Genomic DNA, 72089 nt, shown 5'->3' with positions numbered 1-72089 from the left:
AACATGCCCTGTATGTGACAGCAAAGAGGTAAATGGTCTCTTCCCTGTGTATTTTTCTTTGCATCTATTTCCAAGAAATAAAATATTTCATTTCCAAGAAAACTCTTCAAATTTTTGAACATTGCAGGTGATCTTGCATATCACCTCTGTTAATTCTGCTTGTCTATTTCTTCTTAGGCGAGTGTGTGACTTACTGAAAGATTTATTTGCTTCTTTTTTTGAATGGAATTGATCTTCTATCTGAAGGATTTAGTCAGTCTCTGTTCCTTGTTGATTAGTTCTAATTTCTTCTTGTTTGCTATAGTGTTGTCAAATTCATGATATATATATTTTTCAATGTCTCAAAAATGTCTCCTGGTATATTTTTCCTTCCTTTCTCCCTCCCTCTTCTTCTCCTCCCAACAGAAGCAAGAATACCCTTCTTTATGCAAATCCATCCATCCTGGTTCTCTGGAAAGCTTTGACTAAGGGCTTGGGCAAGTATGTTCCTTCATTGATTCCTCATTTGTAGTTTTGGTATTCAAAGACTTGGGCATTCTATGCATTGTGGGAATGGAGAATAGTAGACATTCCTCAGGGCAGAGGCTAGAGGGGACCTTCAGAGTCACAGTCCAGGGAAGGCGAGAGGGGATGCAGCTTGATGAGGCTCCTACTGACTGGTCACTGCACTTGCAGGTGGGCCCAGCACACCCGTCAGAGAGCAGTGATGGCAAGCTCTCACTTTTTGCCGCTCCATAAAACCGTTTGCTGAGCACTTACCATGTACCAAACCATATTTCTTGAAGTAGGTGTTAGCATTTCCTGTAATGGAGGTTGGTGTCCTACCCAGGTCCCCTTTGGTGCTGCTCACCCATTCCCTAGCTGCTGTGAGAAATGGCTGATAACAATTTATAGCCACATCCTTGGGGATGGGGGGAAGGGAAGCTTCCCTTGGCCAATGGGAAGGATTTATAGAACCAGACTCCAGCCAATTGCTTGACCTGCAGATACCAAAGGCCAGTTCCCTTATCTCAAGCCTGGACTAACTCGAATGCAATTCATGCTTCTGAGTTTCCTTGTTTGGCTTTTTCCCCTGCCCTGCCTGCTTCCCCCATAGCCCTTGTCTGGAGAGTACTGCTTGCCCAAGAAATCTATTAATCTAAAATCTCCAACCCAAGCTCTGCTTCTAGGCAGCCTGACCTAGAACACCTCCCACTTTACCAGTGAAGAAATTTGAGCTCAGGGTGATTAAGTTGTTTCCCAAGCCACACAGAAGGATTGAAATACGAAGTCCAGATGTATCCGACTCTGTTCAGTTACCGTATTCTAACTCCTCCCAGTGCTAATTTTGATTAACAAGCTTCCCCCACTCCAAGGGGCCATGGAATCCTCATGTCCAGGAAGGCAGCTGGCTGGGTTCAAATCCTAGGGTACAGGGCTGGGAGGTTGTAATCCAACACGGGAGGAGAATATGAGCAGAGTCTTTACAGGGCAGTGATGGGACTGGGGACTGGCTTATTTTCCACACCCCACCACAAACTATGGACAGTTTGGAAAGGTGTATTCATTGTGTGGTTGTCACCAAGACTTTAGAATGGTCTTAGCATTAATGAGCATGGCCAGGAATATTAAAACGACCTGCAGACAAGGGGTAGATGCGCCCGACAAAGGGCTGCTCTGCACTGGATGCCAACAGTGCTCCTGTTGAGAGCACTGCACAGTGTCCAGGGTCAAAAAGTAAGTGAGCCACATGCAGCCAGCAAGTCCAAAGGGTGAAGGAATGATGCAAAAGAGAAACCAGAGCCAAATAGGGGACAGCTAGGCAGCCCTGGGGCTGGTGCCAGCCTGGAAGAATGGGCAAGAGTGAGCATGGCTGCTGTGCCCACAGCTGGCTGTTCTTAGTGTCCATTCTGTAGGGCATTGTGCATCTGGGCCACCTTTAAAGTTCAGGACAAAAGGAGGAACTGAGATGCATGACCTGGGGACCGGGAAGAAAGTCTGGACCATGTAGCATTCGATTCATTGCTCACATATTTATTCCAACAAACAGGAAGTACGCACTGTACTGAGGTGCTAAGAAAACCAAACCCATCAGGCTGTTTGGACCCCAGCCAATACTCAGAAATAGGTGTAGTAATGATTTGCTGTCTTTTAATTTTGGCTGCCCAGCCATTGAACCTTATCCTATGTAGGAGGTTTTTGCTTTTTAAGTCTTGCTGGGCAGGAGGCCATCTCTGAAAATGCTGGATATTCACTCTCCCAGCTTCCTTGCAGGCAGGCCTGGATAGCCATCCCAGATTTTAATTGGGGTGTAGTTGCCAAAGAATGGAGGGAGAGGGAAGATATGTCCCTTGCCGGGTGAATGTTGGTGCTATTAGGGACCTCGATTCCAGCCACACTGACCTAGAGTCCATATCCTCAGGCTTCCTGGCAGTTCTGGCCACTTCCCAATATCCTTGGAATAAATTCCTTTCGTGCTTAAATCAGCCACAGTCAGTCTCTTTTGTGGGTGGATATGAACACCTACGATGTTCCAGTTTCTGGGAAAACAAAACAAAGATAAATTAGACAAACGCCCTGTGTTGTCAGTCAGGATGACAGACAGGTACCCCGGGCAGACTGAGGGAGGGCTGCTGCGCAGGGAGAACCAGGAACCCTGGATGCTCCGAACAGGAAGCAATGAATGATGACCTTTATTGGGCCGAGTTTGTGGGGCAGGCAAAGAGCCACGGAGGCTAGAGTGAGACATAAAAAAAAATGATGAAGAGTGAAACTCGTGGACATACTGTTACAAAGCGGTCCGGAAATGAGTCACAGGATGCACGGGGACCAGCCTGACTTTAGGAGGTAATGGCTGGGAACGGGGATTACGGCGGGCAGAGACCTGGGAGGGCTGGTTTCCCTGCCAGCCTGCCAGGGAAGTGCTGCCCAGGGGCTCAGATTGCTCCCTGCTCTTCTGTGCAAACAGAGGATGAAGAGCTGTACGTAACTTCTGGCCCTCTTTATCCTTGATCTTAAACTTCCCAAAGATTGCCTTATTTCTTCCATCGTAAATTTGAAATCCTCTGACTTACTGTGTGCAAGGCAGCCTGCTGTGGTTTATGTTGTCCTGTATAAATTAAAAAGGATTTTATTTTAGGGACATGGGGATGGGGAATGAGTTCGATGCTCTAATTCCCTTTTATTATGTAACTGTCATTCCTTGAGCATCTCTTTCATGCCAGGCTCTTTCCTAAGATTATTACCCTTGATCTTCAAAACAACCCACCAAGCAGGTGTTTTGAGGCCAGTGTTATAAGGGAGGCCTAATGACTCGGCTGTGATCACAGGGCTGGTTGGTGACAAAAAATTTGACCCCAGGGAAGTCTGGATCCCATCTTACCTGATTTCCTTGGTATACACTGTAGTGCCTTCTTCTCAGATATCATAAATCAAGGAATCAAGGGCCCAGAGGGGATGTGGACAAGCTAGTGTGCGTAGACCATTAGTATTAGTGGTAACGATAATAATTAATATTTTTGAGCACCTGATATGTGTTAGTACTGCATAATCATCTTTTGTCCTCTTTACAAACCTATGAAGTTCCACTTTTTCAATGAGGAAACAAACTCTGGGAGGTTCAGCACCTCTCATAGCACAGGCAGCAGGTGGGCTCCATGGCGTTCAAACACCGACCTTCCTGCCTTCAAAACCCAAATTTAATATTTCATGTGATATTAGCCACAGAGTAGCAGTTTCAGCCTCACCTATGAAGAGTTAAAGTTGTTACACATTTATTCAACATTGAGTTACCAATGCCTTCAACAATATGCTCCTGAACAAAGAGGCATGGCCTCTGCCTTCCTGGTGGAGGAGAAAAAATATTGAATAAGTACACAAATAAACAGGTACACAAATAAAATGGTTAGATAATCACTAACCATGCTTGTACTATGCTGACAAGGAACAAAAGGTGGCAAAGTATATCACAAGGGCACCTAAACTAACCTAGGTGATCAGGGAAGACTTTCTAGAAGCAATGGCAACTGAGTAAATACAAGAGGGGTGAGTGTAGTTAACTCGGAGGAAGGGAGGGAAAATGGGAGAAGAAAATTACTGGCAGAGGAAGGGCACATGCAAAGGCCCTGAGGCAGAAGGAAAGGACTTTTAGTCTTTGGTCATTAGACAAGACTGGCTGGTAGATAAATTTAGTTTGTAGACATTTGTTTTGGTTCATAGACTCTTCTGGACAAAATTTGAGCCTCAAAGAGGAAATGCTGCAGAAATATTTTGACTCAAGCTCCTCTCAAAAAAGCATGAGGTCTGGCACCCTTGGTCCTCAGGGCTTCAAGGCAACACAACAAGGGCTGCAGATCTGACCAGTTTAAGAGGGACATCCATTCCCCACTTCGCCTGCTCCTACTTATTGTCTTCCCAGCATTGAAGCAAGGCTTCATTACCCCTTATCATCACAGTGCTTTTCTTAGGGTGGAAAATCATTTCTCTGTATCCCTGTCTTGATCATAAAGGAAAGATAGACCAAGAGAACCATGTGCTTTCCCTCAGGCTCAGTGTGTACCACTCAAGTTCCGCAATTTTTGCTGCCTGTGGGCATTTGAACTCCCCTCACTCCTACTTTGGAGGAGATAGAATGAAGGCCAGTAGTGTGTACCACTACTTAACAGCCTAAAATATGTTGACCTTTTTTTCTGAATTGCAAATGCTTAATGAGAATGGGACATGCCTTATTCACTTTGTGAACCCCACCACCATACTAGGCATGGAAAGCTCAAGAGAAAATTGATTTTTAGTCACAAGTATAAAAAAATGCTGATTCTATGCTTCCAAATGTAGGACTGCATCTGTTTTTAATTGCCACTCAATTTATTAAACATTTCTACTATATTAAGCAAATTAGATCATAAGATAGCACCTGCCCCTGAGAATATCTGTTAATAATCTTGCCGTCTCCAGACCACTGCTTCTTATGAACAAGACAGCAAAAATTAACTTTGAACTTTTCCTAAATATTTATAACCATGTCAAGTAATACAGGCATTTCTGGTATGGTGTGAGAGCCCTGGGCTCTAATGCAAGAAGCCACTTTGTTTTGCACAGTTAATATGTTCCCAAAAGCCAGAGTGTAAATCATGTCACATGTTCAAAGCACTAAAGAAACTCACAAGGGGAACTTGAGATGAATCATTTCGTAAAGCAGAGAATTTGAATGCAATTTGCAAAATCCCTTATTACTATGCAACTTTTGCAAGAACGAAGTATTCTATTAGGATTTAATAAAGTACATGTGCATCATATATGTGATATGATGCCTAAAACGTCAGTTTCCTTAAGTGTAAACTGAAATTAGCTGGCTTTTTATTTGTGTTTGCCGTTTGCTTCCAGGTCTATACTTTTCACCTTGCTTTCTTTTCTTCTCTCAAACTGTGTTGTCAGTATGGCCAAGCCCTGCTACAAATCAAGTCTTCAGCTCAGACTCAACCAGCAGAGGGTACTGTTTGAGCACTTAAGTTGACTTCCCATCTTTGTCTTACCCATCCGAAGAGAACAATATGTGAGTAACAGCCAGGGAGAATTTTCAGTAGGAAACGTTCTGGCAAGATAATATACATCAATGATCATGTTTCAGCATAGTCTTGCAGGAAATTCCCTTTCTTCTCTGCTGCTTATAAGGGACATTCCATGCACAATGCACCTATGATTCCTGGTGATAAGTATGTATGAAAGTAGATGAAGAGGGGTGGTGGTAGGGGAGTGGAATCTGCTTCTAAATTTACCAAGTACTTCTATCCATTTTAGGTTTAGGGTTCTGAATCAAGATATCAGCCCCACGTGTGTTTTCAGTTGGCTTGTGAATGATCATAAATAATTTCTGCAGTAGCAAGTGACATAATAAAATAATAAGGTAGTCCATGCACATTGTAAATCGATAAGCACAGATGTTTCCAAATGGAGGGGATATTTGAAGATATTTTACATCTTGTTGGGTTTGGAACGCTTGAGAGTTAGTGGCTGTTTATCAAAATAAAGTGAGCATTTCCACAGTCTGAAATCATGTTCAACATTAAATATAATTAAATATATCACAGAAGAATACTTTGTTACTTAACTTTTACATAAATGTGTTTAATTCATGTGTAACAGTGGATTACATAGTTCTTAGAAAATACATACACTTGGATTTTTATATTAATTTTTAAATTTTTATATAAAATTTAAATTTATAAAAAAAGGGAAACACTGAAATGCAACAGTTTCCTGCTGTACTTCTTAAGTCTCAAGTGTAACTTTTAACTTTCTTGGGTTATTAGGGTTTTTTTAAAAATTAGTTTTAGATACTATTATTGTCTTTATCTGCTGAGAGATGAGGCTGTGACTCCATTAGTCACTCAGTACCTCCCGTTAGTCATACCTCCACCTTAGATCTTTATTAGTTACCTATGCAACTTTAGACAAAATGCTTATTTCTTTGGTAACTTAGGCAAAACACTTATTCCTTTAAAAACAGACAATTTATTGAGACCCCCATCTTCTCTATTCTTCTTTCCTACTTTTCCTTCCCAATTTTTGTAAACTGTACCTCCACAATGCTGAGTATTAACATTTGCCTTCTGCTGTCTAATCGTAATTCTACCACCTTTGTCTTAGGTTGATTCTAAAGTTGTAAACCAATACATGATGTACACATTGGGGTTCAGTATTGTGTATTGAATTGTCATGTAGTATATTGTTACTATATTTTCTGTATAGCTTTTAATATTCCTGGAGTTTCAAATTGCCCTTTTTTCCTTACGCTATGTGCTTTTCTCGCGTTCTCAAATTTTTTTTTTGTTCATTGAGAAATTGTGTTAAAATTTTCCCAAAAACGACTTTCTTTGGAAGCTCTCCCCCTTGCTATCCTTGTTTGGACTTGCTGTGCAGGCCCACCACAGTGTGAGCAACTTGGGGTCGCCTTTTTTTGCTTTGTTTCCTCATTTCTGGAACTCAAGTATTTTACTTTCTTTATCTCTTTTTGCTGCAAGTACGTATTCAACCAAATTCCTAAAAAAGTCCATGTGGAGACCCAACTTTTCTGATTCTTTGAACGTGTGAAAATCAGCACATTCGAGTGTGATCTATGTTCACATTAAATAATAATTGAATTAGGTATAGAAAATACAGTTCAAAAATAACTTTTCTTCAGAATTTTGAAGGCGTTGTTCTTTTTTCTTGAGGATCCAGTATTGCTGATGGTAAGTTTAATGCCAGCTTGATGCTCATTCTTTAAGGATCTGCCTTTTTCTTTCAGCAACGCTCCTCAGCGAAGGTCTTTTTCCAGCTATTGGTGAGCTAGTCGAATCTGAAGTCTTAAGTCTCTCAGCTATCCCAGATTCTCTTGTATCATTCAAATGAACAATTTCCTTGCCTTTTTATTTTTTGCTACTCATTTTCCATAATTCCTATTAACTATTGATTCTCTTGATTTGCTCATTTTGTCTATTTTTATTTTATTTTCTGGGAGATTTTTTTTCAATTTTATATTCTAAAACTTTTTTCTTTTGCCAGTCAAGGTTCCTTCTTAATCTGTTTCTTCTTCATAATATCCTATTCTTGTCCAATGTGTTCTTGAATCTTTCCGAGGATATTAGAATTTCTGAAAAACTTCTGTTCTTCATATTATCTCTTTTTATCTTGGAAACAGTATTTCCTATTTATTTTGGTCAGTCTCCCACATTAGCGACGTTTTCAAACGTATGGGAGTATTTGCTTTCTGTTCACATTTGAAATTGAGGCAAATGCCATGACTGGAGTTCTGACTGAGTGGTGAAATCAGCTGTTCCATAAACAGAATTTTGATTAATTTCCCCTATTTTTACTGTTATGTGTCTCTGCCACCTCTATTGTAACTGAAATTTTAGAATTCTGTGTATCTTAGTGCTTCTTCTAGGTGGTTTATCTCCATCTCTATCACTCTACCACCCACCTCCCATTGGTTTTACTCTGACATAACCTCTCTGATGTCTTTCATCTGCTAGTATGTCTCCATTCACTTGTTATCTTTCAAAAGTTTGTTGAAATCTTTTATCAGCTAAGGACTCCTTCTTATTCTTATTTTATCTTATGAGTTTATACCTCATTTGCAGTCCTTTATTGACATTTTAATGGGCTTTTGGATGGAAAAGAATATAAATACATATGCACAATCTGTCATCTTTGTCTGAAAGTCCATGTTAATTTTTGAATGCATATTGTATGACTTGAAATTTCTAGATGCATATTCAGTATTTATAGCCCACATCATTTGTAAAAATATATTTTCAGTGGACATGTTTAAGATACCTTGTAGCATATGTTATTTCTCTGGCTCTTATCTTAAGAGTTGAAGGTATAATAACAAGTCAAGTATTTCTTCAATCTTTTAAATCCTTTAATGTTTGTTCTTTAAAACAACACTGTGAAATAGGTATTGCTCCTATCCCACTTTATAGATGAGAAATGGCATTTCTGAGAGAGTTGAGAGATAAGCTCAAGATCACAGAGCTGCCAGGTTCTGGCTTGGTGCATAGATACAAACCTTTTGATGCTTTTTCTCCAAAGCCACACCATGTCTCTTACATACTACTTGATAAAACCTAATAAATACAACAGCATAAATAAATAACCTAATCTGTCTACAGAATAAATTCCTACTTCCACAAAGCTTCATTGTGCAATGCTTTAGTTTTAGTCTTACTTGTACTTTTAAAATAATATTTAAAACAATTCCTGAATATTTGATAAGGATATATAACATTCTTAACTTCTCCTCTCAGTGAACTTACGGATGGCTTCCACCAGTAAAGTATGTCATGTTGCACAAAGAAAAGGCTGTTGCTTCAAAACACTGGGGGCAGGGCTAAGATAGAGTCAGACTATTCTAATTGTCCTCAGCTATTGTATGTCTTACTACATTTTAGGTCAGATAATTTGGCTCATAACATTCAAAACTGTATTAATTATGGGATTTTTTTAAACGAGGTTATGTAGTATATGTTTGCCAACTGGGAAAGAAAGATAATTATGCTGGAATATAGGTCACATTTAAGAAACTCTCTTAGGCCTAATGGGAACCATGTTTCCTTAAAAATTAAGAATTAAGGATATTCAAGAGAATGGTATCTCTCATCCTATGACCCAGTTCTTGCGGTCAGAGTTGTTTTTTTTTTTAAATCTTTTTTGGTGGCTGTTTTTAGGAAGAGAAACTTGCATAATTTCCCGTAGGACAGTTTGGACCATTTGTGGTAGCGGCTGAATTGGATCCTGTTTGTTGTAAAAAAAAAAAAAAACAGTGGATAAAGTATCACCAAGGAGGACGTTTACAGGCACATTTCTAGGGTTGATATCATAGACAGATAATTCTCCTAACTCCTCCGAAAGAGTTTTATGCTGACTTTAATACAAAAAGGAGATTGTTGTCTTCCATGTGGTGGTCTTAGTCTTTGCCCTTAAAAAATGACTGGTTATGTTTAAGCTGTCAGGGTTTTATGTTTTTTTACTTTCGTTTTTCCTGAGTTTTTTTTTTTTGGTGTCAGCATTACCAAATGGCAAATCTAAAGAACCCCATTTAAAATGGGAGTGAAGTTCCCTCAGAATTATGGAGCTTGATATAAGGATTTGACATAATTTTGTAGCACCCAAGGAATCTCTGTTGTACCTAATTAATTATTTTAATTGAGGCATGAAAAAATATTCCCCTCACAGATTTCCCAGCCTCTGCCCCACCCCTCTCAAACCCACTCCTCACTACCAGGAGGAAGGCTGCCACAAAATAACAGATGGTTTAAAGTTCCTGGCTTGGTTAAAGAAGAAACAAAGTTTTCTGATGGTGTAGCTGGATTTCCTTGGAATGGTGGATGATTTTATAAGATTTGTAGCAAAGTAGATGTCAGATCCCAATATCTTGAGCAAAGCTTGTATTTCACCATTGTAATTTAAGTGCTTTAGTGGTTTAACTTGGATTGGGCTTGGGGCAAAATTGCTTTTTAAAAGAAAGAGAGAGAGAAAGAGAGGGGATCTAAATTTTGATTTACAATTTGAACTGGCCTGGCATTTTTGTCAGTTTGAAATGTATCTGTTATCAGTTATTGTTTTCATCTTTGCCTTATTGTACTATTAATGGAGTATTATTAGCCAGTCAGCTGATGAAATATTCTGAGGATGAATTTTACAGCCTGCATTTCTTTTTGTCTCTTCTCCATCTTTAAGGAATTAAGGTACTTGAACAAGCTGCTTTAAGGAACTAACATCATAAAATATACTGTACTTCATGATTATTGGGCATTTTTCAGGGTGGGCCTTGGAAAGACATATGACATATGGTGGATGTTTGCGGCAATGGAATGATCTAGATCCTGAAATAGCTCTCCTGCTTGGGTCCCCTAAACCTTCCTCTCAGCAAAATACTTGGCCTGCTGGACTGATGTTTAGCTAGCCATACGGTTTATATTTGCGGCACATAATGGCTCTGGCCATTAAAAAGAAATCCAAATTGTAGCTATTTCATGAAGTGAAGCATATATCTAAGTGTAAAATATCTCCCTGTAATACTTGTGTGAGACTTGCTTCATCAGACTAGTTTAAATCTCTTAGAGGGAGGCCTCAAATCTATTAGTGCACGTCCATGAGATTTGCACGCTGGCTACTGAACACCACGAAAGCTCACAGCAAGCTGTAGATGACCTGGGTGCATCTCTTGGCTGCATCTTACATATTTAGACCAAAAGAAGAATCCTAGAATTCAGAATTGGGAAAACATAGGCCTGTTCAGGTCCATCTAGCTGTTAAATTTCCACTTCGGTGATATTTTGTGATGATCCATGAGTCGTGTGTGCACTCCTTAGGGTTTTGTGAATAAGGAACTCTGAGATTAGCTCTTACAAACCAGGTGAGCTGTGGTTCAGTAATCCAGCTGGTGCTTGTCTTTGGGATGTAGTTCTACTGACAATAATTCTAACTGGGTGGCTATGGTTAAATCTTTGAGGAAAAGATGTAACAATCTTTAGACCAATGGCACATGAAGAAAACACCCCAACTACTCTTGACACTACCCATTCAAAGCAAGAACTTAATTTAAAAAAAACAAAACAAATCAAGATTTATAAGCTGTCCAGGCTGATTTCCACTCAAAGCTTGTGGTTGGAACCTAACCAGGATAGTAGAAATACAGCTTTCATCAAACCCGCCTTTGTTCAAAGTTGTAATGCAGGATGGAGAAGTAATGGATATCATGCTTTAAAGACATGCCTGATTGCTAGGAGATCATTCAGGTAGCAATCCAATGGATCAGCCCCAGTGATTTGTGGGAAGACATTCTTCAATGCTAAAGAAGAGCAAGACTTATAATAGGGGAAGGATTGTATTTAGCTGAGTCTCTTTAAATTCTTTTTAAAGTCCTACGATGACTTGTTAGGGTGTGTACATGATAGAATAAATGCAAGTGTTTCTGAGACTCTAAGACTTTGTAAATAAGGGCTTTTAGGTAGATCTAAAAATAATTTGAGGTAGCAGAAATGGTGGAGGTTGGATAAAGAGTATCACAGGGTAAAAGACAAAATCTGGTAAAAGTAAGTTAAAGATTCTGCCTTCCCCTGTTTGAATAGCATTCCCTGTTTTGAAATTACAATTGTGGGACCCTTGGGGAAATCTTTAGACTCAAGAGCAAGGTGTCTGTTTTAATGCCCGACATAGCAATTTATTTCTATGAGGGGATGAGTAATTCTTGGATGACTTTTGATTTTTAGAACATTGCATTTGGTAACCCTATTATAAACTTTTAGATATATATTTCACTCCATAAAACAGCTACAACAGTTTGCATTTTTTTTTTAATGGCCAGAGCCATTATTGCTGCAGCACTTGGATTTGATCCATAATGCTTCGCAGTCCAACAGCAATCTCTAGAGCCCAGAGCCCTGGGACTGACTCCAACAAAATGGTAGGTCAGCCCTGAGAGGGAAAGTAGTTGTTGCCCAGATTGCCACAAATGGAAATGAGAGAAGAGAGATGCTTATCAGGGTAAATAAATTCAAGGTCTTATTATTAGAAAAGGGGTAGTGAGTGGGTGGAAGGAGAAATAGGCACAGGGACGACATTTACTAAGCACCTGCTCAATGTCTCACATGTTATTAGATGCTTTAACACATTTTTCTTTCATCTAGTCCTGGCTCAATCCTAAAGGTTTTGTTATCTTCATTGTTACTGTAAGGAAACTGAAGAGAGAGGCTAGGAAAATTGCCCAAAGTCACACAGCAAGCATATGGTAGAGATGTTTGTTAATTCAGGTGAGTGACTCTAAAGTTTATGTTCTTTCTACTCTGCCACAGGTAACTATTATGTAGATTAGTTGTTATCAGGGGCTGCTGTAGATCTGAAACAGTTGAAATCAGTGTACAATGGCCATGGGTGATCAAATCATCCTGTTTTCTAGGGCTTCAAAAAGTCAAGGTACAGAATTCATGGAACCTTGATAATCACAATTAGTCATATGTTTTAGGCTTTATTCGCTCAATTAACAATACATATTGGGCACCAACTGTGTGTCAGGCACTGAGTAATGGTACTACAGCAGCAGGAAATAATACAGATGCCATTCCTGTCTTCATGAAGTTACTCTCTGAAAATAGTAACAAGAATAGGGGTAAACATATTCAAGTCTATGAAGGGATTAGTTCAGAGAGTGGAACCACGATATCCCAATATACCAAGTTGCTAGGGGAATGCGATACATGGGTAAACTGAATGTTTTGGTTATCTATGTACACTTTTATCGAGAAGCAGCTCTGGCCTTGCTGCATAGCAAATCCCCAGATGAGGGTGCCCTCGTCAATGGTTTGTTTTACCTATGGATTAGTTGCTCTAAAATGGTTCTCCTCATACTTCTGTAAATATGCCACTCAACCTGTTGTTCCTCTAATATTTTTTTTCTGGGCTCTTCTTTTGGGGGACTTTGCTTGATTCCACTGACACTAAAAGAGGAGTAACAGAGTATTTCAATACAGTTGTGGCATCTCTATTGGGGATGGTAGTTGTTTTTCAAGAAAGGAAAAGGGGTTTTCTTTAAAAGTTATACTTTGAATTTAGAAGGCTCTTGAAGACATGTAGAGGTATAAAAAATTAAATTTGCAAGTGATCAATATAACATTTGTTTTAAAATATCATCAAACAATACGACATATTTTAAAAAAAAAAGACCTAGGAAGAGACACACCAGATCCTGGGGATAAACCTGGGGTTGAAGCTGGTGGCCAAATGGGATTCTATCTAATTCATGCTGCTATCCTTATTATACTTTACCTAAAGATGTATTTCTATATTATTTTATAATAAAAAATAATGTGAAAAAAGGTAGGTTTAATGCAGACCAGGTAGGAAGCTGTTGCAATATTTCAGAAAAGAGATGTTTCTGATTTGAAATACAAATGGAGACAGTATAGCCTAGTGGTTGAAAATGTTTCCAGATGTTTGGGCTTGAATTTCTGTCCTTACACTCACCAGTTTGGTGCCACATTGGTAAATTACCTAACCTATTTGTGTCACGGCCATTTCATCTGTAAATGAATATGCAAAAAATAATACCTATTCTTAGAGTTGTAGTGATAGTGCTCGAAACAATGGTAGTACCTTGTTCTTTATTGTACATTGGTCTCTATATATACTAGCTACTATTTTAAAAGGGATAACCAGGATTGGGTTAGGGGAAATGGGAAGAGTGATGAATAACTGAAGATCTAGGACACTGGCTACAGAATTGATGCTGAGTGTCTTGTCAGGCCCTGTGAACCATCATGCTTCACGGCCATCACTTCCCACTGAATGCCTTGGGGTCACAGGGCTATAGGGCATCATAATGACTCTCTACTCATTCTATGGCAGGTACTGGAAGTTGCTTTTCTAATCACAAATTGCAATCTGGAATGAGATGGTCACATATTATTTAGCCTCCTGTCTAGTTCCCTAATTAGTAAGTTGATAACCATGTCACTTATCTTTAGTGCTTAGATATTTTTTGTAATTAATAACTACCCACACTTCAACAGATATAAAATGCCTCTTCTTGCATTTCCCTGCTTACTCTATTGCATTTTCAGTCACTGATACATCTGCTTCTCTGGATAATATCATGGAAAGCAAGACAGGTCAAAGGAAAAACATTACCTCTCAGGTTCTGTTTGTGTGAAAACAGAAAGACAAATCTCACTCAGGGGTATGTGTATGTTAGGGGAGACTGACATACTGGCCACCTGTCTGAATAGTTTAAAGGATCCAGTGAGGAAAAACATGCCTTTAGAAAACGTAAGGCCCTGTACACATTAGACCTAGTCTACCGGCTTTCTATGTGTCATTTTTTTTTTCTATTCCATGTGCAAACACAGTAAAGAAAATTTCTTGATGGCTACATTCTGAATAAACAGCATTCACCGAGTTAATATTTCTCCTTAGTCTACCTGTCTCATCTTTGAGTTTACTGACTCTTGTGTAATTATTTAAATCTTGGCATTTATTCCCTTCGATGTTTAGGACACTGGTAGCACAACTGATGGACCTTTGGAAAAGGCCAAATATTTGACTTTGATGTTACTCTCTTCTCTGCCGGATATATCTTTATACATGTTTTTCCTCATGATGACCCTAAATGAAATTTTGGTGGCATGAAGGCCTGTTCATCTGTGCTCAGGGAAACTCTTTGCCTTTCCTGGAGGTCTTAATTTGGCTTTTATTTGCCTGAATTTGGATCATAATCTAGCCCAGTGTCTAGCCTCTTAGATAAGGCTGTAATAATTTACAAACTATAACCATAAGCCCTTTCTCTATGCTGGCCCATATTTCAGGTCATAATGCCTTCCTGTGAGAATTTTTTATTAAAAATTTATTAAAAAGTGCTTCTCTTACTAGTGATATTTTTATTTATAAACCAGCAGTATTAGTTACATATTTCTGGGTTTTTCTTTCTGTTGGATTTTTCTCATTCCTATATCAGGAAATAACTTAATATGTTAGGATGAATTTGAAATCTGATTCTCAACTGAGAAGATACTGATATCTATGACATTCTAAAGCAAGCTTTTTAATAATATCACTTCATTGAAGCACAATTGGCATGTAAAAAGCTGTACACATTTCACAATTTACAACCTACTTTTGAATAATAAACCTCCATTCATTTCCGCAGAAGCTCTGACTTAGGCACCAGCCTATCTTCCTCCTTGTCTTCAAAGCTGAGCTTGTCAAGGGTGTGGCCTGGGCTCACTTTTCCTTAATTTCTCATCTCCTGCTAAAGTCCATTCTCAGTCCTTCTCGACTAGGCCTCTGTTCTCATTTCTCAGGTGATGTTGTTGGCAGAGCTCAACTGCCTCAGCCAGCAGATGTTTTCTAGTCTTAGTTGGCTTCTTCGTGCCATTTACCACCATTAACCATTCACTATCATTTTGAAAATGTCAACTTTCTCAGCTCCCACGAGCACATGCTCTTCTGGTCCCCCTCCTCCCACTGACAGGGTCCTTCTCTGTCTCCTTGTGCTGCTTGCCCTCACGGCATCCAGAAAATTCCATGGCTCTACCCTTCATTGCCCATCTTCTCAATATCTACACGTACCCCAAGTGAGCTTGTGTGCTCAACTTGGTTGTACTGAACATAGGTTGACAAGTCACAAATAAATGATTTTTGGCTTAGACTTCTTTTCTGACATCAGATCCTTGTACATGAACGGCCTATTGGATATTTCTACCTGCATATACCACAGGCATATAAAACTCACTTCACTATCATCACCTCAAAAACCTCTTCCTTTTCATTCCTTGGTCTAAAGCATAGGCCTTCCCCGAGGGAAGCTTGTCATGTTGGCCGGGGAAATAAAATGTGAGTGCATGGGAGAATCACAAACAAGCTTGTGTTGTTTTTTTTGTCAGTTGGCATAATGAAGCAGCACAGGACTCAATGGGACCACACAGCCATCAGGGAAGAGAACCTTAGGGAATAAAGTTTGGTGATGGGGAAGATCTGATGGGTGCCAGGAGGATTCAGAGAGGCGGGAATGTCCAAGCTGGGCAGGAGCTGTCCAGAGAGCATCCCTGGAGCTGGTGCAGCTGCATTCCCTCAGTTATCCCAGCAGGTACTTGTAGAGGGTTTTCCTCATGTCAGAAACTCTTCGGTTCTGGAGGACCATCAGTAGACAAGAGACAAGGCTCTTGGTCAGGGAACTTTCCACGAAGAATCAAGACAGTGAATATGCAACACATTAATTAAAATATAATTTTAGAGAGAGAGAAATATGACCAAGAAAATCAGAGTATGATGAGCTACAAAATGAGAGGATGGGAGGATAGACATGATGAGGGTGCCCCCTGAGAGGTGTGACATTTGAGCTGTTTGATGAATGAATAAATGAATCTCCCCCACATTCCTCAGCTCTGAAGAGAAAAAGGTCTAAAAAAATGAAAAGGAACTCACAGGATGGGTGTGAGGCACTGAGTTTATTAGAATCTCTCCAACAAATCTGAAACAAATGTTTCTCTGGTTCACTGTCTATCTTCGACATTTAAGATAAGATGCAGACGTGTGGGAATTATCCCTCACACCGAGATCTCAGCTTTGTGCTCACAGTGCAGGGACAAGAGAAAAATTCTGAGTGAGGAGATGCCTCTCTGGAGTGTCTGAAATGAAAGATCCTCATCAGTGAGCAAACTTGGTCTCTTATTTATCTTTAATGGTATCCTCAAATCCTGCAGTTTCTCATATAACAGAACAGTTTTATAAATAGTGTCTTGACTGTTTATTCAGAGAATTGAATTCAGGATGCTGATTTCTGGGAAAAACAGCAATAACTAAGACAAATTCACAGACAGATTTTATTTCTAGTAAGAGGAAACAGACAGTAAATAAGTAAACAGATAAAAATAAAATGCCAGATGGTGATAAATACTATTAATAAAATAAAAGGGAGGAGGGCAAGGGGATAGAAAGTAATGCAGGAGAAGCAATTTTAGAAGGTGTTTCCCTGGAGGTGACATTTGTGGGGAGACCTGAAAGGCGAGAAAGCACCAGCCCTAGGAGGGGAAGCGAATCAGGAAGGGCAGTGAAACAGGCGGCTAGGAGTCTGGTTTGCTCAGCAGAGGGATACTTTCTTATTTCGATACTTTGCTATTTACACCATACCTTTTCAGAAATATGACATTTATTCCAGAAAGGGAATTCCATTCGACCTATAGACCTCTTCTATGAAGTGAAAGATGTTTTCTAAAGTCTTCTTATCATCTTGAATGAACAGATGTCCTCAAAAAATGCAAACTCAGTTCTCCTGCCAACATGAGATTCATAAAGAGTGATGCACAAAAATACTTAGTTTTGCTCTTGCAGCAGCAGGGGGATAAAAAGAAGTAAATACAAAACTGGCCCTTTATGGGCTCCCTGACTTGAAATTCAGTGAAATGAGATGTAAGACCATGAATGTGGGCTAAGCGTCGTTACAGAGGAGGAAGGAGAATGTCATTCCTGAGTCTCAGTTCCCAAGCTCATGTCTCCACTCCACCTTTGGAAAGCCCACAGCCCTCCCAGGGGGTGTATAATTTGTCACATGGAATAAGAAGAAAGAACTAAGCCTCGCTTGCCATGGAGGAGGGGCCAGAGCCACTGGTACTCGGTTTCCATTGCTCTTTGGTTTCTGTTTGGAGATGCTGCTCTCAGGGAACACGCAGTGCTGACCTGGGGAATTTCTGCCTGGGGTTTTCAAATGACCTGGATGAGCTGGATGACAAGACAAATCTTTTCTTCAAAGAGTGTGTTAAGAAAAGGATGGATTTGTAGTTTGAGCCTGGGAACTGAGTCCTATCCCCATTATACTTACTGTGTGGCTCTCAGCCAGTCCCAGAACTCGTCTCCTGGGACAGCGAGGACCCCGTGAGTCTGGTTTTTGGTCACTGCAAAGCACTTTGACAATATTGGCTATTGTCCATTATTGTTCCAATTAGCATTGTTTGTATTCTTTCAGATTTAAAACAAGGCTAACTGTAGATTGTTCCTTCTAGGGATTTATTTTCCCTAACAAACTCACCAATTTGAATGTTTTTTGTGCCATCCTTGTTTTGAAACTGTGTGTTCTGATTATTCAATTCAATACCAGTATTTAAATCTGGAAAAGAAAACAATGGAAATTGCACAGAAGGGATTAACAAGATAGGTGAGGCATGGATTTAATCGAACATAGATTGAAGAAAGAGACAGAGAGAGGGTAAACCAAGAGTTAAAGAATGCAACAGATGGTGTAAAGGGTAAATTAAAAGAGAACTGCAGAAAAGACTCCGTGAAGGGGTGGCATGGGGGAAAACTCAGTTACTTGCACAGAGGTAAGGCAGGCCGAGCTGACCCAGAAGTGACTGACGCCCTGCGTAGGGCAGGCATGGGGCAGGCATGGGGCAGAGCGGGCCGCAAGTCTACAGAAGTATACGCAGTCTGTGGCTGGTAAGCATGGCAGCAGCCAGCATGTGATTTTCCAGTACAGCTGTCAACATCAGAAGGCCAAGAGCCGGAGGAAGGACAAGTCCCCACAGGCCCAGCGATAGGGCACATGAGTGAGTGATAATAACACCTCCTGGAAGCCAGAGAGCAGCTGATCAGGAATAGAAAATCTGGCATGAGTAGCAGGGTCTCAGAAAGCTTTCTTCCTTATACACTACACATACACACACACACACACACGCATGTCACCCTCTCTCTCTTATACTAAAAATTTATAACTATCGAGCATCACCTATAGAGTCAGAAGGCGTGATTTGACTCCTGCTTCCACCATCGACTGGCTGTGTGACCTTGGGCAAATTTCTCCAACTCTCTGTAGGATGGATGTACTGACTGGGTAGCACTCCCTCGCATAGGGCTGCAGTGAGGAGCAAATGAGATCGGGTGTAGGAGGTGCAGGCCACAGGGCCCAGCACGTAACTAATGCTCAGTGAAAAGGATGAATGAAAATGAAACCAGTGCTGGAGCCCAGACTGGGCTTGCATATGAGATTCAAGACAGTTTGCACAACAGAGACGTCCTTGAACCTGGAGCAACCAAGCCGTGGCTAATGCTGCATCTCAGAGGTGGGTGAATAACCCCTCTGTCTCTTCTGCCTGACTCAGGGTGGTTCCACAGACTGACACAGGGCTGCACTCCAGGTGCAGATTGGGGGTGGGGGGCAGGGTCAAGAAACCTGTCAGATGCGCAGTGCAGTGCCAGGCAGAGGCGCGAGTGTTCTAGACAGAGGGAGAGTTCAGCAGGGGCAGAAGCCTATAGGCAGTCCGGGAAGCTGTATAAGAGGGGCTGAAGGTGGGTTGTTCACTGGGAGGTGAAATAGGTGATCCGACCAAGAGGTCCTGACATAAAATTCCTGAGAGTTGGAGGTTGGCTGAAAAGATAAGAAAGATTGAGTGAGAACCCTTCAGGGTAGGGGAGATGTGAGTAAATTATTGGCTTAGAAATAGATGGCAGAAGTAAGGGAGACAGACATTCAATAAACGAGGGAGAGCATGATTGGTGGAACACTTAGGGAGCGAGGGGAAAAGGGATGACGTGGTTTGGCAGACTTATTTTTGGAATAAAGGAGCCATTTCTCTCCAAAAAGAGAAGTGTGGAGATGTAGAGAAATAGCAAGATCGAGAAAGAGGGTGAGGGGGCCTTTGTCTTGTGGCCTCCATGTCAGAGGAGAAGGAGACACCAGCCTCTGGTGGCTTGGAGTGGGGGACACGAGACAGCAGGCTTCAGGGGAAGGTGCCAAACAGTGGCTGTGGGGAATCTGAGAGCCAGCCGAAGGGGGATGAGTCACTTCACTGTTGTCATTTCTGCATATTATCTGGAATGTACCTACCCAGGCTGGCTCAAATGGAAACTGAAAGTCACCCATACCGATGGCCTGAAATAGCTAAACCAAGCTTACCCTCCCCTGCTCCAGCTAACACAAATTGTCTGTGCCTACTGCCCCCACTTCCTGCCACAAACTCTCGCCTGTACACACACACCGCTCTGCAGACTCCCCCCCAAGGTCACCCCTGCAACCTGGAGGGGCTTCTGCCTTTCCTCACTTCTTATTGGTGCTGAAAAAGAATAAATATCCTCTTTCCTTTTAAAACATTCTCCAGTTACCCTCTCTGCCTACCTTTTACACAACAGATTCCTTCACATATTGCAGGTTTCATTTTAAAAGTCACCAACTCAGAATAGGCTTTCCTGAAACCCTAACAGAAGGTCCTTTCTTATCCTATGTTCTTAGAACATTTTCCCCTTCCACCCCTGTAACATATAAAAAAAGTAGACCTGTTGTTTGGTGCATTTTCTGGGTCCCCCACTAGTCCATAAGTTCCCCGAGGACAGAGATCCAGCATTTAGCACAGAAGGAACACATAGTAGGCATAAATGTGTGTAGGATGAATGAATAATTCAATGAATGATTTAACTTTGCATGACCCTACCTCTTGCCACTGTGTGTTCCTCCCGCATCTGAGAGTGCAAAGCAATGCAGCTTTACATCAATGTCAAGTGTCATCTTCACTGGTTGGTTCCATTTGCTTCAGGGCCCCTTCCTCCTACCAGTCCAACTTGTCCCCTAGGTTGTCCTATGCAATCATACCATCTCATTACATTCTTCCCTGTCCAGGTTTACTCACCTTGAGAGCCTTCCTTCACTGACATATCCATTGTCTTCTCTTGAAAGGTTACTCAAGATGCAGAAAAAATTCTTAAAATTTCAAATGTTTCCTAGAATACTTTCCAGTTTCCTGACAAACACAACTATGAAACATGTAAGGGCTGTGAAAATGACCTGGTCTAGAGGCAGCCCTGAAAATTGTAGTTATGATCCCCAAGGTAGGAAACAAATTTAGTTCTAGTTGCCACAATGGTTAGTTCTAGGTACCAATATAAGGAGGCAGGTCATGTAGCAGAGAATCGTCACTACTCATGAGTCAGGTTGTGGTTTTCTGAAACTAGTTCTCCTGGCCTTGGCACAAGCGGATTAGTTAGCATCCTGGAGAAACATCTGCTTATGACTGTGGGCTCCAGAGTCAACTACATAGGTTCAAAGGCCAGCATCACCTCTTACTAGTAGAGTGGCCTTGGCTAAGTCATTTGATCTCTGTGCAGTTTCCATTTTCTTAACTGTGAACTGGTGGCAATAGTCATGGTTAAATCATAGGGTGGTTGTGGATAATAACAAATTGTGCATGAAGCACTTAGATGTGTGCCTGGCACATCGTGAATGCTGTCATTATTCGGTGATGAGTTATGGAAGAGAATCCATCCTAAAGCAGAGAACTGGCCAGAGAGACATGGGGATTGAAGTCTGCAGCCTGCAGGTGGTGGTGTGTGGGGGGCAGGTGACTAGGTTCCCTCTGCAGAGGAGGTGTGTCTGAAATGGACCCACACCCTGAGCCACTTGCCTGGAATGTGGGCGTAAGGTACCCAGAACACAGGCATGTCCTCTGAGTTGAGGTTCTCACTGATCCCCACCTGAGCCCCCTGTGCACACTGAAGAGTCTTCCTGGTTTGAGATGCGAACCTCATTCCTCACCAGGGTTGGGCTCTTCTTCACACCTGGTCCCACTGACTGCCTAGATCTCCTCCTTGATCAAGACCATACACATAAAGACAACACATGAGCCTCCCAAGGACCCTGACAGGAAGAACGGTCATGGGATGGGCCTGAAGTTCCAGCAATTCTACAAAGGGGAAGTTAAAGATTATCTTCATTGCCATCTGAATATATCCCATACCCCTTTGGCTGTCCCCATTTGTGTAATTATGAAATCAGAAATTGTGTTTATTTTGGAACACTGCAGTCCCCCCACACCTACATTTCCAGAATATTTCCTATGACCATCATACCAGTATCTTACATGATTTCAAACCTATGTGCCACCCCCAGGCAGATGGTGGAGTCTTTCTAATTGGCTCATGTTGTTCCTTTTCCTCTACTCTCACAAATCCTATGGTGGAAGCTCAACTATGTTTCCTTGCAATATACCAGGAGGTCTCCTCGAATGTATCATCGATTTCCAAAACTAGTGATACCCTTTTCTGTAAAGTCCTAGATGCTTATGTTTCTCAAATGCTCATACAAACCATTGGGAATTTTGGTAACATGCATGTTATGATTCTGGAAGTACTGTGTGGGGCCTGAGAACCTACATTGTAACCAGCTCCCAGGGGATGCCAGTGCTGTGGGTCTTATCTAATTTTGTCCTGTATCACAGTTATGTTTATGCCATTCCTGCCACTGTATTTGAGCCAGTAGAGGGTGGCACTGGTACCCTTATTTATCTTTATATCTTTGTAAGTGCCTGTGTATTGTCCAGGCTCTGGTGCCCAGTAAATATCTGTTGGATTCATGACAAATGCTTACAACTTCTACTTCATATCAGACTGGACTTGTATGCAGAGCTCCCCATCTCCCTTACTCTGGACTCACATACAGAGTCGCCCGTCTCTCTGACCCTGGGCTTACACGCAGAGCTCCTGGGCTCCCTTACCTTTTCTTAGTAAAAGGTATCTCATCTCACTTGCACTAAAACATGGAACGTCAACCCTGGGCCTAATCTGTCACTAGAAAGAATCTCCTCCATACTAAAACATTAAGGATTTGATGTATTACCTGTCTCAAGAATATTTGAAAGTAAAAGATCACCTGGGTGATAAGTATTTGACATATACAATACACTATAGGCCAAGTAATGTTTCTTGTGTTCCTCTTGGTAACTAATTTCATATCTTATGGAATAACATACCTCTTCTGGGTACATCTGAACCAGAGGAGAAGTGTTCCCACCACAGAGCTTATTTAGAATTTTCTTTTTGAAAATCCTTTATTATATAGACATCAGAATTGTATAGACAAATCTTCTTCTGCCTCTGTGTGTGGATAAATACCCGCCTTCCTATAACCTGGGGCTGGTATTTGTGATTCAGCTGCACCATTTCCCGCTGCCCTGGAACTTCAATGAGCATGCTGATTCTAGTTCTTTGCATGGTCCCATATGGCATCAAGTGATATGCCTCAGTCTTAGAAAATGCCCCCCTGCCAAAAAACATCTTCTTGTTCTTCTCAGAGGAATTGCCATCCCTATTCCATCCTTGCTTCTACTGGGGCTTGTGCTGCCTTCTGCAGCCACTGCTGCTTTGAGAATCAATGGACCTTGTCATCAATGCATAGCCAGCTCTCCACCCATGGTTCCATGTCACTAAATTCTGATGCTGCTAGGAAGAGAGGGAGAAATTGGCTCATTTTATGTGGGAGGTCATGTATTTTAATTTTCTTTATCATCTGACCTATGGTTTGCTGGAGAGAACTTTCTAGCCCCCTCTGGGGCCTCCTTCCCCTGTGTCTCCACCCACACAGTCCTCCAGCCTGGGTTCCTCTCAGTGTCCATGCCTCTGTAGCAGTAAGAGCACAAAGGAGCTGGGTTCTTGTGATGGGATTACAGAGCCCTTAACACTTCAGCACTAAGGGTCTTCCCAGGCCCCTGACTCCATTCCACGTAGCCAGCCATTCCTTTACACCCATGCCAACATTACAGCCCAGGTGTATTCATCGACTGAACCATAACTTTGGGACCTCCTGTGTCACAGCAGCCTCCCACACGCATAAAAGGTTTCTGAGTGTGGCTCTTTCTCAGGCTACGTACAGCCTCCCACCTCGAACCGCTGATGTTTAGAGCTGCACTTGATGTAGTGTGTTGGGCAATTTGCCGATAGAATATCATGGGTGGAGGCAGAGAGGCCTCAGAGTTCTCATCAGAGATTCCCTGCCCATCATCTCAGTGCTCCTGTTTCAACATTAGTTTTTATTCTGGCTACTTTAGTACCTATTTGCCCTCAGACAAAACACATGCTCCTTGGTACCTCAACATCATACCTGAAGTCTCTTTTGTGGGGGAGGCGGAGGCTGTCACTCAGTCATTTAAAATGACGTGTCTTTAAAAAGGACATGCTCAAGGCATGGCTAAAGGCCCAGCTGAAATCCCAGGAGCTGCAGGTGGGGAGTATTTCACGGCCATCTGGGAGAAGGATTAAGGGTCTAGAGCAATAACTACCAAGCACGCTGTTCCAGAAATCAACATACTATAAAAGTAGAGGTCATCTGACTTGCTTGCTGTAAGGACAGGATGCATATGAGCCCAAATTTGCCTCCAATTTCCCTTTGAAGTTAATGGGTGTGGCAGTTGCTTATCTAATTAAGGCATTTGGATGAGTATGTTTTGTGCATTCAGGACTTTGTAATGAGATGCAATGTTTATGTTCCCTACTCTTCCCCACAGACTGCAAAAATACCTTTTGCTCAACCCTGTCTAATCATCGCAAGTATCAACAGTCAAAGCTAATGACAGAAGGTAGGTTTATGGGGCAGTAACCCAGCCCAGTTGGCTGAAAATATCTATTCCCAGTAAAAGTTTAAGCAATCATGTGAACTTCAGTCTGACTGACAGAGCCTCAGTGGCTTGGTGATTCCAAAACAGTGACCTTTTTGATTGGCTGGTAGTCAATGTAGGAGAGTCAGGTAGATGGGGAAGGCTGCAGCTGGTGTTTGTTTAACACATAGAATATGAGTCTCAGTCTTATCTCTTTCAGGGTCAAGCTAAATCCCTAAGTCTGTTGTTCCTGTTCACCAAAACACCCACCAGCCATTCTTTATTATTAAACATTAGCCAAATACCTACAAAATTCCAGGTGCTGGGTTAGGCCTTGGAAGGTCAAAGATGAAAAGAGATGGGACCTAGCTTTGGAATTCTCTAATTCTGAATCCCTACCTCACAGTTTGTCTAGAGCGTGATTCCTAAAACCTCTCTACTCAGGTGGGAATCACCACTGTAGCTTTTACAGTACTGATGCCTGGATCTGTCCCCAGATATATACTATAAGAATCTCTAAGTGTAGGGCCTCTAAACCACACTGTTATGTAAACAAAGCTTATTAGAACAGACCCACACCCATTCATTTACTTACTGTCTATGTGTATACATTTAACAAGTTCTTAAGACAATGCTTATGCAGCCAGCTCTGCAAAGGTCTGCAGATCTGAGTTCGGGAATCATTTACCTGTGCTGCTTATTTGATACATTACAATGTTATTATATATATTTAATTGTTTTTATATGTCAAACTCATACAGCCTGACTTAAAATTACTTGAAGAAGTATGACTTTTTAGTCTCAAATTCAATCATAGTATCATGTGCAGGGCTTTGAGAATTTTGTGTTTTTAACCCTGAGTGTGTGTTAAAAATTTTTGGAGAGCTTTTAAAAATTCTGATACCAGTTCCTCATTCCATACCAACTAGATATTGAGTCCTGGGCATTGATATTAAGAAAAGAAATTCTCCAGTTGATTATAATGAGTCCAGTGTTGAGACCCTTTGGAACAAGTGTTTGCTGTTGGTGAGAATAAACATGCATTCAGAATTGCTATCTTCCTAGAGCCATTAAGCACCTTTTGATAATTCCTTCCACTTAACTTTTTCTGAGAATAGATCTTTTCTGCCAACTGGGCTGGGTTACTGCCCCATAAACCCACTTTCTGTCATTAGCTTTGACTGTTGATACTTGCAATGATTAGTACGATATTTTCAGTTTTCAAAGTGCTTTCATTGTGTCCACATACAGTCTTGTAAACCCATGGAAGTGACCACTTCCATGGTCTAACTTAAAAGATGGTCTATGCCATCATAGTGATGCCGGGGTTCTTTTTCATGGAGTCAAAGAATGAACTTCACAAACACTCAAGGTAAAAGAGCAAGGGAGAGGCTTTTATTTAGAGATAAAGTAAGAGGACAGAGGTCCTGGCTCACACCAGGAGGGGACACGAGAGCCCGTGGTTGTGTTTTCTAGGGGAGTTATACGTGGTTGAGGACTTTTAGGAATGTGATAAAGGGCTAGGGATGTGGATGTAAGTGGCCTTCGAATGTTCATCCTTGATGAGACATTAAGTCTCTTTTCTCATCAGTTCTCCAGGTAATTCTGCAAAATTAACAGAAGAAATTTGCTGCAGATTCTTTCCCAGAATAGCAGCTTCTTGGTCTGGGAGCATATCAATCAAGACTGCGTGCCCTGCTCTCAAGGTGGACTGAATTATTGTCCATTTGCTAAAGAGTTTGTTAAGGACCCTACTTCTTCTTGGGTTTTAAAAGGCAATCTTATCTTTAAGATGGAATCTTTCTTGCTTTTACCATGTTGTTTATGGCTGGGCCTGCTTGCTAAATTAATTGCCCAGGTTGCAAATTACTTGATTAGGTCTGAAGGAGGAAAAACAGCATATAGGTCTGGGCCTTTTAGCATGCTAAAGTGAATCTTACAATGGAATGATTCTGAGATACTTTCCTTTATCTGGGTAATATTCAAACATTCCAAGCCAAGTTACTCCTGGCTCTTTGAGCTTTAACTGATCTCACTGAACAATGACTCTAGAGAATTAATGTGACTCTGACTTTTCTTAATGTTTAACATGGAGTTTTGGTAGAGGGTTTCTTTGCATATTGTTACATTGCTCTGACTGTCTTGCTTTTTCTGGAGGCCCTCACTCTACTCTGACTACATTCATGGTTCCTGTCTTAATATCTTTTAAAATAGTGATACATGAATCTCTCCTCAGATATATCAAATCAGAGTCTCTGGAACTTGGATCTCCAAAGTTGCCAGGGGTCAGCAAATATTTTCTGTAAAGGGCTAGATGGTAAATATTTTAGGTTTTGTGAACCATATGTCACAACTGCTCTGCCCTGTACAATGAAGGCAGCCATAGACAGTAAGTAAATGAATGGGTGTGGGTCTATTCTAATAAGCTTTGTTTACAAAACAGGTTGGAGCTGGATTTGGCCCTCTGGCTGTTATTTGCTAACTCCTGGTCTCCACCAACACTCTAATTTTGCAGATGAGAAAACCAACGTCCAATTGGCCATGTGATTGGACTTAGGTCTTATAGCTAGGAAAAGGCAAAAATGGACCTGGGATTTAGACTTAAAAAAACCAAAACAAACCAAAGACCCACAATAAGAGAAGAGTGTTTTTAAATATTAAGACGTTGAAAAGACCTGGACTTATTGTGTTTGCCTGGTCTTATTGTGTTACAGTGGATGCACATGCACTCCATCCAGATGGTAAGCTCCTAGAGACTAGAATCTGAATTTGTTCAGTGTGGTGTCCCCACAGGTTGGGGCAAAGTGGTTCCCAGTACATGTAAGCGAATTGAATACATCAGAGCTCTGCGTTTGGAGCTTAGTCTCAGGTATTTATATGAAGACATTTATCCTAACCATGGTTGGCTCCTTAACTATTGACTTCCTTAACTATTGCTAATATGTAGCTTACTAGGCTGTGCTTATGCTCTTTGTAACTTCAAATGATGTTTATATAATGACAGAGAAAGTTTTGGAGTTGTGGCAGTGGATAAAGCAAAGGTCAGAAGTCTTATTATTTTTAAAAAGTCAACCTTCATGTTTTGCCAAAAAACTGTAAGAAATCAGTTTGAGCGCTGTTCTTCCCAATACTGTTTTCTCTTCACTTTTTCCTCTGTCCAGGGACGCAGGACAGTATATATGCAATATGTTTCTCTCATGTTACAAAACCCTCCTCCATCTGCCCTCTACTACTGCAGACTCTCCAGTTTGACCTTGGGAGGTACTGTGTACAGTTGGATGAACCTGGGACTCTCCCTTTTTGATTTAAGCTCAGCAAATGGACAAGAAAAACCTGCAAAACCTGTTTAGCAATTTCAGACCATAAACAAGCAATCTAAAGGGAACAGGGAGTAGATATTATTTTATGACTGCAGTTAAAGTCTTCTCTCCCAAGGTTGTCAACATACCAGATTGAGCAGCAGCCTGAGAAAGCTGCTCACTTCCCAGGCAGATTTGTGGGTTAGCATGCAAGCAATGCCATCCTGGGCACTTGCTTAATGCAGGGAGCAATGGGCTATTATCCTATGTCCCTTGCTTTATCAAACATGTTTTTCACATATATACATGTACCCACACACATATGCACACACTTGCTAATGTCTCAGTATGGAAAAAGTACAAGAGGGAATATTACCATCTTATGAGGGAAAAGTACTTCTCAAAGATAATTCCTTCTGGGAAGAATGGGTTGAATGCTTGGGAAATAAATGAGGGGGGCATTTTAACCAACAAATACATGGTGTGGCTCTATTCTCATATAATTTTCATATCCACTGTATAGAGCCACATTATTTGACTTAAACATTTTGTATTATAATAAATAATTTGGGAGATACCAAAAAGAATATAACAGACAATATGATTCCTGTTTATTTGACAATTATTTTAAGAAAAAGGTCAATGAATGTATATGCCATTGAATGAATGAATGACATATATATTTTGGGATATGATGATCATTTCAGGCTAATGGAACAGATAACACCTTTCACATGTATTCAGAGGAGAGCGTTTTCTGTGTGGAAGGCATGGCTGGGAGAAGGTGGTATTAGAGTAGGTCTTGAAGGATGGGTTTGGATAGCAGAGTGGAAGATGAAGACCATCCACAGAGGCGTAAGTGAAGTGTGCCATCTGCTTGGGGTAGTTCATATTCCTGGGGCATCATGATACCTTGTTTGCAGAGTAAGGTGGGAAGCTTTAGCTTGTGTAACACTAAAGAATGTCATGGTAAAGTCTGTGGGCTTGGGTTCAAATCCCAACTCTGCTACTCACCATCTATGTCTTGGGAAAAGTAGCTTAGTCTCCTTGAACTTCAGGTTCCTCTTCTGTAGAGTTAGGTAATCAAAACGTCCATCTCATTGGTTATTTTGAAGATTAAGTGAGATAATCCATGTTACATTTTCCATACAATGCTTAGCACACAGTAAGCACCTGTTAATAATAGCTATTAAATTAGGGCAGATTCTGAAGGTCAGAGGGAATCATTATTTTCCAGACATGTCCATATACTCATCTTTTTTAGGCAATTGCTTACAACCTAAAAGTCTCTTCCAGACTACCACTTCTTTCCGCTGCTGTCCCCGATTAAGCAAGGCTGTTCCCATCATGGAGAGCCATGGTAGGATGCTCTGAGACTAAACATTAGACTAGACATCACGAGTCAGGACTTTGGAGTTTTAATCTGAGTGATAGGACTGACACATGCCTTTGATTATCTAGCTTTTTCATTGACGAAATGCCTTTTGGTGCTGACGCAAGGAAAGAATCAACATCTTCCACCACCATCGTCCACTCCCTGAAAGAAGTGGAAAATATATCTCTGTGTACTTTATTGTATGTATGCTAAGTTTCAACTAAATGTGTAAAAGAAAAAAACCTAATCAATTAGGGTGGGAGTAATTCACAAGAACCCACAAGAGTTCCCCTTAAAAAAAAAAAAGTTTAAAGATGAGGAAATGGAAGCCCAGCTGGTCAGCATAACATGAGGACACAGGACAGGAGAACTCCTGATGCAAATTGGAGTGCTTCTAGTCCCTACTAACCACTTAGTATGGTTTATAGAAGTATTTGCTAACCACTTGCTGGTTTATAGAAGTACTTGCTACTATAATTTCCCCAATAATTAGGAACTTCAGTTAGGACAGAGAATAACTCTCATTATTGGGTTCAGAAAGAACTATGTCAAGCAAAGATTATGCATGGGACGTTTGTTATGCAAAGCACTGCTCTTCATAAATAGAAAGACCCCAAGACCTGTGTTCCCCTCCCCAGGACAGCCAATGTGTCTAAATTGCCAGGAGCATCTCCCACCAGCCTACATAGATGGGCTGTCTCTTTGATGGGCCTGTCATGGCCATTTGATGGCCATGAAATATCATTTAGGAGAGGGGTTAATGTCTTTTTGTTGTTGATCCTTAACCTTCCTGGAGTCCGAGCCTGCATTCATGCCATGTGCTCACAAAGGTTGCACCAGCCTGAGGCAGCCTGCTGCTGGGTGCCAGGGCCAGAGTGCACTGCCTGATGCTGTGTTTCCCAGCAGCACCAGCAGGGTCTTTCTCTTCATATCTGTGCCCCCAAGCCATTTTTCCGGGGCTTTGTGTGCGCTCCTCCGAGGGGCTGAACCGTTGGTGGCTTGGGAATGGATGTATCCCGCTTACTTCCTTGCCTCCCCTGAGCCTTTGGAGTCCAATTTCCTGGGCAATTGCAGTTTGGCTGCACTCCAGGGCATCCTCTGGAGAGTTGCTACTCTGTCCTCTGTTGTTTGGAGAGCCTGGAAAAGTCCCCTGGGAAACTTATCATATGGTCTGTTGAGAATAGTGGGAGCCTTTTTCCCATAGTCAACTTCCGTTTTCACCATCATCCTTGCTTGGTGGGTTTTCTAAGAAAAACTGTAAGACAAACACATTCTTTCCAAAGAAGTGTAGACTTTTAAGATGGTTTGGAGGAGCCTCCCTGTGTAAAGCCCTCTCCTCCTGCTCTGATGTGGGAGCTGGTTTGCTCTGAACCTGGGTGAGACCAGGTGGTTTGATAAACTCCCTCCGGGAGCTCATAAGCTCCCTGCATCCCTCCCTTCTCACCCGTGCTTTCCCTGGACGTTTCTGATTCCCAGAGGGTGGCCAGGCAGTGCTCCCCAGAATGGGTTGGGCCAGGGAAGCTGCTAAGGTATCTAACAACTAAAGATGTTGATCAGTCACAGTGACTCCATAGTGGTAAACAGTGTCCAGGAGAAACAAAGCAGGCTGAGGTCTTAGAAAACTTGACCCAGTAATAGCCATTAGCAAGGATTGAGCATTTGCTGTTGGCCAGGCCAGAGTCAGCAGTTTTACAGGGGTTGCATTATTTGATGTTCACAGTGGTCCAAGAAATTGTTTCTTCTGGTATTTCCATTTTACAGATGAGCATATTGAGGCTCCAAAAGGCTAAATGAGTTGTTTAAAACCATATAATTAGTGGCAGAGTCAAAATTTGGTCTCTGGGGCTGTTGGACCCTGGAGACCATTCTCTTAGCCATGATGTTAATTTAGATTTAGTGCTGGTATGTGGAGACTATGTTTTAGGAATAAACTGGGTCTACATATAAATAAAGCACAAATACGGGTGTATCAAGTTCATGGACACATTCCTTTCAAGCTCCAAAGGACAGGAGGTTATTCTTGTGATTTTGATAGGAAACAGAAGACAGGTTGTGAAGTTTCTCAGTAAATTCTAGGTATTTGGACACCTGCTCAGCTATTCTGGGATTCTGTGGTGGGGGTAAGAGGAACAAGGGGACGGTGAGGCCATCACTGCAAAAAACATTTCCTGAGAGCCCACCCTCAGGAAATGCTGGAGCATTAAAAATACCAGTTGTGTGGGAGCCATGGTAGAAGCATGACTCATGTTCAGCATTGTGTCCACAGGTCACAAAGGATTCGGGGAACACAGAGGGTATTCATACAAGATTGTGTTTGTGGGTGTTCGATTCTGAAATTTTCAATAGGTTAAGCAGCTTGGTCAAATTTCGAAAAGAGTGACATTTAAAATTCTCCATGGCTTGACTCATCCATTTATACACTGATTCACAAACATCAATTGTCCACCTACTAGGCGTGAGGCCGTGCCCTGGATGCTGCTGGGTAATGCAAGGAATAAAGTGTGGTTCTTGCCCTTCGGTGCCGTGGTTATGAATTGGTAGCTTTCTTTAATTGTTTCTTCCTTTGCCCCTTGATGTTTTGGTGAAAGGGGGACAAGTCTTTAAATAAGGATATTTTGTATTATTTTCCAGCACAAATGATTTCCAAACACCCGGTCTGGTAGCTCCCGGGCCTTCTGGATTAGAAGACTGTGTTTATCAGGAGGAAAGAATCTGGGTCTTAGCCTGACTTGGCTCTATGCTGGGTCACTACAGAATGAAGCACAGTAGAGAGACTAGGAATTGTGAATTGATTGCTCATGTCCTGTACCTTTGAAGTGTGCCCAGAGGATATTTTTTTTTGCTTTGCTTAATAGTTTCAAATTACATTTTATATAAAATCTATATATTCTAGAGTATAATGATATGACAAAGAGCCATGACACCACCACCCAAACTAAGGACCAGAATAGAATCAATACCCTGCATCTCCTTGTGCTCCTCCCCCAGTCTCACCACCCCCTCTTGGTGCCTCCCCCAGAGGTGGACGCTGCCTTGACCTTTGTATTTACTGGATAGAGTGTGGCTGTTTCAAATCTGTCAATCTGTAAGTGATGCCACACGTGAGGGAAAGCTGGTGTATTCACAGAGAAATAGCTCAGTGTCCAGGGCTTATTTTGCAAGTGCTGGTAAATCTGTGTCTGTGTTTGTTTCCAGACAGGGGTATAGCCTATACACAAATGCAGTTCCTCCTAAGGCGGCTGCAGAGCCCAGGATTGAGTACGGACCTGAAGTCTGATAGATCTGGCTTCAACTCTCACCTCGGTTGGCATGAAGCAGCCATGTAAGCTCAGGCTAGTATCTTAATGACTTTGAACCTCAGTCTCTCCATCTTTAAAATGGAAATGAAGCAAGTAGTACTTACATCTCATAGCGGTGATAACAGCTAAAAGAATAAAGCCTGGAAACTACTTGGCATGTGGTTATTATTCCATTAAAGGTAGTCAGAGTTGCAATTCAGCTTAAAGGAAAAGACTGAGTAACTTTGATATATTGTAGTGTCCTACAGACCATGCTTAACTAAGAATATTAACTAGTATTTTGCAAAATGGAACATCAAAGCAGAGATAAGTCTTCTTCAAAAAACATATAGATAGATGGAATAGCATAGTGCAGAAATGAGCTACTGTATATAATTATATAATAGACAAGAGATTTCTCAAAAGAACAGTGAAGGAAAGAATTATTTAACACAAATTGTTTAGGATACCTAGGTAGCATTTAAAAAAATATAAATGTAGTACCCATTTTCATACCTCATGATCAAAATACATTTTGGATGGCTAACATGATAGCAGAAAACACAGCAGAAAATAAAAGTTATTGTCTGTCAGATATCTGGAGAAATTGGAGAACCCATTAGTTATTTTTTTTTACTTTGAAGTAACAGAAGAAATAACAAAGGAAAAGATTGACAGATTTGACTACATAAAGAATTGTAAACGAATATACAGCAAGAGAAAAACAACTTAGGTCAGCAGATGGGGAAAGATCACATCACACATGACAAGCAGGCTCTTGTCTGTGGTGAAAAGCCCTCAAAGGAGAAGCAGAAGCAGCCGCCTGGCTCCCCTAAAGTGCAGGGCTGCGGGAGCCTCAGTTTCCAGGCAGGAGCAGGGCTGGCGTTCTGGGGACCCGCCTGAGGTCGCTCCATTGCATGTGGCCTGCCCACAGGGAGATGATGACTGACTGGATGCTCGCCTAGTAGTTCTGGCGAGGCTCTGGGGACTGCGAATCCGAGTGGCCCTAGGGTGGGGTTGTATGTGTCACCCAAGAATTTTGTCCTTCAAGGAAGGTTCTTAGCTCCAGAAGAAAGAAGCAAGGGAAAAACAGCCTACAGCTGAGGATGTAGAAAGACTTGGGAGAGTTGTCCTAGAAAATCGACCTCAGTAACAAGGACAGGAATGGCTTCCTCAGGCAAAGAAGATGGAGACAGTGGGTCTCAAAGACCCATTGGAAAATGAAAGGTCTATAAGCTGGAGGAACAGGATCTCTGGCAGGTGAATTTTCTTAGCAGTGAGTAAATTCTTTGTGTGGTGGTGACAGGGCAATATTTTCTAAGACAGTCATTTCAGGACTCAGCAGACCACTAGAAATTTGGAGGGAAACAGAAGATGCCAGGCATCTCCTGAGCCTTCACATGAAGAATTCATTTAAATAAAAGACTCATGGAAAAAAGACGTGAATAAGCAGTTCACACAGCTGCAAAAAACAGAGTGGTGATCGCCTTCAAGTAACCAAGAACATCAAGCCAAAGCAACACTGAAAATGGCTTTATGTCTAGCAAACCAGCCTCCTACCAGTGAATCTAAGCTCCATTTAAAGAATTTTGGGTTTTGTCCACTAGTCTCCTGAACCTAGAGGAATAGCTGACCATACTAGGTAAGTATTTATTAATTATAAAACAACATCTACCTGCCCCATTTGAGACAAAAGCTTGATAACTCAAGCATTGCTGATTCAACATTTTGGGAAAACAAGAAGGTGGCATGTCACTTTATACATACAAATGTTCAAATCTTTTGAACCCATCAGTGTGCCCTTGGGAATTTAGTTTAAGAAAATAATTAAACACCAAATCAAAGTTGTATGTGTGAACTTCCAAAATACTAGAAACAAGTAAAATAACAGAGATTAATAAACTACATATATCATATGAATAAAATATTATTCATTTAAATGGTATTTAAGAAGACAGTAGCAATGTGGAGAAAGATTCCATACTGTTGATGCCAGTGTTCTTGTTCGGGGAGTTGAAGGATGAACATGAACACTTAAGGTAGGAGAGCGAGTCAGAGGCTTTTATTTAGAGATAAAGTGAGTGACACAGCTCCTGACTCACGCCAGGAGGGGACAAGAGAGCCCCTGGGTGGTGCACTGTCTATGGGTTTTACAGGCAGTTGAGAGACAAAGGGCTAGGGATGTATACCTCCTAAGTGGCCCCAAAATGTTTATCTTTGAAGAGACATTAAGTTTCTTATTAGCCTTCCTGGTCATATACAAGAAATTTACTGCTCTCATTTCCTCCTAGGAAAGCAGCTTCCTGATCTGGGAGCATATCACTCAAGAGGACCTGCTTTGGTCCCAAGATGGGTTGAGTTATTGTCTGTTTGTTAAAGAGTATGTTAAGAAACTTACTTTTTAACTAATTGGGTTTCAAAATGCAATCTTATTTTCAAGATAGAATCCTTCCTGTTTTTACTATGTTGTTTTGGGCTTGCTTGCTACATTGCCCAGGTTGCAAATCATTTATTTAAGGCTGGAAGAAGAAAAGCAACACCTGGGTAAAGTCAGAAAAATAAGCTGGATCCCCCAGCAGGCCAAAGCAAATCTCTCAATGGATTATCTTGCATTGTTTTTTCTGGAGGCCCTCACCCTACTCTGTCTAAACCCATGGTCCCTGTCTCACTGTTAGGTGAATAAAACAGAAAATAGGGGACCTCCTTGCTGCCTCCGATGCATTTCATTGAAGAACATCTTCCCGCTGCTCTGAATCTTGGGGCAGTAGGTGCAGACCCTGTGAATAGAGCATCCAGTGTCACCAGATACCGCCATGCCCACTAAGTGTGATTGCCACTGTTGCTGACATGAGTGAGGCCTGCTTCCTGCTAATGCCCCTAAAACCCCACCATGTCATCATCCACCTTAGTGCCACATAAACACTGGTGCTCAGACTGTACAGCTTGGTCTTCTCAGCTGGGTCACAAAACATTAAATAGAGAGGATGTTAGGTTAACTATCTGTCCTCATGCCGCACTCCAAATCATCACACCTCTCCCAGGACTGTTTAACCAAGAGCGTGTGTCCAACTCTAACCTGGTCAAGTTAGACTTTCTAAAGCCTCGGGGCTCCTCATGCAAAATCGACCCCCGTGGGTTTGACACCACGCATGCCGAGGCAGGTCTGAATCCCAGGGTGACAAGAACTACGGAGGTGCAAATTAGGACCACAGATATGAAAGCAATTTTTTTGTTAAGTAGGGAGATGTGATAAGTGCTTTTATTTGAACATTTTAATATTTTATACTTATGTTTTAATGTAAAATACAGAAAAATGGAAAATCAGTCACTGATACCTGTTACCTTCTTAACTGTTCTTGAGTTACTGCTTTGTACTTTATTCTGGAATTTTTAAATTTTAATTAAAAATTGCTAATATAAGGCATGTTTGAAACCATACAAAGATATATAAAGAAAAAATTGATAATCTTCCCTCATTCTGTCCAATCCACTTTCACTCCTCTGAAAAATGAATGTTAATAAGTTTGAAGTGTAGTCCTCTTTACATATCATATTTGAGAGAAATTATGAGAGCATATCAAGATTTTATGTGTATGTGTATATATATGTGTATGTGTGTACATGTATTTATATATATATGAAATATATATATATTTTTCTTTTTCTTCATGCTTATACAAATGAACCTAAATGCATCCTCATATACAGTAGGCTATGTGTGTGTTGATGGAGTCACTCTATAACATAAATTTGAAACTTGCTTTTTTTCACTTATTAATTCATCTGGACATCTCTTCTGTTCAACTAAAATAGTTCAATTAATATAGATACCAATTATATTTATAGTGGCATAACATTCTTTAGCATTAATGATTCATAGTTTATTCAATGATTTCCCTATTTTTGGAAAATCAATCTTTTGCAATTATTTAAAAATGCTACAATAAATATGCTTAATATACATATTATAAACAAATATGCAATTATGCACACACACACATATATATACATAAATTCTGATACTCATAATTTCTCTCAAAAATGATATTGACATTGCTTCATCATGTGTTTTACGTTTCAATATATGTAGCTATGTTTCCCAAAATGGAATGGCAATTTACAACCCCACCAGCCACATACTGAGTGAGCGCATTCATTTCCTTATTCTTCACTGAAATTCAACAAATGTTCGTTTTTGCCAATTTGATGGATAAAAACTGGAACCTCATCATTATTTTAATTGTTGTTTCCCCAACTGTATGTTAAGTTGTGTATATTTTCATAACTTTATTGTCCTTTGGATTTCCACTTACGTTAACATTGTTAATATATTTGCCCATTTTATGACTAGGGTGTTAGCCCTTTGCTTATCAATTTGTAGGGTTTTTTTACCATATGTATTGCAGTCTGTGGGATAGGGGAAGAAAACAGTTTTCCCTCTACGTGTCTTAGGTTCATTGGCCGCGGTCTTGTAAATTAAACTGATAAAAGACAGGTTAATAAGAGAAAAACCAACAGATACTTATTCGCATGTATGTTGCACATACACATGGGAGTTCTCAGTGGTTAGTAATTCAAAGGGTTGGTAAGAACCTGGCCTTCTATCTTAACAGAAGAAAAATAAATTTTTATAGAAGTCACAAGACAAAGGGAAAGGACTTTGAGGTTCCAGGCTGGCAAATTGTGGGAAGGTAAATATATGGAGAAACTGATGGAAGATAAGGACTAAAATAAACTTAATAACGTTTGTTATATAGATTTCTCCAGTTCCCACTATGGGATGATTAGGGTCTGAAGTAATTTCCAGTGATTAACTTCCTGGTAGGGTTGGGGGGTGCACCTTTACAAATTCATGTCCTGCTTTTGTGCAAATAGGGGAAAGGTAGAGAGCTTTTCCTGAATGTGCTTCTTCTCAATTACCTTTAGCTCCAAATAATCCTTATGCCAAAGTGGCAGATTTTGCTACGCATCAGTTGTTTACCTTTATTTGGGTTTAAGGAATCACTAATCCTGAAAAATTTTAAATAGATGCAGTTTAGTACATCTTTCTTTTCTTTTATGATTTCCTGATGTCCTATTTGCTTTTAAAGACCTTCCTACTCCAGATTAAACAAATTGTTTGCCAACTTTAAAACAGAGAATATAGGGCATTGGTTCCATTGATTTATGGCAGTTTGTATGAGTGCGATTCAACCTGGGCTGATGATAATCCAGAAAACTGGCAAAAATGCTTTTGCAAATGTTAACTTATTGCTCAGCTCTCTGTTAGCAAGAGCATGGCAGGCAAGAGGGGTGGATCAGTGAGCTATACTTGGCCTTGGTCAGGCACTGTTAGAGCAATACAGTCAGTGTGGCTTTCCACCCTTTTAATGCATGTGGAAAAACTAGAGAGGGTCTCCTAAAAGGTGCTACCAACTCTACAGAGAAAAACAACCAGGGAAGATTAAGGGAGTGCATTTATTTAGTCTAGATAGGAAAAAGCTAAATAGTGAATAATTATTTCCAATTACATATGTATACAAAAAAAATGATTATCCTGAGGAAAGCCTGATTATTCTATCTGTATGACAGACAATAAACTAAGTTAAATTGTACCAAGAGACTAATGAACAAGGCCTTGCAAAACTTCAGGGCAGACTAACAAAAAAACAGAGGAACACTGGCCTTTGAAAATCTTTCTGAGAAATTCAAACAAATGCCTGTCTTGTGGCTTAGTTACAGAGTAGCAAGTGGCTGGGTCCTTGATTAGAATTATAGGTTTATAAAATCGCAGAACTGAAAAATAGCCTCAGTAGATTAAAATTTCTCATTTACATGTTTTGTAGATTTCTGTTGCCACCCACTCACCAGTAACATATACAAAGGAAAGTATAGGGTATGAATGAAACTTGAAGATTAGAGTTTTACTGTGGTTGAGTGACTGGAGCTTTTAAAAATATCTGCTCAGATAATGTGAACAGATCACAGTTATCTGGTTTGAAAGACAAACTGTAAATTAGGGTTGGGTGGTATTGTGATTCCTGAGCTTTTTTCAGGTTATAGATAAAAACTAGTCTTTTATTGCAAGAAAAATGCAAATAGTTATGTGCACTCATCCATGGTACTGAGGTCCCCAAATGCAGTGGCCAAGATGGAAGTGTGTGATATAGCAGCTAAGCACAGTAGGTGGACTTACTGTATTGATATCTATGCTAAATATCATCCCTATTCCACTCATTAGCCTTACCATCTTAAAGCATGGTATCCATCTTCTGCATGGAATTCTTTGGTGAACATCAGTAATATAACAAAGGTAAACTTAAAAAGTTTTAAGGAAGTGACCTGACACAGTATATATTACAAAAAACTGTTTTTCCAATTTTAAGTTGTGATCTACTGTGAGAATCTGATTGCAAAATTGATTCAGTAGGTAACGATTGATGTTTGAAAATGAGAAGGAATAATAAATAGTCATTGCATTTAGTAATCATAAGTGTTGTTTTGAATAATTGTTTTTCCTTTATATATATATACATATATATATGTGTATATATATATGTATATATATATATATACTTTGCTCAGCCATTAGTGTTTCAAACATTCTCTTTTTCTTCTCTGAGATTTCAATTACATATTTATTAGATCATTTGATTTGATCTCTTAGATTACTGATGCACTCTCTGAAAATATTTTAGGTTTTGTGGACCAATCTCTCTCATTACTACTCAAATCAGCTAGTGTAGCATGAAAGCTGCAGGTTATAAGGTCTTTTTTGGTCATTATTGAAGGTTCTAAATTCACTACAGAGATAGGATATAAATGAATGAGCATGGCCATGTTCCCATAAAATTAAATTTACCAAAATAGCCAAATTTTAGTTTGCTGACTCCTCTCTTAAAGAATTAGTATACCTGAATAGCTGGGCTTGTCAGATTGTAAGGAGGCTGATTACTCATTTGGACTACTTTGAACCTAGTTACTGTGAAATATTTTCTGTTCTTTGCACATATGTTGTTACCACAATAATTCTTAGCAGAGTAAATAAAAGAAAGGAAGAAAATGTGTTGATGACTGTGGAAATGGAGGGACAGAAACAAGTGAGAAAATAACTGTTTTGGATAAAAAATGCTAGTTGCTATAACAGATAAACCCCCATACCTCACTGTCTTAACATAACCAAGCTTTATCTCTTGGTTACATCATAGTTCCATGTGGAATGCAAGGGTCAGGTGGAGCAGACTGTTCCTCACAGTCACTCAGGACTCCAGGTCCTTCCATCTAAAGGTTCTACTGTCTGCTCTGGGTTGTCAGAGTCTTCTCCATTCAACGAGGGAAAGAGAACAAGGGTCATGAGTGGGAGGTTCTAATGACACAGGACTGGAAATGGCACCCATCACTTTTCTGTTCTCAAGATCTCAATTATAGGCACCAACCTATAGTGGCCAATGGAGGCTGAAAAAAGTATTCTATCTCCATGTCTACAAAGAAGCCTCCAAAAGGACTGTGGCTATTGGCGAGCACGGGCAGTCTAGTTTGGGTTACATTAAAAGAAGGCGATGAAGGGATAAGGCAGTTTAGATGAGAAAGCAATCAGGAAGACGTTTTCCAGAGTGAAGAATCAGCATTTTCAATGATGGTATATTGGTTAATTTTCTCAGTAGAAGCTTATAACACTTGTAAATTGCAAACATATAAACTATCTCAGATTAACATAATTGTGTGCCTATGTGGGAGAAACAACCCCGCAAAACTATGATTGGGTACACTACAAGACACACTGAAAGACTATGGTGATGTATAGAAATGTACCTGGGTGAGGTTACAGGCATTAAGTTTGGTTATTTTAGAGTCCAAGGTACAATTAGTGATCTCTGAAAACAATTTTATCCAACCTAATCTTAACTACATTGAGTCTCTTTCTTAGCAGCTATAATTATGTCCTTCAAAATAATCCCACTGGACATTTCTCAGAGTTATTGACAGCACTTGCTTATCAGAGTTGGTAGGAAATAGTGGTAGGAATGGGAAGGCTGAGATCTTGTATATAAAAAGCACTTTATAAAGTATTTCATGCAAGAAAGACGTTGACAATCCAATAGTATGTGGTTATTATACTATTATTATCATTATTTTAATTTATTTTTTTGCAGCTGAATTGCTTATGGGGTGGAATTACCAGTAATGGTACCTGCCTAAGGGGGATTAACCTATGAAACCTCTTCTCTATTAAGGGATTACAGAGAAGCTATTTTCCTGGTGATGCAAAAAAGGGTTGTTGTGCCCTTCCAAAATTCTACTTCCTTTAAAAATATGGTTCCACCACATTGTGTTTTCATGTGAAACCTTCATAAGAGTGTATATCAATAATATCTTAATAAAAAATTAAAAACAAAATATGGTTTCAAAGTGCGCTTTCCAGAAGAGTGGATAATTTGGAGATGCCACAATTCAGCATTAGTTTCTGGATTTGAATTCCTGTTGTCCCTGTAGTGGTTTGTGGCATAAATGAAAAATACCTGGAATTAGATTTAGGCCCTTGAATTGAGACTGCTTGAAGAAAGCTACCAAGGAAGTTGGAAGAAAATCGCCATCCTTTCATTCATGAAAGGATGAGGCATCTCCACTGAAGCTGTGGCTTAAATGGGCCCTGCACTTAATCTGTCACAGCTCTGGAAGTACCTAGCATTGGTCTACCTCTTGGTCTCCAGAAAGGTCACTGGCATTTCACAGTTGCTGTCATGACAAGGGCTCCCTTGGCAGCATGAACAACCCTTCTCACTGCCTACAGCCAGCATGTATTTAGCTCAGGAACCATGCTTAGATTTTGGGTAGAATGGGTTGCCATGACTTCGAGTTTCTGTTCTGTCTTTTCTCTTAGGATATGAGTGATCTTGGTTGACACTGAAGAATGAATAGAATGCAGGTGTAGTGGGGATGAGTGAAATCTATAAATTTATTTTCATGATTGTTAAGTTTTCATTTTATATTTTCAAAGAATTTGCATGGATATTGAAACATGTAAAATTTGCTGTACAAAAAATCAAAATGACAGATTTATGTGTATTATCAACTAATAATTGTGCTAACCAGAGAAAGGAAGCATCACCATTAAAGACCTAGTTGAGATCTCACTCCACCTTGAAAAGTAGAAATTCGTGGGAAGAGTTCCAAGCGAAGTGTGTGCTACATTAATGGGGCACTTGGAAGCACAGTAAGCTCTCAACAGATGATAGCCATTAATAATAATTTCAGGTAATATTGACTGGGTGCTCACTGTGTGCCAAACACTGTTCTAATAACTCTATGACAAAATAGCTCTGTAATGTAGGCAGTGATTCCCATTTTACAGATGAGAAAACTGAGGCACAGAGAATTTATGGATCTTGTCTAGGTTCACAAAGTAAGCTAAGGGCCAGAATTCAATCTCAGCCAGTCTGGCTCTGAGGTCCTACCTGGTAACCTTTCCTATGTTTCATTGCCCACCTACTTGGCTTATGGGTGGCACTTTCCTACTTGGCATTTTCCTACGCCCTTTTCTTTTTCCTGGTTTTTCAGGGTGTAACTCGAAAAGAAACAGCTTCTTTCTCATGTGATGCCACAGCTTTTCCTCTCCTGCTCAGGCAGCAGCCCTAGCTCCAGGTGGTTTGGGCAACCTTCTCATTGAGAAGGTTCTAATTTCTGCAGCCTGTACTGAGTCAGGTTATTTGGAAGAGGTAAGAAGACACTAGGCTAGTGAGAAATAGGGAATGAAGGTCTTCTCTCCCTTCCAAATGCCCAGAAGGACTCCAGCACAAATTAGTGGAATAGTTACCTTAGAGCAGATTGAAGAAACTTCTTTACTAAGCATAATTAAATCACAAATAACCTCTCCCGCCCCATTACCCCCATATATACACATTCACGCACACACACATACACACAGAGTACGTATTTGAGATTTTATATTTCAAACATTAATAAATTGAGACTGCTGATATTATGGCTTCGTTGAGCACATGAAAAATCATTACAGTTTAAGTGTTTCTTCCCTTTTTGTACAAGGAATAAGAAAAATAATAGTCCAGGATTTTCAGCAGGATATTTTTCAGCTTTGGCTTCAAGCCACCTTTTTAAGAAGCATGCCAGAATGTATTCCTATTGATGAAAGCAGTCTCTTTCTTGAGTGAAGATTAGAAAGTTATGTGCTTATTCCAATATTCTTGCCATGGCTAATCAAATCTTCTTTAAATATTTTAAAGAAACTGATTAATATTCTTTCCAACTGATTTTATTGGCAATTGATTATTGCCCTTTGAAGACAAATTTCATTTTTTTAAATGGGAAGAAGTAATCAGCAGCTGAGTCTGAAGAGGAATATGGGAGATTTTAAAAAATGATAAGGTTTTTTGATGAAACACAGGGTGTGGCTATAGTAATAAGATTAAATTTAGTTGTGTAAAGCCATTGCTGTGAATATGATTTCCAAAACAAATGCTACCACAGAAAGTGCAGAGATGTGTGGCAGCCTGGAGTTCATGGTCTCTTGATCTAACAGGTTGTCACTTGATCTGACGAGAATTTCTTGGATGTTTGAGTTCTCTTACAGGTATTTACAAGTCATTTTCATATTTTATAGTCACATGAAATACATATTTAAGTAATAGTTCCAGTATAACATAGATTTAATAATAGGGAAATTAATGTCCTAACATTGTCTGATAAGAAAAATCATATTAGGTCAGCATTTCTGGTTTAGGGGTAATTTTACTATAAAGCTATGTCCTTCCCTTTTGTACCTCATGTACAAACCTTCACCTTTAAGCAATATTTAGTATTCAGTGTTGCTACTACATTGTACATCATAGTATACAATGAGGAGAAAATAATTTGTGGTCTTATTTTGGAAGTTTGATATATGAGTAGCAAGTCTTTTTTCTTACAGCACAGGGGGAAAAATGATCATACTTTAAACTCCTCTAGTAGGACTTCATTTTTATTGTTGCTACTAGATTCAAAATTTCAAAGGGATATTTTACAGTTTTGAATCCTAACGGAAAAGTTCACATTTCATGCTTATTATTACTGGGCTCAGTTTTGAGAAATAGTGCTTGGTTTCCAAGTGACATGACAGACAGGAAAGCCCTAGGGTAGGAGTTAACAGATTAGGGCAAAGTCCTTTCTACATGTTTGTTATTGCTAGATTTGTGATGTTGAACACGTTAGTTTTAGTAATCACATTACTAAAATGAATAGAGTCAACAACAAGTTGAAGTTCCACTTTAGTTCTAACCTACAAAATCACAGATTGGGTGTTTTGTGGTTTTGACAGTACAACTAATCTAAGGGCCTGCTTAGTTGGCATCTGGAATGAAAGAAAAGAGCCAGCTCAGCAAATTCATTTTGTTTTCTCTCATACTTGAGCTGGGACAGGGAATGACCTACCCAGGCACTCACACAGTCATTATTCTTATGGTGAGGCAACTTAACAACTAGCTTTTCTATTTCTTGGTTGACATACCCAGGAATTATCATCATTACATGCTTCATGTATTGCTTAATTGATGGACTGTAGTATTTTTGGAGTGGCACATTTTGCAACGTTCCTTTCTTTTGAGGGTTTTAAACCATACAGCCATTATGGAAAATCAACTCTTTTCTGTATGTATACATAATTAGCATTGAATTCTCATGCAGATCAATCTGATTATAGCCATTCTACATAGGACTAGAGAAATTCAGAACAAAGAGCATTTCATCATATTCATGGTTATGAAATTGTGAACCATTTACATTTTTTGTTAGGTTACAAAAATATTGTATAAAATCTTTTTAGAAATCCCAAAGTTCTTAACTTGCTATCTAGGGCTCTTTTTAGTGTATCACAAAACTACCAAAATAAAGAAGAATATCTGCTGAGAGTAACTCAATATAACTCTTCAAATTACCAGAAGACCTTTGTAAATTCAGAAAACATGGGACATAAATCTAACTGCTCCTATTCCTGGTTTTAAATGTGTTTCAGGGACTAAACACTGAGGTGTCTGAATTTTGTAACAATGCTTAGCTTCCAGAAAGTGACTTGAGTGATTAAATGGCAAGTCTAGCTTTGCTCATACAGCACTTATTGAACATTTAAAGAACTCAGCACATTTAAGGGGAAGGCAATATTGCCTGACAATAGGGAGTAATAATTGATAATGTGCACACACAGTCCAAATTCAGGAATATTGGCATGTGTGTGTGTGTGTGTGTGTGTGTGTGTGTGTGTGAGTGTGTGTGCATGTGTGTGGAACTGTCCTTGGGATAGAAAGCTCATAGCAGAACAGCTTCCTCAGTAAGATAATCCATACTTTTAACTGCAAGTTCTACATGAAGATGAAATTTATGGTCACAGTCACAGCAGGCACTCAAGAAAACGTATGAAGTTGAACTGAAGTTGTTCAGGGCCAGCCAACTTTGGAGGAAATGGGAATACACTTCGGCATACTTAAAGTGTCAAAATCCCTGAAATTTCAAGTGGTTTTGGAGGGTTTTTCAAGCTTTAGAGGTTCAGGGTTAAGCAAGTTTTTAATATTTTAGAGTCATGGGCTGAACTCCTAGAAATGTGTATATTTAATTCATCTTTTGCTTTCAATAGGGATACACTTATCTCTATACATATTTATGTCTTTCCTCACTGCATCTTCCAAAGATGGCCATGAGAGAGATCTGGGGCCAGGACAAGGAAGAAAGACAGAGAAGGGGAACGGAGAGGAATGGGAGGAAGAGAAAGGGAAGAAGAAGGAACATTAAGCAAGAATTTAGCCAATTTGTATAAACCATTTTTGTCTTGAATTAGTTTCTTTTATATTTCTCTATGATACAGTATTAAAAATATTACTACCAGCTCTGCCTATTCTTGTTTCAGTATAAATCAGCAGATAAAGTGGTTTTTTTTTCTTTTTGGATTGGTTTTCCTTCCCAGGAAAGGAAATCCCCATCTAGTTGACAGGAAATCTTTTGCTAGTTTTCCTCCACATCTAAAATGGAATCCTTTTAGCGCTTCCAACAGAGAGCTATAAGGCAAGCTGGCTTCTGCATCTTTCAGTTCAGTGAATGCAGAAGTTAGTCTATGGGATTCAGGGATTGAGAACTCCACTTTCTTCCCCATAGTTGAATTTTTGCCTTCCTGAAGCTCTGTGCTTAGATAAAAATGATGGATGACTCACCTAACTAGGAGCAACCCATTTCATTAAGCAGCTCTATATTTGCATTGAACTATATATAATTTTGTGAAGGGAAGTGTATCAGTCATCTTCTGCTGGATTTAGCTGCAATAACAAATGGTCCTTAAGTTTCAGTTCCTTACAAGAGTAAAAGCTAATATTTTGCTCATGTTACATGTTGGCTCTAGGTCAGTTATGGCTCTGTCCTTTCTTCTGTTCAGTTTGGTATCCAGGTTGATAGAAGATCTCTAAATGAGGACATGATGGCCCTGGTGTCAGAGGAAAGAGAGGGGTGGTGGAGCCTCACAATGGCTCTCAAAGCTTCTGCCTGTGTCACTTCCCCCTGCCATGTCATTTGTTAAAGGAAATCACACGGCCAAGTCTGAAAGGAATGTAAAATCTTCCCACATGCAAACATAGTGAATATTCTGAAAAATAATAAAATCTACCAGAGAGACTACAAGACACAACTGTTTAAAGTCTTGTTCTCTGGTGGAGGGATCAAATGCCAGCCTGATCCTTCCCTTGCCAGCCTTTTTAATAATTTATAGCTTTATTCTTAGGACAACAAAACAGAAAATCTCTGAAAATCAAGATCTATGGGGAAAATCTTTTGTTGGCACTCAGAATACCAAATATATTTCAAAACAAGAATGTCATAAGGAGACCTTCAAATTATAAACAAAGGACATGTCCCTCAGGAGACCTTCTTGGATTAACCCAATAGTCTCCTACTCACCTGTTCTTTTGATGGCCATTCCCTTCCATTGCCCTTAGTCCACCAGTGAATCCTCTTTGTGGACACATGTTTTAGTGCTTGTTTCTCCTACTGGAATAGAAGTTATCTTGGAGCAGAGGTTGCTATGCAGCATTTAAAAACTCAGTGCTTAATCATGAAATTCCTTAAAATCATAGCCAATCCTGAGTTGGTTGTTCTATCCATGTCTCAGAATGAGAAAATAATTTGGTTTCAAGACCCTGTCTCACTTAGTTTTTTTCTTTTCAAGATGTAAAGTAAGGCATAGTCAACATTTATTTGTTCATTCATCCATTCAACAGGTATTGAATGCCTATTATATGTCACAAACTAAGCCAGGCACTGAGTTGTGGCACCAGGTTCTCACCATTTCTGTCCTCATGGGCCTTATCTTTTAGTGAGAGTGACCCAGACACATCAAATAACCACACAAACAGAGTTATCAACTGTGATAAACACTAGGAAAAAAACTTAAAGAGAACTTGAAGAACATATGGGAGACCTGTTTTACTCAAGGAAATGACAGTTGAGATCTGAAGGAAAAGTGGCAGTTAACAATATAAAGAATAAAGATTAAACAATTTAAAGATGCAAAGGCATGTACAAAGGTCCTGAGGTGGGAGGGGAAAAAAAGCAGTTGTGAGGGAGTAAAAAACCCAAAGCAGCATACAATGTGAGACACAGGTCCACCAGTGAATCCTACAGGGCCTTGTTTGCCCCAGTAAGGGTCAGGGTCTTTAGCCACAAAAGGTGTTTAGGAGACACATGACAAAATTTGAACTTTTAGATATCACTCTGGTTGGCATGTGAAGTGGATTGGAGACTGGCAAATGGATGGCAAGCTGCCAAAGTGTTTTGCAGTTGTAGAGAAAGGAATTTCTGCTCAGTGCAAAACTGGCATCTGAAAGTTGGATGGCACACTATGATATTCTGGATCTCTTAGCTGTAGCAATTCATTAAAAAGAATTAGACCCCAATTTAGCAGGAAAAAAAATCTAATTTAAGTTGGCCCAAGGTTCATGATGTACAACACTTTTCAAAATATGCTTCTGAGCTAAATAATTTCAACTACACACCAGTATAGGTCTGTGACTCTCTAGTAATTTCAATGGATAGGCTTCAGGGAATCCATGAAACTCCTGAAATTCTATGAAAATTTTGTACTTATGTTTATATATTTTTCTATGGAAAGGGTCCATAAATATTATTAGATTCATGACTCCCAAATGGCTAAGAACCAGTGGTTTATATTATCACTTGACCAACCCATAGTTACTCCATCACCAGAATGAAATCCTGGGTAATATGTCTTGAGTTGGTGGAAAAGTTAGCTGACTGCCAAAGTTTCAACTCCTCTTCCCTAGTACAGAGTGACTGCAGGGAAGTGGCTGTCCAGCCAGAGACTGTGTTTCCTAGTTCTCTTACATTTCTGGAAAGTGGCAGTGGGCTGGAGGTGTTAAGGGGAGCATGTGGGTACTCTGACCAATAGAATGTATGTAGAATTTTGATTGGCACTAGTGTACAAAATTGGGTATGTGTCTGAAATGTCTTTTCCATAATTTCCCCACCTTCTCTAGTGACTTTGGAGGCCATGTCTGAAACTGGCAGCATCACAAGATGGAAGAATCCTTGGTTACTGAGTCATAGAGGCAGACAGGAAAGCTGTCCAACTATGAACACCTGCATTGGATTTAGGTGGTTAAGAAATAAATTTTTTTTATCTTACGCAGTTGAGATTTAGAGTTATTTTTTACAGCAGTTAATCTACCCTAGCATACAAAAATAATATCTCACATAGGAAGATACAGCAAAATGGGTGTGTTGGCTGTGGAAAAGTCTGCTTCAGATTTCTTCCTGGACCAAGAAACAACACCGCCTTGCAGGCCATAGTTTCTTGGTGTCATTGTGCAATGTGTAAGTTACCTTGCGCTCATATTTCTCAGGAATCCACTCCTTAGTTGCATGAGAGTATGATTACCAAAGATAACTAATTTAAATGGCTTTTAACCACATGAGAACAATATTAATAAGGTAAAAGAGAGACCTGCTTTAAGTGGGTAGAGATGTTCATTCATTCATTCAACAAATATTTGTTTATTGAATTTCTTTGGTATGTTTTAAAATGTACCTGGGATTTTGTTTTAATCAGGTATGGTAAGATAACAGACAAAGAGACAAATGTTTTTGGAAAAAGAGGTTTTGTTTACAATTCCAAAGCCATGCAGGACCACATGGAGAAGCACCAGGGATAGTCAGGAGGCAGAAAGAATAAGGGAAGAGTGTGGACAATGGCCTTAATTTTGTTTTTCATGGAATGGGCAAAGCAGGGCAAGCACCCAAGCAGGTTTAGGATTGGATAGTTTGACTAATTTTGGCAGGCTCTGAGCTGCAGGGTAGCCTCTAGCTGTCTGGTACTTAGCCTTGGGGTGACTGAGGGCAGGGGATGGTGTCCTTGCATGTGCTGCATTGGATTTGGAAATGGATGGAAACGTGGACTCAGGATGGACTGACCTGGATATGAAAGGTGGCTTACAGACAAATTGTTTAGTATTTCTAGGGATTAGCTAATTCTGGGAGGAGCAGCTCCCCAGTCCACAAGGCCCCAAGTTGTCAAAGCATTATAAAATATAGAAAATGAAAAAACATGATTAATACATAATGTACCAGACATATTTAAAAAAATTAATGCATCAGGGTCTATGTAAATCAAATTAACTGAATAATTACAAAGACATGGATTTACTAACATTCCATAGACACAGTTGGTATCTTATCACTTCACACCATGGAAGTCATTTTGACTACTGTATACTTCTATTAAATTATTTACTTAAATACATACATCAAGTTGTTCAAGATTCAAATGAAGTTATAGGTATTTCAAATTATTAAAAGAAAATTTTTGCAGAATTGTCTAAGTACTCCAAGGTTTAAATCAGATTTTATATTGGAACATAGACCTGGAAAGTTTGCAGTCTACATTGATTCTAAAGATAAATGCAGTCCTCCTCAACAAATACCTCTAGTTCTACCCCTCCAATCCCCTACCCGCCAACCAGGAACTATATTCTACAATGTAGTAGTCTAATGCTTAAAACTTTTCAGGGGCTCCTCATTATTTATTGTCAACATTCCAAACTTCAGTCATTTATAGACCACCTTTTCAATTTTTGCGGTATCTGTGTAACACCTTTTTTTGGTATTTTCTTTATTTTTTTCTACAGATCCACTCACCATGGTGCCATCTATTTTAATTTCACCATAAACAATTGTTGTATCTGATAATTTTGGATTTAAAATGCTACTCACATATTTTTCTAATGTGTTTAAAAACAAATACACGACTATTGAAAATCTTTAAAAACACTGTGTGCTGTTTAACCACACATAGGTAACTGCCCGTGGTGCCCATGCCTCCCTGCGGGAAACCCCAGCTTGGGGGACGGTGTTCAACATACTTTCCAAGACTCCTCACCAGGCAGACCCTGACTCCTCCTTTTCTACTATCCTCTTCACTTGTTGGGTCATCAGTCATGATGCCTGACCTTAATTCCCTGACTATGGTATGCTTTGTCTTGCTTCCATGCCTGCCTGAACAGGTTCTGTGCTCTTAAGGCTTCTTCCCCACCCTGGATAGGCCCTTAGGCTGCCTCTAAAAAATCTTCTTTGTTCCCTGCAAAGGCTTCTCTCTAGGCTTTCCCGCTGACTCTCAGCCCCAAACCTGTGCTGCCTCCAGTGTCTGCTTCTGTACTCCTGTTTTTTTCCTTTCTACTTGGTCCCTTTAGGACGGTGTCTGGGTATTATTTTCCACTGGGTTTAATGCTACCTTTATCCCTGAATGCTGCCTTTGGAGCTTTTTGATTTCAATTTCTGAATGCCATGGTCCAGTCCTATCCCATCCCACTCAATTTTTCACCCTAGTTTCCTAGACACCTAAATGTACAATGACAAAGACTTGCCCACTTATCCAACAGGGAAACAAGGCTTTTCCACAGCTATTCACTCTGCCTGGAATGTTCTTTTCCTGGGGCTTCTGGTGTGCAACTACTGAGCTTGCAGAACTCACTTGCAATATCACCACTTCCTAGAAGCCTTCCTTGCCTTCCCTAGGCAGTGTTAGATTTTCCCTATTCTGTTGTATCACAGAACTTACTTAATTGCTATAATTATCAGTCTAGATATCTGTCTCTCCTGCTTGTTTGAGGTCATACAAGGCAGGAAATATATTTTTGATATCTTTGTTTTCCCAGAACTTAACACAATGTCCAGTAAATAAGTAGTGGTTAAATGATCTTTATTGAATACATGAATAAATTAATAAACTAGAAATGTATTAATTAACATGTACTCTGGAATAAGATTTTGAAATTTAGCTCCTGGATATGATACAAGAATGGGAAAAGAACTGTTCCTACAATAAAATAATGTGAGAATAATCATCACTGAGCTTCCTCTCCATCCCCCACTCCCACCCACACCCCTGAGCATAGGAGACCCTAGGATAGCCAGAACTTTTACTTACAAGTTGCAACAGGAAGTGGCCTGTGACCCAGGGGTGAAATGTCATGTTCACGCCCAATCCCCAGAGATCCACTAAACTAAGTTCGGTGAAGAATTTAGTTAGGGCTGAATACTAGGAAAAACACTGGATATTTACACAGTACATTTTTTTCTCTACTTTAAGCTGAAGAAAAAAAAAGTAAAAAGGAGAGGAAAGCCAAAATTAAATAAACCAGCTGGTTTAACTTCTCTTTTTACGAATTTTCCATTGCAATCCTGTCTTAGTCATAAAGTCTTTCTCAACCACTTTACTGCTTTTCATTTGGCTGAAAATTTTCAGCTTTTTCTACATTAAAAAAACTACAGAATGAAAGGTTGACTAGGTTGTGACTCCATTCTTTCTTTCTCTACTATTTTTCCCCCTCCCACTGAAACACACACACACACACACACACATATTTACTGTGCAACTTCCACTGTGTTTGGGTAAAACCAGTTTCTGACAACAGCTACCCAGAAATAGGATCTCTGCTCTTTTTGAGAAACAACAGCTCTCTTTCTTGAGGTGCAAAAAATATTAGATGTTACTCCCCACTCCCGTTGCCTGCGGCGTCACACACTCCATTCTCCTTGCAGGCAGGGCTTCCAAAGAATCAAGAACAGCTGCTGAGCAACAATAGTTCCTGACGGAGCCAGTAAATAGACAAGGCCTAATTTTCTTGACCTTTTCCACCCCTGCTCCATCCTCAGAATGAGTGTTTTGATTTTGGGCTGTGAGGGGGAAGGGAAGGAGATAAAGGAGGCTCCTTTTTCATTTTGTCTTTCTCTGTCCTTAAAAATAAAAGCGGGAAGTGTTCATTGGGAAATTTTGCTTCGTAATTTTGTTCCCAGTCTTAAAAAAACAACAACAAAAATGCGTTTGTGTGGTGAGTATATGTGCGTGTGTGCACGTATGTATGTGTTTAGCAATTCCTTTTTAAGAGAAGTGGCTCCATAAAAGAGGCCAGTGTTTAGGAGGCTGGGCGATTTGATCAGCGTAGGAGAACCTCACCGGGGTGGCTCCAGCAGGTCACTGTCCTGGGACCAGTCGGCCAATGAGGGGGATTTTGGACACTTGTAGCAATTCAGCATTTCCAAGTAGGTAAAAATACTGTGAACTCCTTTGAAGGGTCAAGCAGGAATCCATATGCTCTGTTCAGCTCTCAGATAAGGACCACCCCAAAATGCCTTTCACCATGTGATAAGGAGGCATTCCTTTCTACAAACTCTTCTTACCAGGTTGGGAGCAGTTTATCTGCCTGAAACTCAAAATTAGCCCTGGCTTGAAGGCAGCAAACTGCTTTTGGAAAATGCTAGTTACCTCAAACCATTGCCGCACAAGCTTCCAACAGAGTAGCCTGATGCGATGGGTCCTCTTCCTTTTGAAAAAGTCAGCAAGGGAGAATGGAATCAAAGCTTTGAGCCACGCCTGCTAGGCTACCCATGTGTATGAAGCTCAGAGGAGATGCTTCTCTCCCCTCACTCCCAACCTTACTAACAAAAGACCCACTAATCCTGATTCCTTACACAAAAACAAAGTGTAAAACCGCCCTGGGGACAGGAAATAAAATGAGTGCTGCAGGAGCAGCTGGCACATTAATGCCCCCAAAAGCACGAGCTGGCACCTCACCCTGAAATCCAATCACCCTGTCTCTGTGGAGGATGGGGAGGGATTTAGTTTTGCTACAGCACAATGAAGTGTATTTTTAACAAGTAAACATAATGTTGTCAGAGTGTAGGTATTTTTGGCCAGTAAATGCTTCACGCACTCCCTATCAGCCCTCTGTACCGCTTCCATCCTCAGCCACCGCTTCTCTCCCGCAGGAGGAAAAGCTGGGGAAAGACATGAATACCCACAAATACTTTAAATCAGAAAAGAATGGCTGTGCCCCACTGTGCAACCAAATATTACTTCCTCTTCTGATTAGCCACTGCCTCAACAGCTCTCAGTAATTTTGTTTGCATTTTCTGAAGTCTTGAATCTTGCCTAACAGCTAGCAAGGTTTGGATGTAATCACCAGTTTCCGAACCCTGTCTCTCGTTGGATTCCACCTTTTCTTTAAGCAAACTCAGCTTAAACTTCTGGGAAATCTAAGTGTCAAATCTTCAAGGTAGGTTAGGAAAAGAGTTGTGCTTAGAAGGGCTTTCTGGTTTTCTTTGACTGCCTTTGGTGTCACTGTCTGCTGCTTCTTTGGGATGAAGGATGAACAAAGTTAAGGAACGCAGCCATTTTTCTTAGTACCTCATCCCATGCTGGGAATTCACAGCTGCTGTGGGGAGGCTCAGGGGAGATTTACTGAGGAAGAATAAGTTTTAGTTAATTCCGATGGCTCATGAAATCGCATGCGGCTCTCACCCAAGAGTCCAGATAGTCCCTCCAAGGGGGAGAAGTGGGAAGAATATGCTGAATGCAGGAGTAAAGAATCACGGATGAGAAAGAACACTTGCATAGGATGAGGGCTGCCAACAGGAAACATCCCAGAGAAAGAATCCCTGCTCTTATTCTGAAGGCTACTCCCAACTCCCTGTGGCCCAAAGGCTCTCATAATTGAGGTCTGAATTGGAGTGCTTCCCAAGGCTGCTGAGTGTGATCACACTTAATTTCAAGTAGCAAAGTCCATTTCAACCCACATTTTCACACTGACAGGGTGAATCTGAATAATAACTGTACTGAAGATGGTTTTTGAATGACTTACCTAGCCTATATGAATGTCACTTTTTCGAAAGAAAATGTGTTTCATAGTTCAGAAACGACCCTGTGCTGACCCCAGAATCGCCTGAGGAGTCCTGTCAAGTGCAGCTCTTTGAATATGCTTGTCACCGGAAGTGCCCTCCCTGGTCCGGCTCACTGTCTCTCTGGGGATGTTTCAGCCCTTTTCAGTGTAAGCGATGTCAAAATCCCTGGCTTCCTTCCAATTCCCTGATACCTTGACTTCAGTGCCTTCCTTGATTTTCTTTGTCTTTCTAGCATCTGTCCAATCCTGTTTCATTGGTTTTGTTTCCTCTTCCAAGCCTCTGGATCTGAATAATTTCTCAAGGTTTGGTTTCTGGTTGTATTGCAGGATGCCTGTGCCCACTGGACCCTGACTCTCCAGAGACCAAGATGGCAGAGCAATTCCAGGATTCATGTCAAGACAGAAAAGAGCAATTCCTAGAGGAAAACAGGAGGGCTTCTTGTCTCAGGTTTCCTAAGGAACTTCCCAGTGGACTTCTCAAATCTTACCGCCTAGATTTGTGTCCTAGGCACATTCTTAACAGAGATGGAATGACCATTATCGGCTTAGACTAATCAGGACCCACCTTCTGGATCCAGGAACAATTTCAAGTGACATTCACAGTTGAGAGGAGGTGAGGTGGTAACTGAACCAAGTGGGAATTCAGTTGGGAAGCTCAAGTTTGGGAATGGATGTTGGAAGCCAACCGTGTCTATTACATTACACTGCTTTTCTTCATCTTTCCTTGGAAACTCATGGACTCTCAAGATTTTAATCACCTCTATGCAGATGTATCCCAAATTATTCTCTTTGGAAGACCCCTCCTGATTTCTAGCTACACATTCACATTCAGTGCTGTTCCTTCTAATCCAGCTATGTAACTGAAATTCACTTTCCCTTTCCTCTCACCCACGTTCTTCAAGCTCAATCCTTCCTTTGACTTCCCTATTCCTGTTTATGGTGGCATCCTCCTTATTATTTAGACTCCCTCTTCATTACCTCACTTTCCCCAAGTCTATGTTAAATTAGTCACCAAGTCCTGTTGATTGTAATTTGGAGGGATTTCTCTTATTCCTCTCTTCCTTTCTACTTGCTTAAACCAGCTGCCTGTCAGTTCTTTCCCACTCCAGACTCTTCCTATAGAAAACAGACACCCAATAAAATTTCCAATTAACACTTCCACCATATTTTCCCTTTACTAAAAAAATCTTTATTCCTATTATTGAAGATTTACTACCAACTCCTTAGCCTCATATCCAAAGTGGCCTTCCTCAATCCGATTCCAACTTACTTTTTCAGATATTTCTCCTACTACTTCAGTTATGAACCCTTCACCAGCCATAAAGTTTCACTCATAGTCTCTCCAAACACATCTTGTACTTAGAAATAATGTCGTTTGACCCCATGGCTTGCCCTTGCTAGCTGGAAGTCTTTGGCCATATTGCCTTGCTTTTAGAAGTCTCAGATTTTTGATGTATGAAGCCATTTTTGGATAAGGCATAAATAAGAACAGGGATATTCTTATGCTGTTTACTACTTAGGCATATTTAGGGGGAATGATTATATCTGTATTCATCAAGTATATTGGTTGATGCATTAATTATCTATTGCTGCATAACTAATTATGCCCCAAATGTAATGGCTGCAAATTTTTATAACATTCTATCACTTCTGCCACAATCTATTCATTAGAAGTGAATACCAGTAGGCAGGAATCACTGGGGGCATCTTGGGGAATGCCTACCACAGTCAAAAACTCTTGGTCGACAGGAAGCAAACTGTCATTTCTTCTTTAATCTTTCCTTCACATTAGTTCTAGAACATTACAGCCCCCTTGTTTTTTCTCCTGCTCACCTAGATGCTCCTTCTCAGACTCCTTTGCTTTATTTTCCTCTTTCTTTTGATTATTAAATGTTGAAGTATCTCAAGAAGTAGGCTTCAAACCACTTCTATTCTCTAGGTAAACCCATTCCCTAAGAGATGTCATATAACGTCATGTTTTAAATGGCACTTATACATTAATTAATTATTTTAGTAGGATAATGCTTGCTGCTATGACAAATTCAGAAATATGTACTGATTAAGCACGATAGACATTGTTTCAAGTCCAAACTGTGTGTTTGTGAGCAGTTGACAGCACTCCTCAAAGTGGCCATTTATGCTCTTTCCATTGTGCGGTTCTGCTGTCTTCAACTTACAGCTTTTGAGTTGCTGTATTTGTTTGTAACAAGCCAGAAAAAGACGAAAAAGTATGAAGGATCAGGCACAAGAGATTTTTATGGGCCAGGCCTGGAACAGCATCTATCATTTTCATTCATATGCAATGGATGAAATTCAGTTGTGTGATTAGATTAAATTGCAAAGTTGGCTGGACATTTTAGTCCAGATGTGAACCTGAAAAGAAAAACAGATAGGTTTGAAGATGAACCTCTAACCATACTCATAAATTTTTACCTTTATACTTCTTGCCTCAACCTTTCTGTCTTTTAGCTCCTGACTCAACTCATTTATCTGCTTGCCTAGATGGCATCTGCCCAAGTAATATCATATGCTGTGTAACCAGAAAGGAAAAGCAACTTCTCTTTGGGAATTTCAGTTTCAAAATATCTCAGGGAAGATTCTTACTGGTTCTGTTGGGTCACCTGACCACCACTTAGACCTATCACTGTGAACAGCAAAATAGAATGTACTGATTGGTCCTTTCCACTCTGTGACCAAGAAGACTGAAACTCACCAAATGAATTGGATGTAACCACTGGAAGAATTTCTGCTGGGCAGATGTCACAAAGTACAGATGCTGATATAAAACACAGAAGTTGAGGTAAATATTGATAAAGCATAGACTTTAACTGATCAAGCTCATTGGGCATATGTGACAATATATAGCAAGCATTGGGACAATTTTCTTCACTAATTCATTCATTCAGCTTATGAAGTTTATTAAGAACCTAATATACATAGACATGGTATGAGATGTGTTATAGTACTATTACATGCAGGAAACATGGTAGACATTCAGAAACTACAACTGAATCATTGCCATATTCTTGTGACTCAGAGATACTTTTCCTCTGGGCAGGAAACTGTCCTGCTGGACTTGACCTGAGCACCAATGACTCAGTCTAATCAGTGCCATCCCCTAAAGCCTTGTGGGGTTTCTCCTGCTGGTGGTTCTTAGATTCCACTATTGGGAACAGCAACAAAACTAAGATTTTTGTCAGTGTAGGGGTTAAAGTAAAATCATGTGGCATTTCCTGGCTCTTTATCAATGAAGGTGGCTGATGAGAATCATATTTCAAGACTATTTCCTCCAAAAGGGTGATGAACAAGCTGCACTTAAAATTGTTTGACACCTATACTCTGGTTTCTCTTCATATTGTATGAATCTTTCGTCTTTTACTAAAGACTTCCATGGGGAGAAACAATTCTGAGTTCTCAGCTAATTTTTTTAAGCCTTGTATTTGGCAAGGCTGATTTAAAAAAAAATTGTTTGACACAGTATCTCCTGTATCCAAATTTATCAGCCATCCCTGCTCCCACCCCCAAAGCAGGTGATCTGGGAAGTGATAGGTTAGGGAATTGGGTATCAAGTTGATTGCAAATTGATCCTCACCCCAACAAAAGCATTTCAGGTGCAGGCATTTAAATGATTAGATAAAACACCCCTGTTCTCCTTTCCAATGACACCTTAAGGGTGTGGTTCTCAAAGTGAGTTTCTCCAGATGAACAGTATCAACATCATCTGTAAACTTGTTAGAAAAGCAAATTCTTGGGCCCCACCCCAGACTTCCTGAGTCAGAAGTTCTGGAGTTGAGGTTCAGCAGACTGTGTTTTAACAAGTTTCTACCCCCTACCCTACCAAGGTGACAGGAGGTCAGCTAAAATTTTACAACAACTGACTTTAGTTGTTCTGTTCCACAGAAGTGATTTTTCTGATGATGATTAAAATGGAAACTTAACCTTTTCTTGGGTCTATATTTCTGATGAGACTTTATCCAAGAATTACAATAGTGGTAGTCCAGTCAACATCAGATCTTTAATAATGACTCTCTTCCTATATGAGGAATGAAGAAAAAGCCTGAGTATTGGGTGTGTGTGGTATACATTTTGCAAAATGTAGGCATGGTCTTCACACATACTTATTCTAGTCCCAGTTGTTTTGAGTGAGAGATAGGAATAGTTTTTTTTTTTCTTCCATTTCCTCCTCAAAGCACATGCCTGTGGCTCCAGGAAGCAGGTGCATGCAATGACTTAATAGCTTTTCCAGGAAAGAAGATGCAATCAGATTGAGATGTGGAGTTGACACAGTATCTCCTGTATCCACTGATGTTACAGTGCAGTTTATATATATATATATATACACACACACACACACACACACACACACACACACACACACACACACACACATTTTTAAAAAGTGAAAACAATTCCACCCTTTCTGAATAAAGGAAAATAAAGTGATTATAATTCCAGATCTTCTTATGATGACATAAATTTTCAACATTACATTTGAGTGTGCATAGATAGTTATGTAAAGAGGGAAAAAAAAGAAGTAAAGAATATATATTATCTCAGATAATTGGAAGCTGCTAAAACAATGGAGTGTAATGGAAATAGCATTACTCCCAAGAAGTGTGCCTTAGAACTGGTCGAGGGTCTGGATGAAGAATTTGTTTTTCACTACCATTTCAATTTCTTTTTGTTTCCACAAAGCTAATGTTGTTGCCAGCAGAGACTCCAAGTGATAGGACTCTAGCACAAATTGTATTTGTGGTTATTTTATAACCTAGAATAGAAAGGGTATGCTGGCCTCTTGTACTAATGAGCTTTAAAAAAATGGCAGGCTCAAAGCTTTAAGTTCTCTATTCAAGCCTTGGTTAATAAACCATAGCATTTCAGTGATTGCCTCCAAATAATCTCTTACCTCTATCAGCCTAAAATCAGTGGCAGAGGCTGATCCAGTGGGCTGCTGAATTACAGCATAGGTTGAATTCACAGCTTCATCATATTTCTCAAGTAAAAGTAATCAATAAAGATTATTAAGGTATTTTGCATTCTTTGTACTAACTTTTCAAAGTATGTTGTATATTGCATACCTCCATCACAGCTCAGTTCAGACAAGCCATGTTCACATGCTCAGTAGCCACACTGGCTAGTGACCACCGTATGAACAGCACAGGTCTAGACCATGAAACCAAGCAGGTCAACTAGCACTCCATCAGTGAGTTGATTTGATAATTGGTTTAAGGCAAGTTTAAAAGCCCCTTAGTGGGTAAGTCAATGAGCAGGTGACTCACACTCCTAACATTCCTTTTTCACCAGCTCTATCTCAACCCACTCCTAAGGTTCATCAGGTACTCTCCATGAAAAGTTGGCTGGTGGAGAAGAAGTTAAGTACTGAGTCTGGTTTCTAGCTGACTGTACACTCTATGGACTGATGGCAGCTGGAACAGGACTGCTGCAGCTTCAGGGGGAGCCCTGGAGGAATATGGGGGAGAGGGAAGCTTATTGGGAAGAACTGCAAGTGACACATCTGATTTACTACTTTCTCTCAAAGGAAACATGTGGCTTGAGGACTGATAGCTGGTAAGATTCAGTATACCAGTGTATATGTGTGGGGAAGTTGGGGTTCCTATGGCCAGGATCCTTACTGAACTTAAACCACCTGATGATGTAACTGGCCTGTTGCTATACCGCTTCCACACCTTTAGGCAATAAGCTATTATTGTGCTCTATAGAGAGCTCGGCCTAGTGCTCTGGGCAGAGGCAGAGACGCTAGTGCTCGACCTGTCGCTGGGAGAACAAGCCGGGTAATAAACCCTTTCACCACAAAGAACGTTTTGCTGTCAATTTCTTTGGTCACATTGAATCCATAGCGAACTTGCCAGGGGCTGAGACCCATTGGCAAGACAGTATGCCTGCTCCTAAATGAGAGATGACCTCAGGCTGGAGTCAATCACTTTTCAGAAGAGATCAAAGAAATTCTGTATGACTCAGGTGGGTATTCTCTGTCTGAAGCCTGTGACTTACGTCTTTTAAAGTCCGGTAGTGTGGAGTTTTGTTGAGTTGCCAGTCAACCACATCCACACCCCAGTCTAATGCAGCTTAAACACTAGCATCCTTACCGGAAGATGGCCTACCAAGTGGTAGGATACTAGCAACGTGGGATTTAGGTTGTCATCTTCTCATTTGAGAATTTTGTTTCAAAAAAGAGTCAAGGTACCTTCTTCAGACGACTTGGAAATGACAGAGTAGAGGCTAGTAGTTGAAAGAAAGTCTTCTGACTTAAAAACCATGTCTTTAGATATATTTGACTGTGGTTAACTGCACAGAAACTCACCAACAGCAAGTACATGGGAAGTCTACTAATTTTTGAGAGAACTGTAGGGCTAAAGAAACCACATGCCTATGTGACGTAGCTTGTGCTTGCAAAAATCCTAAATAAATTTCCAGGCCATTAAACCCATACCACCCGGAAGGGGACTGGTGAAGCTAGATAACCCCAAGTGCTATGGGCTGAATGTCCTTCAAAATTTGTATGTTCAAGCCCTAATATCCAGCATGATGGTGTTTGAAGGTGGGCTTTTGGGAAGTGATTAGGTTTAGATGAGTTCATGGAGGCAGAGCTCACCTGATGGGATTAGTGTTATTACACCAAGAAGAAGAGAGCAAAGTACTCCCTTTCCCACCACCCCCTGTCTCCTCCACCATGTGAGAACATAGCTAGAAGTGGCCATCTGTAAGCCAGAAACTGACCCACGCTGGTACCTTGATCTTGGACTTCTCAGTCTCCAAAGTGTAGAAGAAAATGTCTGTTGATTCAATCACCCAGTCCAGGTAATTTTGTTATGGCATCCCAAGCTAAGATACCAAGGAGAGAAATACTCTGCAGGGTCTACCTGATCTATGGTTGTGGAAGACAATGGACCAAGAGCTTCCCAGAGTAAGCAGTGTTAGGGCCACAGGGGTCAGTGGGCAAACACTCCCGTGGGTTAGAAGCACAGGCTGCCAGCTGGGTCAGTAATAAACCCCCCTGGGCCACGGTCTTGTCATGGGTGTGCTGTATCCGCCCTGCAGAATCTGATCATGGCTGGGAAACTGTAACAGCTGTGTATTTCTACTTCCTCCCCAAAATGGGAGTTTTTATTGCAGTTTCTCTATTCCCTTCACTACCATTTTATATTTGGCTTTATGGGAGTAGTAATTTGTCTTTTAGTCTTATAGCAGCCACATCTGAAACTGACAGAGAGGAAAGCACACAGAGAGATTCCAGGCTTTGAGCTGGATGCATAAATGGATGAAACTTGTTCCGTAGATGAGAATGAGTACATATATATGTTCGGGTGGCTTCAAGGATGGAGTCCACTCATGGCTTTCCCATAGCCATTCCCCACTTCTTCCTTAGTAACAGAACCCTGGGCGGTGGCCAGGCTGAGAGGTACAGGATAGGAATAAACCCTGTAGAAATCATTGTGTTTATAATAGTTATTCATATACTATTTAGATCATACTCATTCATTTTTCTTTTTAGTGGAGTGATGGCTATGAAATTGTTTAAGGGAAAATGAGTGGCGGTAGTAGAAAGGGTTTTTAATCAGCTTCCACCAAATTTAATAAGAAACCCAGTGAGGTCACCCAGTGAGGTCACCCAGTGAGGTCCAGCAGCATTTGGCCAATTGTTTGCCACATCTGTAAATGCTCTAATACTCACTTCTGTCCACATAAATATTATACAATAAATATTCTTCAATTGTGAGATGTCTGGCCTAAGTGCCTCTCCCAGACAGAATCTGGATATAAATTGGGTTTACTTCAGTTAACAGGATTTCAGAATGGGCCTGTTTCAGTGTTGAGATTAGAACTCAATAGAGATTTGTTTTTGGTTCTGTCTCAGGCCCTCAACTCATACATACTGATTTATTTAGGGAAGTCTGTGAATATTCTTATCCCCAAAATATTCACGGAAGAGTGGCATAATTCAGTAGAAAATATGTGTCTTTGTCACCTCTTAAATTAATATCAAAAACAAAGGGAAATTGAGGCATGGTAGATCATCTTAAAGATGGAGTTCTCTCCCCTTAGTTCAAGTACCCACTAATAATCTCAGTTAAACAGGCTAACATAAAAATGGAGTGTGGAAACATCCACATAGATGGTCTGCTTTGAATTTTCTTAAACATTAGGTTTGAAACATACTGCATGAAAAGCCAACTTCATCATGAAAGTAGAATTTCTCTTCTCTTTGTTACATAGCTACCCTTTAAGAAGGATGTTTTTCCAAGAAATTCCTGCCCTGAGTATAGACCTCCATCTTACACAGACACTTTCTCACATATGATCCTGAATAGGGTGCTGAATGATAAGATGATAAGATGAACAAAAGCAACACCAGAAGGTTTTTTTCCCTTCCTTTCTTTCTTTTTTTAAAGGAACAATAGATTTATTGTGCAGGCCTCCAGATGACAAAATAGCTGACTAAAAGTGCAGGTTCGAAGCTAGCTGATGTTTCAGTACAGCTTAAAAGCTCTTTTTAAGCTTAGATTAACACACTGATAATTGAAAACCACCTGGACATGTTATATGTTCTAGATATTAATCTCAGGCTTTCATGAGGGACCTATGCCTTCAGACCTTCACATCAGCTAAGTTGCCTTAACCCTTTCTGGAAGAAGGCGGGGTATAAATAGATCCATTGGTGAAATTAAATTAAATCAAATTCCATTCTGCGTTTGTTGAGACAGCTTTCAATCTAGAGAGTATCTGTTCCTCTTATCTAGTCAGCCTCATTAAAGATGCAGCGGCCCAAAGCAGCTTTACGAGAGTGATGTACCCTGAAATCACCCAAATTAAATGACTTCTCAGGACAGTGTTAAAGAACTTCCAGATAATTTTACGAAGTAATGTGCCAAAGGCATCAGCTTTGTTCTGGGCTGCTGTTTTCTTTGGAAAAAGATGGAATTTGTTTTTTTCTGAGAGATTCTTAATGAGATGGTTGGTTGGCTTATATGTATTTTCATGTGAACATACACATCTCCAGAATTTCAAACAGACATCAAATCAAGGGAAAGCTCTGCTGTTAAAACTAATGTTGCTCATCACATGAACAACCAGAGCCATTGGCCATTGTGAATGGCAATGGGTTTTCTGAGACTAACACAATTTTAGTGACCACTGAGGGCAGAGTTGGGGTAAACTGGGTGTATACAATTGTTCTGAATACTTAATTGAACATGGTGTTTTTCCACGAACTTTGTTTAAAATGAGTCTCCAAGGCTCATAAACACTGGGCTCAGATCTCATAGGCTTAAGAGACCTGATGGATTTTATGAAAAGATGTAACCAAACTCGAGTTGTCTTTTCTTACCCTGCTTCTTTTAAAATCTTCCTGCTGCTGCTGCTTTTAGTTTGTTCCCTTGGTTTAAAATTTATATGAACCATCATCTTAGAATATAATTTGAAATTTCAAAGAAGGACTTGGATCGGAAAGCAGTTTTTCTTTTTTAATTTCCCCCGCATTTGGTCTGGGTGGTGATTATATTAAATCAGGCTTTTATGGAAACACTATCATTAAAAACTGCTCATGGTCCCTAGGGACAGGATTTGGAAACATGACACAGGTCTTTCTGATTAAGGGTATGAAAACTCCCACTTGTTTGCAATGGCTTTTTTGTTTTCGATTTATAGTAACTCCCAGCTAATGATCCTGTTTTAGAGCTATTTAAAGAAGCTCTGAACTAAAATTGTAAAGGAACTAGATGAAAACATTAACACAACAAATACATTTGTGTCCCCCCTGCACCCTCCTCATCCCGTCCCCTCCCTGGGCAGCACACAGTCCTTCAAATCTTTCTCCTTATTTTTCTACCCTTTTTTTTTTTAACTTGCTGCCTCCTTTTTTTCCTCCCTCTTTACCTTCAGGGGGTCTGGCCATTCCTCTGGGCTCTAGATTCTTGAATCTGCTTCCTTTCATTCTGTCTCCATGATCCTCCAGGCCCTCAGTTCTGTTCTGTCCTCCTGCTGATTTTTCTCAAGTGTTCCTTTGCCTGTCCCTCCTCTGGGCTGCACCTCCACCCTTTATGTCCTTTGGCCTGGATCTTGGAGGCCTCTTTGCTTTGCCTTTCTGCTCATTCTGCTACTAGTCAGGAGCCACCTCTCAGCCTTGGAGGTTTCCCTGCTACCCCTCAAATCAGTTCAAATCTGGAGAAATCTCTCTCCAGAACTCTCAGAGCAGGAGCTCCACACAAAGCAAAGTGAACATCAGACCATAACCTCTGATGCTTCAGAAGGAATTGCTCTGGTTTAAGAATGATAACTTAACATGTCCCTCACTGCTACAAGCTATGAAAAATAGGTACATAGATACAGGGTTCAGATGGGAGATTAAAATATTAGCTATTAGTAAATATTAATGTTTATTCATAATGTGACACTAGACACCCTGGCTTGACCTGTGGTTAGACCTAGTTTCTACCTTAAACTCTATGTTCTGTCACTGACAAAGGAGCCAGGCAATCAAATGTTGAAAACCTTTCCCAGGTGTCACAGAGCAGAGAAGGGACGGATGTGGGTCTGCTGAGAACTCTTTGTTTTTTAACCTTGGCAATGACCCTCAAATACTATTCCCTCTGGAAACATAATGGCAAATGCTAGTGTATAGCTCATGCTGATGCTCAGTCCCTAATTTTATCCATTAGTTCAAATCATGTGTAAGAGTTAATTTAAATTAATCCATCCCTCTGCCTAATACATCAATATATTTTTAGAAAATTCTCATTGAACACCTGGTAACTTTCTGAGCACCGAGGCCGCAAAAATGAATTGGATGTGGATGACTTTGGCCAGCATGGTACAGGTGCAGGAAAATTAATCATACGTAATTATATGCAAAAACATTGTTATCTAGGAGTCCTGATTGAAAGTCCTCATGGAGGGCCCTCTTTGTTTGGTAAGTGCTTTTATAAATCTATTTAGGCAGAACAGATCGGTTTTGTAAGGCCTGAAGCATACAGAATTTGGAGGTTCCTTTGTGAGAGAATGTAGAGTTATGAATTCAAAATCAGATTCAAAAGTGGATATCTAGCATGATTTTAGAAACCATACAAAAAATTTACTAAAACCTTAGAAATTCAGCTCGCTTGCTTTGGAATTTCTTGTGACACTTTCCCAGAAGTGCTTCATATTTGCCCCCTGGTTTCTTGCCCCACCTAGAACACTCTACAGTTACCAGGGACTCCCAGCACTGATGGGGACTGGTCACGTAAAGCCTGAAACTTAAGCATCAATGGCTTAAGGGTCAATCTTCCCTGAGGCACATTTCCAGAGACTGAATGTTGGCTGGACCATACCTTCAAATAACAGAGGAGTGATTTTGCAAAAAGGGGAGCCATCTGGAAGAGCTCTATCCACGCACTGCTATAGCTTCTCATATCCCCACAAGTCTTCAGGAAAAACTACAAGAGTCACATTAGGTCCATTGTGTTTGTGTTTCTTATGGAAATAGCTGAAAAATTACTTCTGTACCTTGGTTGGTCCAGCATCAAAACAGAGTCGAGAAGTGAACTGACATGTAAGTTACCACCATTGCAGTATCTTAAATGCCATGGAGGATCTTTACCTGAACTACATTAGCATAAAATATATATATTTACCAAACCCTTACAAAATATGTTATAATGCATGATCATGTATTGTAAGGATGTTTGCATTTGCATCTGGTGTTGGATTAATTAATGCTATTTATGTCTCAAACTGAAAATATTTAAAATCATGTTTTTTCCCCCTGAAGCCTCCTCATGTATTTCTGAACCTTAGTTAATGGCACTGACATCCATACCATCTATCCAAACCAAAATCAAAAGTGACTACGTTTTGTCCCTTGCACTAAGGGTATTTCATGCTTCAGTCTTGGTGCCCTTCTCTCTGTCTTGCCCAGGGAGTGCTCTATTAAAGAACACTTGCTCTCTGTGTGCTAAGGTGATGGTGGCTGCTGACCATTCATTCATTGCTAAGATGATGATTGTGCTACAGTAGGCAGACTAATGTTTCCCCCCACCTCCCGTGGTGTCTCCATCCTAGTCCCTGGAACCTGTGAATATGTCACCTTACGTGGTAAAAGTAAATTTGCAGATGTGATTAGAAGTATTAAAACTTGAGATGGGGAGACTGTCATGATTTTCTGGGTGGGTTCAATGTAATCACAAGGGACCTCATAAGAGGAAGCCAGTAGGCTCAGGTTAAACAGAAAAGGAGATGTGGCTCTGGAGGTAGAGGAGGAGGGGAAGGAGGGTGGAAGGTTTTGAAGGGGCTACACTGCTGGCTTTGAAGATGGAGGAAGGGGCCACCAGGCAAAGAATGTAGACAGCTTCTGAAAGCTGAATAAGTCAACCAAACAGATTTTCCCTGAGAGCCTCCAGAAGGAATGCAGCCCAGCACCCTGATTTCAGCCCAGGAGGATCCGTTCCAGACTTCAGATCTCCAGAATGCACAGGAATGCATCTGTGTTGTTTTTAGACACTGTGTGTGTGGCGATTGGTTACAGCAGTAACAAGAAATTGTTACAGGGCCGATAATACATTCTTTGCCACCGTGGGGGGTGGGGAGTGGCCCATTCATCAGCCTAGAGTATTCAAAAAAGCTAACATTAAACAAATAGTATCTAAACTGATCTCTAAACCCTTCACTTTTCTTTTCCTTTGGGCTTTCCTTTTCTCTCTGTGTTGGCCTGGAATCCCAGAAACCAATCTAGATCTAAGGGGTTAAGTCAGTGCTGCTTAGAAATCCCCCAGGGGACAGGACAGTGGGGGATGCTGACCCACCGCAGACCCATCAGTAGGTTTCACAGTATCTCACCAGGAAGCCTGTGCCGCCGGTGCTCATGCATGAACTGCTGCGCTGGTGGCCATGCCACGCCCAGGTCTTGGTGGTTATTAAGGTAGAACAATCTTGGTCTCTCATAAGGCCAAGCCATCTTCTTAATTGTTACCTTTCTATCAGGAGAGGTTCTAGCCTTACTCACTTGTCCAGAACCCCTAAGCCCTGATGCTGAGGATCTGTCATTAGTCCAGGCACTGCTTCCCTGAGAGGCATCCCATCTTTCAGTTCCTTTTGCTACCGAGAGACCTCATCTGATATCATCCCAATGCATTGAAGATAACAAAAATATGTTTAATCTTCAAGGAAAATGGATAGGATCACCACCTCTTTCCTTCTACAGAGGCAATTTAGTCCAACTAAAATTTCTCCTCCACTTCCTTGTGACCAGCTCTTTCTACTGGGGATACTGGGCGCACACAAAGGACATGTTAGGACCACCCCCAGGAAATAGTGCCCCTCCTCTTACCTTACACAATTGTCTAGAAAGAGGGATGGCAAGTTATCAAGAAGCCAATTTTCAAAACTACGGATGCCACTGAAAGAACAAAACATTTTGCGAGAGTTAAAAAGCCGAGCAGTGTCTTTGGGCAGAGAGGTATACATCACATGAGGTTCGGATCACTTTGTAACTCAAAGTCCGGTCACTGCTACAGCCTCAGTGTGCCACGGCGGCAGTGCATGTGTCCCTGGGGTTTCTCTGCCTGTAGAAACAGTGAATTGGTGGCATCGCCACTTAAACAAATGCTCCTGTTTCTAGATAAGACAATGTTACCAAGGACTGTGTTTATAATGATTTTTTTGGCAACCTGAAAACTAAATTTTAAACTGTAATTTTATTTACTGTTACCTTCTGCTTTTTAGAAGTGTATTGGCTGTCTGGGGTGCCTCGATTCCCTGTTATTCTGGTTTATTTTTATTTTACAGATATTTTAAGTTTGGGCTCTAATGACAAGAAGGAACAAATCTATTTTTATATTCTCCCCGACTCCTATCCTTGTTCTAAATTTCTATCCCAAGCTTTCATCTAGGCAAAAGTAAACAAAGATACAAATAAACAAACGCCTTAACAATTTTAAGGGAATTTAATAAAAACATTCTGTCTTCCAGGCATTGTGCCAGTTGCCAAAAATAGAGAAGTGAATTAAGTGTAGCCCCTGTTCTAGAGAAGATCCCGGTTCACTGGTGGAAAAAAGCATGTCACCATGGTAAAGTGCAGAAGTATGTAGTCAATATTTGAGTTCCTGCTTTGTGCAAGTTTCTGTAGTTTCAAAAATGAGTGTGGCAGACATGAAGCCTGCCCGCATGCATCTTAGTCTGCCAAGGAGAGCAGCCATTGAGCTACTTTTTATAAGTATGATCAATGTCTCGATGGAAAATTGAAGCTTTGTATGGAAATGGTTAACAGGGTCACCACTTCCCTCTGAGAGGTAGGACAAACATTAGTTTGGAAATAGTGGTGACAACTGGGGGTGGAGTGACAGAAGAGGACAAAGAGGAGAGACCCAGCATAGCATGTACGAGAAAGCCTTGAGACTAGAGAGGGTATGAATTGTGCTGAAAACCAGAGGCGGGTCTTTAGGGCTGGAGTACAAAGGGGGAGGGGAGGAAGGTTTCATGGCCGATGTTCTAAAATCTTCAGAGTAGATGAACTCTCTCGAGAATAAAGATATATCAGCATCAAGAACTTTTTTCTTACAATAAAACAATTGTACATGTTCCTATGCTGCCTTAGGTACCTGTTTGTTTAATAAATACTTATTAGCTCATTCTGTGCCAGCTCTCTGGTAGGCCCTGAGAATAAAAAATAAACAAGGCAGGGTATCTACATGCACATTAAGGAGTTTGTATCAAAATGGAGGCAAATATGATAAAAGCAGAGAGAAGGAAACAGCCGTATGTCCATACTATTTTAAGATGAGGTTCAATTCTTCTGCAGCTATTATGAGATTTCTGGCCCAACTCACATCTAAAAATAATAAGGAAGAGCTAAATAGCTATAGAACTCCTCTTGTTATATGTCTGAAGCTGGTTTTGCAATTTCAAGTGCCTGAGTCCCTCTTGGGATCTAGTGGATTTCAGTCTGTGGAGGTGAGACCCAAGAATACTGAATTTTAAAAAGCACCCCAGTGCTTCTGCATATATTCTGCAAGACACGTTTGGGAACTACTGAGGCAGAGCAGGGTGCCTGTGAGACCACAGTACTATTTTCCCAAATGGGTGCTGCAGCCTGTTGGTAGATGATATTTGAAAAAAGGATTTAGTGGTGTAATGTGTTAGACTGTGTCCCCACCCCTCCCAAATCCATAAGCAAGTCCTCACTTCCCGTGCTAACTCTCAGAACGTGATCTTGTTTGGACATGGGGTCTCTACAGGGGTTATCAAGTGAAAATGAGGTCATTAGGGTGGGCTCTAGTCCAGTATGACTGGTGTCTTTACCACAAGGGGAAATTTGGGTACACACAGATACACAAGGTGTGCAACACAAGAACACAGAGACAGCCACCCACAAGCCGAGAGGGAGGCCAGGACCACCCCTCCCTCATGGCCTCCGCAGGTACCAATCTCACCAGCTCCTTCATCTTGGACTTTGAGTTTCCCAAGCTGTGAGATGATACATTCTTGTTGTTTAAACCACCCAGTGTGGTACTATCTTAAGGCAGGTCCTAGAAACTAATGGAAGCAGTTCAGTGAGTTTTGGAAATTCTGAGTAAAAGAGAGTTAAAATGATTTTTCTGTAGCAGGGCCCTCGGAAGCTCAGACATGCTGTGTCCCATGGTCCTCCAAGAGGGGACAGTGTATGCGTCTCATTCCAAATTTGATGACAGAATGCTTTTCATTTGTGGTGGAGCATTTCATGAGACTGGTGTTCTGTGATTCTGATGCAGGGACTATATTGGGCTCTTTCTCTAAAGTCAATAGTCATGCTTGGGTCTCACAGCAGCAGAAAGGCCAACCTCATGGACCTTGGCTGGGTTCAACAAATAAAAATGGAGATAAATTTTTTAAATGCATTTGTTCAAATCCATCACACCCCCTTGGAAAAAAACAGCTCCAAGGGAATAACCTCCTGGAAGTTATCAGGAACCATCTTTCTTGACCCATGAATCCTGTTTTAAATCAATGGTTCTGAAGCATCCTCTCAAAGGGAAAAAAGCTGAGAAGTACTATGTTGTCTCCCTCAGTGGGAGTAGTTAAGGAAATGTAGGAGAAAAATATGCAAGGGTGATTCTATCAAACTCAACACACCACTACACATTTATCTTCCAAGCCCTCCATTTATTCCCATTGTTGTTCCTGCATCCCTTGCCAAAACAGTGATCCATCTTTCTTGAAACGGAACATTGAGAGAGAAATGGACCGTTGTTATTGTCAATGCTTAAAAAAGTAAGACTGCAAAAATTTATCTTGTGTATTTCAGTTACTAAACACACATACAGAGTAAGGGAAAGGTGGAGACCCAGGCTCTGTAAACTTCTGCAAAATTGAAGGACTTCAACATCTTACTTATCTAATGTGTTATATGTTATTTAAGGCTAGGCTTATACATATGAAAAATTTTAGACTTGATATTTGATCTACAATTATGAGGGATGGGACCATGAAAAGTTGGGACCATGCAAACAAAATATTCATCAATTTTTTGTTTCACATTTGTAAGCCATGACTTTTATACACTACCCATCCTTTGCAGCCCACTTCAGGACACTTCTACACATCCACTGAAGACTGTCTGATCTAACTCATTCAACCTTGCCAATGACCAGTGCCCATCAAACAAAACCAATGCCCACTTCAAACAAACATGCAGTTGCCTTGACTCCTGCAAGAGTTTCTGACTTACCAGGCTGGGTAAGTTGATAGATCTGTAATTTTAGCAGGCATCCCAGGTGAGTCCAATGATCAGCTCCATATGAGAATCAGAACTGCCCATTGGGCATTTGTCACACACAGCCTCAGAGTATTAGTGAATCTGCCCTATCTGAGACCATCCTCTCCTTAGGTGAATCAAATTTTTTAAATTTAGAAACTATGTTTTTGAGCACTGGAAAGTTATTTTAATGCTATTTTTTTCATCTCTGTAAAGTGTGCTTTTTATTTTTTGTTAAAGTGGTTGTCTATCTCCTCTGGCAGTTCTATTTAGCAGAAAAGTATTCATCTCAGCGTGTGGATTGTTATTCCTCAGTCTGACTGCTGGGTCCTGTTGGGGTATTTGTTATTTTGAATGTTGACCCCTGGTTCTACTCGCCTGGGTTAGCAGTGAGGAGGCTTGAGTTGCAAGAATGGAGGGAGATCCAGCAGTCTTTGTCCCTAATGGCAAATTGTCAAAAGGAAGTCACTTTCCCCAAAAGCTGCAAGGTGGCCAACCAGCTTCAAGGGCAGAAGGACCTGAGTCCATCTGTTCAGTTGTGTCCAAACCCCTCCAAAGCCATGGAGACCAGCAAGTGTCCCCAAGGTGGCACACTTTAGCGGTTCAGAGATCCCAGGGCTGCACTCTCTCCAGAAAACTTGGTGCTTTGATTCTTGCCCTTAGTTCATCATTGCTAGTGCATAGACTTCAGCACATCACCAGCCCTCTCCTGCTGGGCTGCCGTAGATGGGAGGTGTTACATGCATCTTCCAGGCCCCACCTATCACCCGACCCTGAAGACACTCTGCTTACAATACGTAGCTGCAAATTGATTAGGATCAGAATCAGGGGTAAAAGGGGGGTGGGGGTGGTTGTAGGGCAGGTGCTTGGGCCACTTCTTCCCCAGAATATTCTCTCATTGTTGTTGAACTTTCCATGCGTATATGTCTGGTTTCTTCAGCAAAGGGACTTTGGATATATCCCCTGAACTCACCATGCCTTACTTTCCTTAATGTGAAAGCAGAGATAATAATAACTTCTGCATAAAATTGGCATTTAAATCACAGCTACCACTATTGCACACACTTTCTGTGCCAAGCACCTGGCTAAGTGCTTTATATGCATTAATGCCAAATGAGATAATATAACTAATGCACATAGTATGTTGCCAGACACAGGGGGTGTTCCATACATGCCAGTTGTTCTCTTCTCTTCCTGCTCTTAGCTGCTGACCTCAGTGAGGGCAGATGCTGTCATGTACATTTTCACAGTCCCACTCTCCTCTCTGCACTTTATACTCTACTTTGCACAGAGGCACTCAACGTATTTGTTGGCTGACTAACTGAATAGATCATATGCTTCAAAATAGCAATTTCCTATTTCCCTACACTTGGTCAACTCAATTAATTTTACGCGTTTATAAAAGCCCTAGCTACAAGTTCACTTCTTTGGCAAAACTGCATGTAATCTCTCTCCTCTGATGGAACTTCCCCTGCACTCTTTATAGGTTATTGATCTTCAATTGTTATTCAAGTTATTTATGCATATGGACAAAATCCCTTATCAGAATCCACTCCTCTTCTGTTCCAAATCAAGGACTCTTCAGTACCTGGAATTCCCTGTTTTCAATCCTCTGCCCCTAAAACCCGTGAGAAATGAAGAAATCCTGTCTTCATTTCTTCCAGACGAAAAGCTGCCTAATTGGGACTGGATCATGTACAGCAAGGCAACTTTGTAAGTTAAATGGTGGACGTACAGAGAGAATATGGTAGCACACCCTGGTTAGAGAGTTGTGTTAACCTACCTTGAGCATCTTGCTTTCTCTTGTGAGTACTTTTTTAAGTGAGTTCTCTCCTGACTAATGCTCATATGC

At 40.5% G+C, this 72089-nt stretch overlaps 2 long non-coding RNA genes and 1 other non-coding gene across 4 annotated transcripts; 2 read left to right on the top strand and 1 right to left on the bottom strand.

Moving 5' to 3' along the window:
- The first annotated feature begins 18538 nt into the window (after positions 1-18538).
- Positions 18539-63399, top strand: LOC108399320 (uncharacterized). Of its 2 annotated transcripts, XR_005062561.2 has the most exons (5): positions 18539-19070; positions 47818-47935; positions 53842-54127; positions 55984-56314; positions 58819-63399. It is a non-coding gene; the product is annotated as an uncharacterized lncRNA (long non-coding RNA). The 2 variants fall into 2 exon arrangements; XR_001853621.3 differs by lacking the exon at positions 58819-63399 and having other exon boundaries at positions 18542-19070; positions 55984-57457.
- Positions 54058-63980, bottom strand: LOC140843620 (uncharacterized). The gene is made up of 3 exons (XR_012121517.1): positions 63409-63980; positions 56228-56290; positions 54058-55887 (listed from the first exon to the last, which is right to left on the bottom strand). It is a non-coding gene; the product is annotated as an uncharacterized lncRNA (long non-coding RNA).
- LOC118973333 (U5 spliceosomal RNA) lies at positions 56849-56965 on the top strand. The gene has a single exon (XR_005062605.2). It is a non-coding gene; the product is annotated as a U5 spliceosomal RNA (small nuclear RNA).
- Positions 63981-72089: the final 8109 nt, after the last annotated feature.

The sequence above is a fragment of the Manis javanica genome, chromosome 10 (genome assembly GCF_040802235.1).
Source record: "Manis javanica isolate MJ-LG chromosome 10, MJ_LKY, whole genome shotgun sequence".
NCBI lineage: Eukaryota > Metazoa > Chordata > Mammalia > Pholidota > Manidae > Manis > Manis javanica.
Note: the sequence above shows the minus strand (reverse complement) of the source record. Positions and strands in the feature narration are given on the sequence as shown.